Raw genomic sequence first — 72,089 nt, 5'->3', positions numbered from 1 at the left:
ATTCGCATGTAATAAGCTTGTTATTCAAGATAGAGCAACGTTTTAACCAACTGAAACCCTGTTTCTTTGTGAATTCTGTTATTTCCCAGTAGCAGGCTCTTGTAGTATGTGTACTTTTAAAGATTTATCAAAATTTGGTGTGACGAATCTCAGTAACTTGTTGAATTCGGTTAGTTCCCAAAAGGCCACAGAAGTAATAAGTGGTCTATTCTGGATATAGAAAAATTTTCACTAATGGAGTCAAAATTTCTAGACGATTTTAGAGAGTTCCCAATGGGACATGCTTCTATGAGTATGCATTTCAATATATAGCAACATTTTAGGAACACAATCTAAGTATCATGGTGAACTCAGTAGGTTCCCAATAGGATTCGCATGTAATAAGCTTGTTGTTCAAGATAGAGCAACGTTTTAATGAACTGAAACACTGTTTCTTTGTGAATTCAGTGAGTTCCCAGTAGCAGGCTCTTGTGATATGTGTACTTTTAAAGATTTATCAAAATTTGGTGAGTCAAATCTCAGTAAATTGGTGAATTCGGTTAGTTCCCAATATGCCGCAGTAGTAATAAGTGGAGTGTTCGGGATATAGAAAAATTTTGACGAATGGAATCAAAATTTCTAGAAGAATTCAGTGAGTTCCCAATGGGACATGATTGTATGAGTGAGCTTTACCATATATAGCAAATTTTTAGGAACAGACTCTAGGTATTATGGTGAATTCAGTAGGTTCCCAATAGGATTCGCATGTAATAAGCTTGTTGTTCAAGATAGAGCAAGGTTTTAACGAACTGAAACACTGTTTCTTTGTGAATTCAGTGAGTTCCCCGTAGCAGGCTCTTGTGATATGTGTACTTTTAAAGATTTATCAAAATTTGGTCAGCCGAATCTCAGTAAATTGTTGAATTCGGTTAGTTCCCAATAGGCCACAGAAGTAATAAGTGGTCTATTCTGGATATAGAAAAATTTTCACGAATGGAGTCAAAATATCTAGACGATTTCAGAGAGTCCCCAATGGTACATGCTTCTATGAGTGTGCATTTCAATATATAGCAACATTTTAGGAACACAATGTAAGTATCATGGTGAATTCAGTAGATTCCCAATAGGATTCGCATGTAAAAAGCTTGTTGTTCAAGATAGAGCAACGTTTTAACGAACTGAAACACTGTTTCTTTGTGAATTCAGTGAGTTCCCAGTAGCAGGCTCTAGTGATATGTGTACTTTTAAATATTGATCAAAATTTGGTGAGTCAAATCTCAGTAAATTGGTGAATTCGGTTAGTTCCCAATATGCCGCAGTAGTAATAAGTGGAGTGTTCGGGATATAGAAAAATTTTGACGAATGGAATCAAAATTTCTAGAAGAATTCAGTGAGTTCCCAATGGGACATGATTGTATGAGTGAGCTTTACCATATATAGCAAATTTTTAGGAACAGACTCTAGGTATTATGGTGAATTCAGTAGGTTCCCAATAGGATTCGCATGTAATAAGCTTGTTGTTCAAGATAGAGCAAGGTTTTAACGAACTGAAACACTGTTTCTTTGTGAATTCAGTGAGTTCCCCGTAGCAGGCTCTTGTGATATGTGTACTTTTAAAGATTTATCAAAATTTGGTCAGCCGAATCTCAGTAAATTGTTGAATTCGGTTAGTTCCCAATAGGCCACAGAAGTAATAAGTGGTCTATTCTGGATATAGAAAAATTTTCACGAATGGAGTCAAAATATCTAGACGATTTCAGAGAGTCCCCAATGGTACATGCTTCTATGAGTGTGCATTTCAATATATAGCAACATTTTAGGAACACAATGTAAGTATCATGGTGAATTCAGTAGATTCCCAATAGGATTCGCATGTAAAAAGCTTGTTGTTCAAGATAGAGCAACGTTTTAACGAACTGAAACACTGTTTCTTTGTGAATTCAGTGAGTTCCCAGTAGCAGGCTCTAGTGATATGTGTACTTTTAAATATTGATCAAAATTTGGTGAGCCAAATCTCAGTAAATTGGTGAATTCGGTTAGTTCCCAATAGGCCGCCGTAGTAATAAGTGGAATGTTCAGGATATAGAAAAATTTTCACGAATGGAATCAAAATTTCTAGACGAATTCAGTGAGTTTCCAATGGGACATGATTGTATGAGTGAGCTTTTCAATATATAGTAACATTTTAGGAACAGAATCTAAGTATCATGGTGAATTCAGTAGGTTCCCAATAGGATTTGCTTGGAATAAACTTGTTATTCAAGATAGAGCAAGGTTTTAACGAACTGAAACACTGTTTCTATTTGAATTCAGTTAGTTGCTAGTAGCAGGCTCTTGTAATATGTGTACTTTTAAAGATTTATCAAAATTTGGTGAGCCGAATCTGAGTAACATGGTGAATTTGGTTAGTTCCAAATAGGCCGTAGTAGTAATTAGAGGACTGTTTGGGGTATAGAAAAATTTTAACGAATGGAATCAAAATTTCTAGGCGAATTCAGTGAGTTCGCAATGGGACTGCTTGTATGAGTGTGCTTTTCCGTATTAGCAACATTTTAAGGAACGGAATCTAAGTATCATGGTGAATTCAGTAGGTTCCCAATAGGATTCGCATATAATAAGCATGTTGTTCAAGATAGAGCAAAGTTTTAACGAACTGAAACACTGGTTCTTTGTGAATTCAGTGAGTTCCCAGTAGCAGGCTCTTGTAATATGTGTACTTTTAAAGATTTATCAAAATTTGGTGTGTAGAAACTCAGTAACATGGTGAATTCGTTTAGTTCCAAATAGGCCGCAGTAGTAATAATTGGACTCTTCGGGGTATAGAAAAATTTTTATAAATGGAATCAAAATTTCATGGCGAATTCAGTGAGTTCCCAATGGGACATACTTGTATGAGTGTGCTTTTCAATATATAGCAAAATTTTAAGGAACGGAATCTAAGTATCATGGTGAATTCAGTAGGTTCCCAATAGGATTCGCATGTAATAAGCTTGTTATTCAAGATAGAGCAACGTTTTAACGAACTGAAACCCTGTTACTGTGTGGATTCAGTGAGTTCCCAGTAGCAGGCTCTTGTAATATGTGTACTTCTAAAGATTTATCAAAATTTGGTGTGCCGAAACTCAGTAACTTGTTGAATTCGGTTAGTTCCCAATAGGGCACAGTAGTAATAAATGGTCTGTTCGGGATATAGTAAAATTTTCACGAATGGAGTAAAAATTTCTAGACGATTTCAGAGAGTTCCCAATGGGACATGCTTCTATGAGTGTGCATTTCAATATATAGCAACATTTTAAAGAACGGAATCTAGTATCATGTTGAATTCAGTAGGTTCCCAATAGGATTCGCATGTAATAAGCATGTTGTTCAAGATAGAGCAACGTTTTAACGAACTGAAACACCGTTTCTTTGTGAATTCAGTGAGTTCCCAGTAGCAGGCTCTTGTAATATGTGTACTTTTAAAGATTTATCAAAATTTGGTCAGCCGAATCTCAGTAAATTGGTGAATTCGGTAGGTTCCCAAAAGTCCGCAGTCGTAGTAAGTGGAGTGTTCGGGATAACAAAAAATTTTCAAGAATGGAATCAAAATTTCTATGCGAATTCAGTGTGTTCCGAATACGACATGATTGTATGAGTGAGCTTTTCAATATATAGCAACATTTTAGGAACAGAATCTAAGTAACATGGTGAATTCAGTAGGTTCCCAATAGGATTGGCATGTAATAAGCATGTTGTTCAAGATAGAGCAACGTTTTAACGAACTGAAACACTGTTTCTTTGTGAATTCAGTGAGTTGCCAGTAGCAGCCTCTTGTGATATGTGTACTTTTAAATATTTATCAAAATTTGTTGAGCCGAATCTCAGTAAATTGGTGAATTCGGTTACTTCCCAATAGGCCGCAGTAGTAATAAGTGGAGTGTTCGGGATATAGAAAAATTTTCACGAATGGAATCAAAATTTCTAGGCGAATTCAGTGAGTTCGCAATGGGACATCCTTGTATGAGTGTGCTTTTCCGTATTAGCAACATTTTAAGGAACGGAATCTAAGTATCATGGTAAATTCAGTAGGTTCCCAATAGGATTCTCATGTAATAAGCTTTTTATTCAAGATAGAGCAACGTTTTAACGAACTGAAGCACTGTTTTTTTGTGATTTCAGTTATTTCCCAGTAGCAGGCTCTTGTAATATGTGTACTTTTAAAGATTTATCAAAATTTGGTGTGCAGAATCTCAGTAACATGGTGAATTCGGTTAGTTCCAAATAGGCCGCAGTAGTAATAATTGGACTCTTCGGGGTATAGAAAAATTTTTACAAATGGAATCAAAATTTCTTGGCGAACTCAGTCAGTTTCCAATGGGACATACTTGTATGAGTGTGCTTTTCAATATATAGCAAAATTTTAAGGAACGGAATCTAAGTATCATGGTGAATTCAGTAGGTTCCCAATAGGATTCGCATGTAATAAACTTGTTATTCAAGATAGAGCAACGTTTTAACGAACTGAAACCCTGTTTCTTTGTGAATTCAGTGAGTTCCCAGTAGCAGGCTCTAGTAATATGTGTACTATTAAAGATTTATCAAAATTTGGTGTGCCGAATCTCAGTAACTTGTTGAATTCGGTTAGTTCCCAATAGGCCACAGAAGTAATAAGTGGTCTGTTCGGGATATAGAAAAATTTTCACGAATGGAGTCAAAATTTCTAGACGATTTCAGAGATTTCCAAATGGGACATGCTTCTATGAGTGTGCATTTCAATATATAGCAACATTTTAAAGAACGGAATCTAGTATCATGGTGAATTCAGTAGGTTCCCAATAGGATTCGCATGTGATAAGCTTGTTATTCAAGATAGAGCAACGTTTTAACGAACTGAAACACTGTTTCTTTGTGAATTCAGTTAGTTCCCAGTAGCAGGCTCTTGTAATATGTGTACTTTTAAAGATTTATTAAAATTTGGTGAGCCGAATCTGAGTAACATGGTGAATTGGGTTAGTTCCAAACAGGCCGCAGTAGTAATGAGTGGACTGTTCGGGATATAGAAAAATTTTCACGAATGGAATCAAAATTTCTAGGCGAATTCAGTGAGTTCCCAATGGGACATGCTTCTATGAGTGTGCATTTCAATGTATAGCAACATTTTACAGAACGGAATCTCGTAACATGGTGATTTCAGTAGGTCCCAATAGGATTCGCATGTAATAAGAATGTTGTTCAAGATAGATCAACGGTTTAACGAACTGAAACACCATTTCTTTGTGAATTCAGTGAGTTCCCAGTAGCAGGCTATTGTAATATGTGTACTTTTAAACATTTATCAAAATTTGGTCAGCCGAATCTCAGTAAATTGGTGAATTCATTTACTTCCCAATAGTCCGCAGTAGTAATAAGAGGAGTGTTCGGGATATAGAAAAATTTTCACGAATGGAATCAAAATTTCTAGTCGAATTCAGTGAGTTCCCAATGGGATATGATTGTATGAGTGAGCTTTTCAATATATAGCAACATTTTAGGAACAGAATCTAGGTATTATGGTGAATTCAGTAGGTTCCCAATAGGATTCGCATGTATTAAGCTTGTTGTTCAAGATAGAGCAAGGTTTTAACGAACTGAAACACTGTTTCTATTTGAAATCAGTTAGTTGCTAGTAGCAGTCTCTTGTAATATGTGTACTTTTAAAGATTTATCAAAATTTGGTGAGCCGAATCTGAGTAACATGGTGAATTCCGTTAGTTCCCAATAGGCCGCAATAGTAATAAGTGGTCTGTTCGGGAGATAGAAAAATTTTCACGAATGGAGTCAAAATTTCTAGACGATTTCAGAGAGTTCCCAATGGGACATGCTTCTATGAGTGTGCATTTCAATAATAGCAACATTTTAAAGAACGGAATTTAGTATCATGGTGAATACAGTAGGTTACCAATAGGATTCGCATGTAATAAGCATGTTGTTCAAGATAGATCAACGTTTAAACGAACTGAAACACCGTTTCTTTGTGAATTCAGTGAGTTCCCAGTAGCAGGCTCTTGTAATATGTGTAGTTTTAAAGATTTATCAAAATTTTGTGTGCAGAATCTCAGTAACATTGTGAATTCGGTTAGTTCCAAATAGGCCGCAGTAGTAATAATTGGACTCTTCGGGGTATAGAAAAATTTTTACGAATGGAATCAAAATTTCTTGTCGAATTCAGTCAGTTCCCAATGGGACATACTTGTATGAGTGTGCTTTTCAATATATAGCAAAATTTTAAGGAACGGAATCTAAGTATCATGGTGAATTCAGTAGGTTCCCAATAGGATTCGCATGTAATAAGCATGTTGTTCAAGAAAGAGCAACATTTTAAGGAACTGAAACACCGTTTCTTTGTGAATTCAGTGAGTTCCCAGTAGCAGGCTCTTGTAATATGTGTATTTTAAAGACTTATCAAAATTTGGTGAGCCGAATCTCAGTAAATTGGTGATTTCGGTTACTTCCCAATAGGCCGCAGTAGTAATAAGTGGACTGTTCGGGATATAGAAAAATTTTCACGAATGGAATCAAAATTTCTAGACGAATACAGTGTGTTCCCAGAGGGATATAATTGTATGAGTGAGCTTTTCAATATATAGCAACATTTTAGTAACAGAATCTAGATATTATGGTGAATTCAGTAGGTTCCCAATAGGATTCGCATGTAATAAGCTTGTTGTTCAAGATAGAGCAAGGTTTTAACGAACTGAAACACCGTTTCTTTGTGAATTCAGTGATTTCCCAGTAGCAGGCTCTTGTTATATGTGTACTTTTAAAGATTTATCAAAATTTGGTGAGCCGAATCTCAGTAAATTGGTGAATTCGGTTAGTTCCCAATAGGCCGCAGTAGTAATAAGTGGAGTGTTCGGGATATCAAAAAATTTTCACGAATGGAATCAAAATTTCTAGGCGAATTCAGTGAGTTCGCAATGGGACTTGCTTGTATGAGTGTGCTTTTTTGTATTAGCAACATTTTAAAGAACGGAACATAAGTATCATGGTGAATTCAGTAGGTTCCCTATAGGATTCACATGTAATAAGTTTGTTATTCAAGATAGAGCAACGTTTTAACGAACTGAAGCATTGTTTCTTTGTGAATTCAGTTATTTCCCAGTAGCAGGCTCTTGTAATATGTGTACTTTTAAAGATTTATCGAAATTTGGTGAGCCGAATCTCAGTAAATTGGTGAATTCGGTTACTTCCCAATAGGCCGCAGTAGTAATAAGTGGAGTGTTCGGGATATAGAAAAATTTTCACGAAAGGAATCAAAATTTCTAGACGAATTCCGTGTGTTCCCAGAGGGATATGATTGTATGAGTGAGCTTTTCAATATATAGCAACATTTTAGGAACAGAATCTAGGTATTATGGTGAATTCAGTAGGTTCCCAATAGGATTCGCATGTAATAAGCTTGTTGTTCAAGATAGAGCAAGGTTTTAACGAACTGAAACACCGTTTCTTTGTGAATTCAGTGATTTCCCAGTAGCAGGCTCTTGTTATATGTGTACTTTTAAAGATTTATCAAAATTTGGTGAGCCGAATCTGAGTAACATGGTGAATTCGGTTAGTTCCAAATAGGCCGCAGTAGTAATTAGGGGACTCTTCGGGGTATAGAAAAATTTTAACGAATGGAATCAAAATTTCTAGGCGAATTCAGTAAGTTCGCAATGGGACATGCTTGTATGAGTGTGCTTTTCCGTATTAGCAACATTTTAAGGAACGGAATCTAAGTATCATGGTGAATTCAGTAGGTTCCCAATAGGATTCGCATGTAATAAGCTTGTTATTCAAGATAGAGCAACGTTTTAACGAACTGAAGCACTGTTTCTTTGTGAATTCAGTTATTTCACAGTAGCAGGCTCTAGTAATATGTGTACTATTAAAGATTTATCAAAATTTGGTGTGCCGAATCTCAGTAACTTGTTGAATTCGGTTAGTTCCCAATAGGCCACAGAAGTAATAAGTGGTCTGTTCGGGATATAGAAAAATTTTCACGAATGGAGTCAAAATTTCTAGACGATTTCAGAGATTTCCCTATGGGACATGCTTCTATGAGTGTGCATTTCAATATATAGCAACATTTTAAAGAACGGAATCTAGTATCATGGTGAATGCAGTAGTTTCCCAATAGGATTCGCATGTAATAAGCTTGTTATTCAAGATAGAGCAACGTATTAACGAACTGAAGCACTGTTTCTTTGTGAATTCAGTGAGTTCCCAGTAGCAGGCTCTTGTGATATGTGTACTTTTAAAGATTTATCAAAATTTGGTGAGCCGAATCTCAGTAACTTGGTGAATTTGGTTAGTTCCCAATAGGCCGCAGTAGTAATAAGTGGAGTGTTCGGGATATAGAAAAATTTTCACGAATGGAATCAAAATTTCTAGACGAATTCAGTGAGTTCCCAATGGGACATGATTGTATGAGTGAGCTTTTCCATATATAGCAACATTTTAGGAACAGAATCTAAGTATCATGGTGAATTCAGTAGGTTCCCAATAGGATTTGCGTGTAATAAGCTTGTTATTCAAGATAGAGCAACGTTTTAACGAACTGAAACACTATTTCTTTGTGAATTCAGTTACTTCCCAGTAGCCTGCTCTTGTAATATGTGTACTTTTAAAGTTTTATCAAAATTTGGTGAGCTTAATCTGAGTAACATGGTGAATTCCGTTAGTTCCCAATAGGCCGCAGTAGTAATAAGTGGTCTGTTCGGGAGATAGAAAAATTTTCACGAATTGAGTCAAAATTTCTAGACGATTTCAGAGTTCCCAATGGGACATGCTTCTATTAGTGTGCATTTCAATATATAGCAACATTTTAAAGAACGGAATTTAGTATCATTTTGAATTCTGTAGGTTACCAATAGGATTCGCATGTAATAAGCATATTGTTCAAGATAGATCAACGTTTTAACGAACTGAAACACCGTTTCTTTGTGAATTCAGTGAGTTCCCAGTAGCAGGCTCTAGTAATATGTGTAGTTTTAAAGATTTATCAAAATTTGATGTGCAGAATCTCAGTAACATGGTGAATTCGGTTAGTTCCAAATAGGCCGCAGTAGTAATAATTGGACTCTTCTGGGTATAGAAAAATTTTTACGAATGGAATCAAAATTTCTTGTCGAATTCAGTCAGTTCCCAATGGGACATACTTGTATGAGTGTGCTGTTCAATATATAGCAAAATTTTAAGGAACGGAATCTAAGTATCATATTGAATTCAGTAGGTTCCCAATAGGATTCGCATGTAATAAGCATGTTGTTCAAGAAAGAGCAACATTTTAACGAACTGAAACACCGTTTCTTTGTGAATTCAGTGAGTTCCCAGTAGCAGGCTCTTGTAATATGTGTATTTTAAAGATTTATCAAAATTTGGTGAGCCGAATCTCAGTAAATTGGTGAATTCGGTTACTTCCCAGTAGGCCGCAGTAGTAATAAGTGGAGTTTTCGGGATATAGAAAAATTTTCACGAATGGAATCAAAATTTCTAGACGAATTCAGTGTGTTCCCTGAGGGATATGATTGTTTGAGTGAGCTTTTCAATATATAGCAACATTTTAGGAACAGAATCTAGGTATAATGGTGAATTCAGTAGGTTCCCAATAGGATTCGCATGTAATAAGCTTGTTGTTCAAGATAGAGCAAGGTTTTAACGAACTGAAACACCGTTTCTTTGTGAATTCAGTGATTTCCCAGTAGCAGGCTCTTGTTATATGTGTACTTTTAAAGATTTATAAAAATTTGGTGAGCCGAATCTCAGTAAATTGGTGAATTCGGTTAGTTCCAAATAGGCCGCAGTAGTAATAAGTGGAGTGTTCGGGATATCAAAAAATTTTAACGAATGGAATCAAAATTTCTAGGCGAATTCAGTGAGTTCCCAATGCGACATGATTGTATGAGTGAGCTTTTCAATATATAGCAACATTTTAGGAACAGAATCTAAGTATCATGTTGAATTCAGTAGGTTCCCAGTAGGATTCGCATGTAATAAGCTTGTTATTCAAGATAGAGCAACATATTAACGAACTGAAACACTGTTTCTTTGTAAATTCAGTTATTTCCCAGTAGCAGGCTCTTGTAATATGTGTACTTTTAAAGATATATCAAAATTTGGTGAGCGAATCTGAGTAACATGGTGATTTGGGTTAGTTCCAAATAGGCCGCAGTTGTAATTAGGGGACTGTTCGGGGTATAGAAAAATTTTAACGAATGGAATCAAAATTTCTAGGCGAATTCAGTGAGTTCGCAATGGGACATGCTTGTATGAGTGTGCTTTTCCGTATTAGCAACATTTTAAAGAACGGAACATAAGTATCATGATGAATTCAGTAGGTTCCCTATAGGATTCACATGTAATAAGCTTGTTATTCAAGACAGAGGAACGTTTTAACGACCTGAAACACTGTTTGTTTGTGAATTCAGTTATTTCCCAGTAGCAGGCTCTTGTAATATGTGTACTTTTAAAGATTTATCAAAATTTGGTGAGCCGAATCTGAGTAACATGGTGAATTCGGTTAGTTCCAAACAGGCCGCAGTAGTAATGAGTGGACTGTTCGGGATATAGAAAAATTTTCACGAATGGAATCAAAATTTCTAGGCGAATTCAGTGAGTTCCCAATGGGACATGCTTCTATGAGTGTGAATTTCAATGTATAGCAACGTTTTACAGAACGGAATCTAGTATCATGGTGATTTCAGTAGGTTCCCAATAGGATTCGCATGTAATAAGCATGTTGTTCAAGATAGATCAACGTTTTAACGAACTGAAACACCGTTTCTTTGTGAATTCAGTGAGTTCCCAGTAGCAGGCTATTGTAATATGTGTACTTTTAAACATTTATCAAAATTTGGTCAGCCGAATCTCAGTAAATTGGTGAATTCGGTTACTTCCCAATAGGCCGCAGTAGTAATAAGAGGAGTGTTCGGGATATAGAAAAATTTTCACGAATGGAATCAAAAATTCTAGTCGAATTCAGTGAGTTCCCAATGGGATATGATTGTATGAGTGAGCTTTTCAATATATAGCAACATTTTAGGAACAGAATCTAGGTATTATGGTGAATTCAGTAGGTTCCCAATAGGATTCGCATGTAATAAGCTTGTTGTTCAAGATAGAGCAAGGTTTTAACGACCTGAAGCACTGTTTGTTTGTGAATTCAGTTATTTCCCAGTAACAGGCTCTTGTGATATGTGTACTTTTAAAGATTTATCAAAATTTGGTCAGCCGAATCTCAGTAAATTGGTGAATTCCGTTAGTTCCCAATAGGCCGCAATAGTAATAAGTGGTCTGTTCGGGAGATAGAAAAATTTTCACGAATGGAGTCAAAATTTCTAGACGATTTCAGAGAGTTCCCAATGGGACATGCTTCTATGAGTGTGCATTTCAATAATAGCAACATTTTAAAGAACGGAATTTAGTATCATGGTGAATACAGTAGGTTACCAATAGGATTCGCATGTAATAAGCATGTTGTTCAAGATAGATCAACGTTTTAACGAACTGAAACACCGTTTCTTTGTGAATTCAGTGAGTTCCCAGTAGCAGGCTCTTGTAATATGTGTAGTTTTAAAGATTTATCAAAATTTTGTGTGCAGAATCTCAGTAACATTGTGAATTCGGTTAGTTCCAAATAGGCCGCAGTAGTAATAATTGGACTCTTCGGGGTATAGAAAAATTTTTACGAATGGAATCAAAATTTCTTGTCGAATTCAGTCAGTTCCCAATGGGACATACTTGTATGAGTGTGCTTTTCAATATATAGCAAAATTTTAAGGAACGGAATCTAAGTATCATGGTGAATTCAGTAGGTTCCCAATAGGATTCGCATGTAATAAGCATGTTGTTCAAGAAAGAGCAACATTTTAAGGAACTGAAACACCGTTTCTTTGTGAATTCAGTGAGTTCCCAGTAGCAGGCTCTTGTAATATGTGTATTTTAAAGACTTATCAAAATTTGGTGAGCCGAATCTCAGTAAATTGGTGATTTCGGTTACTTCCCAATAGGCCGCAGTAGTAATAAGTGGACTGTTCGGGATATAGAAAAATTTTCACGAATGGAATCAAAATTTCTAGACGAATTCAGTGTGTTCCCAGAGGGATATAATTGTATGAGTGAGCTTTTCAATATATAGCAACATTTTAATAACAGAATCTAGGTATTATGGTGAATTCAGTAGGTTCCCAATAGGATTCGCATGTAATAAGCTTGTTGTTCAAGATAGAGCAAGGTTTTAACGAACTGAAACACCGTTTCTTTGTGAATTCAGTGATTTCCCAGTAGCAGGCTCTTGTTATATGTGTACTTTTAAAGATTTATCAAAATTTGGTGAGCCGAATCTCAGTAAATTGGTGAATTCGGTTAGTTCCCAATAGGCCGCAGTAGTAATAAGTGGAGTGTTCGGGATATCAAAAAATTTTCACGAATGGAATCAAAATTTCTAGGCGAATTCAGTGAGTTCGCAATGGGACATGCTTGTATGAGTGTGCTTTTCCGTATTAGCAACATTTTAAAGAACGGAACATAAGTATCATGGTGAATTCAGTAGGTTCCCTATAGGATTCACATGTAATAAGTTTGTTATTCAAGATAGAGCAACGTTTTAGCGAACTGAAGCATTGTTTCTTTGTGAATTCAGTTATTTCCCAGTAGCAGGCTCTTGTAATATGTGTACTTTTAAAGATTTATCGAAATTTGGTGAGCCGAATCTCAGGAAATTTGTGAATTCGGTTACTTCCCAATAGGCCGCAGTAGTAATAAGTGGAGTGTTCGGGATATAGAAAAATTTTCACGAATGGAATCAAAATTTCTAGACGAATTCAGTGTGTTCCCAGAGGGATATGATTGTATGAGTGAGCTTTTCAATATATAGCAACATTTTAGGAACAGAATCTAGGTATTATGGTGAATTCAGTAGGTTCCCAATAGGATTCGCATGTAATAAGCTTGTTATTCAAGATAGAGCAAGGTTTTAACGAACTGAAACACCGTTTCTTTGTGAATTCAGTGATTTCCCAGTAGCAGGCTCTTGTTATATGTGTACTTTTAAAGATTTATCAAAATTTGGTGAGCCGAATCTGAGTAACATGGTGAATTTGGTTAGTTCCAAATAGGCCGCAGTAGTAATTAGGGGACTGTTCGGGGTATAGAAAAATTTTAACGAATGGAATCAAAATTTCTAGGCGAATTCAGTAAGTTCGCAATGGGACATGCTTGTATGAGTGTGCTTTTCCGTATTAGCAACATTTTAAGGAACGGAATCTAAGTATCATGGTGAATTCAGTAGGTTCCCAATAGGATTCGCATGTAATAAGCTTGTTATTCAAGATAGAGCAACGTTTTAACGAACTGAAGCACTGTTTCTTTGTGAATTCAGTTATTTCCCTGTAGCAGGCTCTAGTAATATGTGTACTATTAAAGATTTATCAAAATTTGGTGTGCCGAATCTCAGTAACTTGTTGAATTCGGTTAGTTCCCAATAGGCCACAGAAGTAATAAGTGGTCTGTTCGGGATATAGAAAAATTTTCACGAATGGAGTCAAAATTTCTAGACGATTTCAGAGATTTCCCTATGGGACATGCTTCTATGAGTGTGCATTTCAATATATAGCAACATTTTAAAGAACGGAATCTAGTATCATGGTGAATGCAGTAGTTTCCCAATAGGATTCGCATGTAATAAGCTTGTTATTCAAGATAGAGCAACGTATTAACGAACTGAAGCACTGTTTCTTTGTGAATTCAGTGAGTTCCCAGTAGCAGGCTCTTGTGATATGTGTACTTTTAAAGATTTATCAAAATTTGGTGAGCCGAATCTCAGTAACTTGGTGAATTTGGTTAGTTCCCAATAGGCCGCAGTAGTAATAAGTGGAGTGTTCGGGATATAGAAAAATTTTCACGAATGGAATCAAAATTTCTAGACGAATTCAGTGAGTTCCCAATGGGACATGATTGTATGAGTGAGCTTTTCCATATATAGCAACATTTTAGGAACAGAATCTAAGTATCATGGTGAATTCAGTAGGTTCCCAATAGGATTTGCGTGTAATAAGCTTGTTATTCAAGATAGAGCAACGTTTTAACGAACTGAAACACTATTTCTTTGTGAATTCAGTTACTTCCCAGTAGCCTGCTCTTGTAATATGTGTACTTTTAAAGTTTTATCAAAATTTGGTGATCTTAATCTGAGTAACATGGTGAATTCCGTTAGTTCCCAATAGGCCGCAGTAGTAATAAGTGGTCTGTTCGGGAGATAGAAAAATTTTCACGAATTGAGTCAAAATTTCTAGACGATTTCAGAGTTCCCAATGGGACATGCTTCTATTAGTGTGCATTTCAATATATAGCAACATTTTAAAGAACGGAATTTAGTATCATGGTGAATTCAGTAGGTTACCAATAGGATTCGCATGTAATAAGCATATTGTTCAAGATAGATCAACGTTTTAACGAACTGAAACACCGTTTCTTTGTGAATTCAGTGAGTTCCCAGTAGCAGGCTCTAGTAATATGTGTAGTTTTAAAGATTTATCAAAATTTGATGTGCAGAATCTCAGTAACATGGTGAATTCGGTTAGTTCCAAATAGGCCGCAGTAGTAATAATTGGACTCTTCTGGGTATAGAAAAATTTTTACCAATGGAATCAAAATTTCTTGTCGAATTCAGTCAGTTCCCAATGGGACATACTTGTATGAGTGTGCTGTTCAATATATAGCAAAATTTTAAGGAACGGAATCTAAGTATCATATTGAATTCAGTAGGTTCCCAATAGGATTCGCATGTAATAAGCATGTTGTTCAAGAAAGAGCAACATTTTAACGAACTGAAACACCGTTTCTTTGTGAATTCAGTGAGTTCCCAGTAGCAGGCTCTTGTAATATGTGTATTTTAAAGTATTATCAAAATTTGGTGAGCCGAATCTCAGTAAATTGGTGAATTCGTTTACTTCCCAGTAGGCCGCAGTAGTAATAAGTGGAGTTTTCGGGATATAGAAAAATTTTCACGAATGGAATCAAAATTTCTAGATGAATTCAGTGTGTTCCCTGAGGGATATGATTGTTTGAGTGAGCTTTTCAATATATAGCAACATTTTAGGAACAGAATCTAGGTATAATGGTGAATTCAGTAGGTTCCCAATAGGATTCGCATGTAATAAGCTTGTTGTTCAAGATAGAGCAAGGTTTTAACGAACTGAAACACCGTTTCTTTGTGAATTCAGTGATTTCCCAGTAGCAGGCTCTTGTTATATGTGTACTTTTAAAGATTTAAAAAATTTTGGTGAGCCGAATCTCAGTAAATTGGTGAATTCGGTTAGTTCCAAATAGGCCGCAGTAGTAATAAGTGGAGTGTTCGGGATATCAAAAAATTTTAACGAATGGAATCAAAATTTCTAGGCGAATTCAGTGAGTTCCCAATGCGACATGATTGTATGAGTGAGCTTTTCAATATATAGCAACATTTTAGGAACAGAATCTAAGTATCATGTTGAATTCAGTAGGTTCCCAGTAGGATTCGCATGTAATAAGCTTGTTATTCAAGATAGAGCAACATATTAACGAACTGAAACACTGTTTCTTTGTAAATTCAGTTATTTCCCAGTAGCAGGCTCTTGTAATATGTGTACTTTTAAAGATTTATCAAAATTTGGTGAGCGAATCTGAGTAACATGGTGATTTGGGTTAGTTCCAAATAGGCCGCAGTTGTAATTAGGGGACTGTTCGGGGTATAGAAAAATTTTAACGAATGGAATCAAAATTTCTAGGCGAATTCAGTGAGTTCGCAATGGGACATGCTTGTATGAGTGTGCTTTTCCGTATTAGCAACATTTTAAAGAACGGAACATAAGTATCATGATGAATTCAGTAGGTTCCCTATAGGATTCACATGTAATAAGCTTGTTATTCAAGATAGAGGAACGTTTTAACGAACTGAAGCACTGTTTGTTTGTGAATTCAGTTATTTCCCAGTAGCAGGCTCTTGTAATATGTGTACTTTTAAAGATTTATCAAAATTTGGTGAGCCGAATCTGAGTAACATGGTGAATTCGGTTAGTTCCAAACAGGCCGCAGTAGTAATGAGTGGACTGTTCGGGATATAGAAAAATTTTCACGAATGGAATCAAAATTTCTAGGCGAATTCAGTGAGTTCCCAATGGGACATGCTTCTATGAGTGTGCATTTCAATGTATAGCAACGTTTTACAGAACGGAATCTAGTATCATGGTGATTTCAGTAGGTTCCCAATAGGATTCGCATGTAATAAGCATGTTGTTCAAAATAGATCAACGTTTTAACGAACTGAAACACCGTTTCTTTGTGAATTCAGTGAGTTCCCAGTAGCAGGCTATTGTAATATGTGTACTTTTAAACATTTATCAAAATTTAGTCAGCCGAATCTCAGTAAATTGGTGAATTCGGTTACTTCCCAATAGGCCGCAGTAGTAATAAGAGGAGTGTTCGGGATATAGAAAAATTTTCACGAATGGAATCAAAAATTCTAGTCGAATTCAGTGAGTTCCCAATGGGATATGATTGTATGAGTGAGCTTTTCAATATATAGCAACATTTTAGGAACAGAATCTAGGTATTATGGTGAATTCAGTAGGTTCCCAATAGGATTCGCATGTAATAAGCTTGTTGTTCAAGATAGAGCAAGGTTTTAACGAACTGAAACACTGTTTCTTTGTGAATTCAGTGAGTTCCCAGTAACAGGCTCTTGTGATATGTGTACTTTTAAAGATTTATCAAAATTTGGTGAGCCGAATCTCAGTAACATGTTGAATTCGGTTAGTTCCCAATAGGCCGCAGTAGTAATAAGTGGTTTGTTCGGGATATAGAAAAATTTTCACTAATGGAATCAAAATTTCTAGGCGAATTCAGTGAGTTCCCAATGGGACATGATTGTATGAGTGAGCTTTTCAATATATAGCAACATTTAGGAACAGAATCTAAGTATCATGGTGAATTCAGTAGGTTCCCAATAGGATTCGCATGTAATAACCTTGTTATTTAAGATAGAGCAACGTTTTAACGAACTGAAACACTGTTTCTATTTGAAATCAGTTAGTTGCTAGTTTCAGTCTCTTGTAATATGTGTACTTTTAAAGATTTATCAAAATTTGGTGAGCCGAATCTGAGTAACATGGTGAATTCCGTTAGTTCCCAATAGGCCGCAATAGTAATAAGTGGTCTGTTCGGGAGATAGAAAAATTTTCACGAATGGAGTCAAAATTTCTAGACGATTTCAGAGAGTTCCCAATGGGACATGCTTCTATGAGTGTGCATTTCAATAATAGCAACATTTTAAAGAACGGAATTTAGTATCATGGTGAATACAGTAGGTTACCAATAGGATTCGAATGTAATAAGCATGTTGTTCAAGATAGATCAACGTTTTAACGAACTGAAACACCGTTTCTTTGTGAATTCAGTGAGTTCCCAGTAGCAGGCTCTTGTAATATGTGTACTTTTAAAGATTTATCAAAATTTGGTGAGCCGAATCTGAGTAACATGGTGAATTCGGTTAGTTCCAAACAGGCCGCAGTAGTAATGAGTGGACTGTTCGGGATATAGAAAAATTTTCACGAATGGAATCAAAATTTCTAGGCGAATTCAGTGAGTTCCCAATGGGACATGCTTCTATGAGTGTGCATTTCAATGTATAGCAACGTTTTACAGAACGGAATCTAGTATCATGGTGATTTCAGTAGGTTCCCAATAGGATTCGCATGTAATAAGCATGTTGTTCAAAATAGATCAACGTTTTAACGAACTGAAACACCGTTTCTTTGTGAATTCAGTGAGTTCCCAGTAGCAGGCTATTGTAATATGTGTACTTTTAAACATTTATCAAAATTTAGTCAGCCGAATCTCAGTAAATTGGTGAATTCGGTTACTTCCCAATAGGCCGCAGTAGTAATAAGAGGAGTGTTCGGGATATAGAAAAATTTTCACGAATGGAATCAAAAATTCTAGTCGAATTCAGTGAGTTCCCAATGGGATATGATTGTATGAGTGAGCTTTTCAATATATAGCAACATTTTAGGAACAGAATCTAGGTATTATGGTGAATTCAGTAGGTTCCCAATAGGATTCGCATGTAATAAGCTTGTTGTTCAAGATAGAGCAAGGTTTTAACGAACTGAAACACTGTTTCTTTGTGAATTCAGTGAGTTCCCAGTAACAGGCTCTTGTGATATGTGTACTTTTAAAGATTTATCAAAATTTGGTGAGCCGAATCTCAGTAACATGTTGAATTCGGTTAGTTCCCAATAGGCCGCAGTAGTAATAAGTGGTTTGTTCGGGATATAGAAAAATTTTCACTAATGGAATCAAAATTTCTAGGCGAATTCAGTGAGTTCCCAATGGGACATGATTGTATGAGTGAGCTTTTCAATATATAGCAACATTTAGGAACAGAATCTAAGTATCATGGTGAATTCAGTAGGTTCCCAATAGGATTCGCATGTAATAACCTTGTTATTTAAGATAGAGCAACGTTTTAACGAACTGAAACACTGTTTCTATTTGAAATCAGTTAGTTGCTAGTTTCAGTCTCTTGTAATATGTGTACTTTTAAAGATTTATCAAAATTTGGTGAGCCGAATCTGAGTAACATGGTGAATTCCGTTAGTTCCCAATAGGCCGCAATAGTAATAAGTGGTCTGTTCGGGAGATAGAAAAATTTTCACGAATGGAGTCAAAATTTCTAGACGATTTCAGAGAGTTCCCAATGGGACATGCTTCTATGAGTGTGCATTTCAATAATAGCAACATTTTAAAGAACGGAATTTAGTATCATGTGAATACAGTAGGTTACCAATAGGATTCGCATGTAATAAGCATGTTGTTCAAGATAGATCAACGTTTTAACGAACTGAAACACCGTTTCTTTGTGAATTCAGTGAGTTCCCAGTAGCAGGCTCTTGTAATATGTGTAGTTTTAAAGATTTATCAAAATTTTGTGTGCAGAATCTCAGTAACATTGTGAATTCGGTTAGTTCCAAATAGGCCGCAGTAGTAATAATTGGACTCTTCGGGGTATAGAAAAATTTTTACGAATGGAATCAAAATTTCTTGTCGAATTCAGTCAGTTCCCAATGGGACATACTTGTATGAGTGTGCTTTTCAATATATAGCAAAATTTTAAGGAACGGAATCTAAGTATCATGGTGAATTCAGTAGATTCCCAATAGGATTCGCATGTAATAAGCATGTTGTTCAAGAAAGAGCAACATTTTAAGGAACTGAAACACCGTTTCTTTGTGAATTCAGTGAGTTCCCAGTAGCAGGCTCTTGTGATATGTGTACTTTTAAAGATTTATCAAAATTTGTTGAGCCGAATCTCAGTAACTTGGTGAATTTGGTTAGTTCCCAATAGGCCGCAGTAGTAATAAGTGGTTTGTTCGGGATATAGAAAAATTTTCACGAATGGAATCAAAATTTCTAGACGAATTCAGTGAGTTCCCAATGGGACATGATTGTATGAGTGAGCTTTTCCATATATAGCAACATTTTAGGAACAGAATCTAAGTATCATGGTGAATTCAGTAGGTTCCCAATAGGATTTGCGTGTAATAAGCTTGTTATTCAAGATAGAGCAACGTTTTAACGAACTGAAACACTATTTCTTTGTGAATTCAGTTACTTCCCAGTAGCCTGCTCTTGTAATATGTGTACTTTTAAAGTTTTATCAAAATTTGGTGAGCTTAATCTGAGTAACATGGTGAATTCCGTTAGTTCCCAATAGGCCGCAGTAGTAATAAGTGGTCTGTTCGGGAGATAGAAAAATTTTCACGAATTGAGTCAAAATTTCTAGACGATTTCAGAGTTCCCAATGGGACATGCTTCTATTAGTGTGCATTTCAATATATAGCAACATTTTAAAGAACGGAATTTAGTATCATGGTGAATTCAGTAGGTTACCAATAGGATTCACATGTAATAAGCATATTGTTCAAGATAGATCAACGTTTTAACGAACTGAAACACCGTTTCTTTGTGAATTCAGTGAGTTCCCAGTAGCAGGCTCTAGTAATATGTGTAGTTTTAAAGATTTATCAAAATTTGATGTGCAGAATCTCAGTAACATGGTGAATTCGGTTAGTTCCAAATAGGCCGCAGTAGTAATAATTGGACTCTTCTGGGTATAGAAAAATTTTTACGAATGGAATCAAAATTTCTTGTCGAATTCAGTCAGTTCCCAATGGGACATACTTGTATGAGTGTGCTGTTCAATATATAGCAAAATTTTAAGGAACGGAATCTAAGTATCATATTGAATTCAGTAGGTTCCCAATAGGATTCGCATGTAATAAGCATGTTGTTCAAGAAAGAGCAACATTTTAACGAACTGAAACACCGTTTCTTTGTGAATTCAGTGAGTTCCCAGTAGCAGGCTCTTGTAATATGTGTATTTTAAAGATTTATCAAAATTTGGTGAGCCGAATCTCAGTAAATTGGTGAATTCGGTTACTTCCCAGTAGGCCGCAGTAGTAATAAGTGGAGTTTTCGGGATATAGAAAAATTTTCACGAATGGAATCAAAATTTCTAGACGAATTCAGTGTGTTCCCTGAGGGATATGATTGTTTGTGTGAGCTTTTCAATATATAGCAACATTTTAGGAACAGAATCTAGGTATAATGGTGAATTCAGTAGGTTCCCAATAGGATTCGCATGTAATAAGCTTGTTGTTCAAGATAGAGCAAGGTTTTAACGAACTGAAACACCGTTTCTTTGTGAATTCAGTGATTTCCCAGTAGCAGGCTCTTGTTATATGTGTACTTTTAAAGATTTATAAAAATTTGGTGAGCCGAATCTCAGTAAATTGGTGAATTCGGTTAGTTCCAAATAGGCCGCAGTAGTAATAAGTGGAGTGTTCGGGATATCAAAAAATTTTAACGAATGGAATCAAAATTTCTAGGCGAATTCAGTGAGTTCCCAATGCGACATGATTGTATGAGTGAGCTTTTCAATATATAGCAACATTTTAGGAACAGAATCTAAGTATCATGTTGAATTCAGTAGGTTCCCAGTAGGATTCGCATGTAATAAGCTTGTTATTCAAGATAGAGCAACATATTAACGAACTGAAACACTGTTTCTTTGTAAATTCAGTTATTTCCCAGTAGCAGGCTCTTGTAATATGTGTACTTTTAAAGATTTATCAAAATTTGGTGAGCGAATCTGAGTAACATGGTGATTTGGGTTAGTTCCAAATAGGCCGCAGTTGTAATTAGGGGACTGTTCGGGGTATAGAAAAATTTTAACGAATGGAATCAAAATTTCTAGGCGAATTCAGTGAGTTCGCAATGGGACATGCTTGTATGAGTGTGCTTTTCCGTATTAGCAACATTTTAAAGAACGGAACATAAGTATCATGATGAATTCAGTAGGTTCCCTATAGGATTCACATGTAATAAGCTTGTTATTCAAGATAGAGGAACGTTTTAACGAACTGAAGCACTGTTTGTTTGTGAATTCAGTTATTTCCCAGTAGCAGGCTCTTGTAATATGTGTACCTTTAAAGATTTATCAAAATTTGGTGAGCCGAATCTGAGTAACATGGTGAATTCGGTTAGTTCCAAACAGGCCGCAGTAGTAATGAGTGGACTGTTCGGGATATAGAAAAATTTTCACGAATGGAATCAAAATTTCTAGGCGAATTCAGTGAGTTCCCAATGGGACATGCTTCTATGAGTGTGCATTTCAATGTATAGCAACGTTTTACAGAACGGAATCTAGTATCATGGTGATTTCAGTAGGTTCCCAATAGGATTCGCATGTAATAAGCATGTTGTTCAAAATAGATCAACGTTTTAACGAACTGAAACACCGTTTCTTTGTGAATTCAGTGAGTTCCCAGTAGCAGGCTATTGTAATATGTGTACTTTTAAACATTTATCAAAATTTAGTCAGCCGAATCTCAGTAAATTGGTGAATTCGGTTACTTCCCAATAGGCCGCAGTAGTAATAAGAGGAGTGTTCGGGATATAGAAAAATTTTCACGAATGGAATCAAAAATTCTAGTCGAATTCAGTGAGTTCCCAATGGGATATGATTGTATGAGTGAGCTTTTCAATATATAGCAACATTTTAGGAACAGAATCTAGGTATTATGGTGAATTCAGTAGGTTCCCAATAGGATTCGCATGTAATAAGCTTGTTGTTCAAGATAGAGCAAGGTTTTAACGAACTGAAACACTGTTTCTTTGTGAATTCAGTGAGTTCCCAGTAACAGGCTCTTGTGATATGTGTACTTTTAAAGATTTATCAAAATTTGGTGAGCCGAATCTCAGTAACATGTTGAATTCGGTTAGTTCCCAATAGGCCGCAGTAGTAATAAGTGGTTTGTTCGGGATATAGAAAAATTTTCACTAATGGAATCAAAATTTCTAGGCGAATTCAGTGAGTTCCCAATGGGACATGATTGTATGAGTGAGCTTTTCAATATATAGCAACATTTAGGAACAGAATCTAAGTATCATGGTGAATTCAGTAGGTTCCCAATAGGATTCGCATGTAATAACCTTGTTATTTAAGATAGAGCAACGTTTTAACGAACTGAAACACTGTTTCTATTTGAAATCAGTTAGTTGCTAGTTTCAGTCTCTTGTAATATGTGTACTTTTAAAGATTTATCAAAATTTGGTGAGCCGAATCTGAGTAACATGGTGAATTCCGTTAGTTCCCAATAGGCCGCAATAGTAATAAGTGGTCTGTTCGGGAGATAGAAAAATTTTCACGAATGGAGTCAAAATTTCTAGACGATTTCAGAGAGTTCCCAATGGGACATGCTTCTATGAGTGTGCATTTCAATAATAGCAACATTTTAAAGAACGGAATTTAGTATCATGGTGAATACAGTAGGTTACCAATAGGATTCGCATGTAATAAGCATGTTGTTCAAGATAGATCAACGTTTTAACGAACTGAAACACCGTTTCTTTGTGAATTCAGTGAGTTCCCAGTAGCAGGCTCTTGTAATATGTGTAGTTTTAAAGATTTATCAAAATTTTGTGTGCAGAATCTCAGTAACATTGTGAATTCGGTTAGTTCCAAATAGGCCGCAGTAGTAATAATTGGACTCTTCGGGGTATAGAAAAATTTTTACGAATGGAATCAAAATTTCTTGTCGAATTCAGTCAGTTCCCAATGGGACATACTTGTATGAGTGTGCTTTTCAATATATAGCAAAATTTTAAGGAACGGAATCTAAGTATCATGGTGAATTCAGTAGATTCCCAATAGGATTCGCATGTAATAAGCATGTTGTTCAAGAAAGAGCAACATTTTAAGGAACTGAAACACCGTTTCTTTGTGAATTCAGTGAGTTCCCAGTAGCAGGCTCTTGTGATATGTGTACTTTTAAAGATTTATCAAAATTTGTTGAGCCGAATCTCAGTAACTTGGTGAATTTGGTTAGTTCCCAATAGGCCGCAGTAGTAATAAGTGGAGTGTTCGGGATATAGAAAAATTTTCACGAATGGAATCAAAATTTCTAGACGAATTCAGTGAGTTCCCAATGGGACATGATTGTATGAGTGAGCTTTTCCATATATAGCAACATTTTAGGAACAGAATCTAAGTATCATGGTGAATTCAGTAGGTTCCCAATAGGATTTGCGTGTAATAAGCTTGTTATTCAAGATAGAGCAACGTTTTAACGAACTGAAACACTATTTCTTTGTGAATTCAGTTACTTCCCAGTAGCCTGCTCTTGTAATATGTGTACTTTTAAAGTTTTATCAAAATTTGGTGAGCTTAATCTGAGTAACATGGTGAATTCCGTTAGTTCCCAATAGGCCGCAGTAGTAATAAGTGGTCTGTTCGGGAGATAGAAAAATTTTCACGAATTGAGTCAAAATTTCTAGACGATTTCAGAGTTCCCAATGGGACATGCTTCTATTAGTGTGCATTTCAATATATAGCAACATTTTAAAGAACGGAATTTAGTATCATGGTGAATTCAGTAGGTTACCAATAGGATTCACATGTAATAAGCATATTGTTCAAGATAGATCAACGTTTTAACGAACTGAAACACCGTTTCTTTGTGAATTCAGTGAGTTCCCAGTAGCAGGCTCTAGTAATATGTGTAGTTTTAAAGATTTATCAAAATTTGATGTGCAGAATCTCAGTAACATGGTGAATTCGGTTAGTTCCAAATAGGCCGCAGTAGTAATAATTGGACTCTTCTGGGTATAGAAAAATTTTTACGAATGGAATCAAAATTTCTTGTCGAATTCAGTCAGTTCCCAATGGGACATACTTGTATGAGTGTGCTGTTCAATATATAGCAAAATTTTAAGGAACGGAATCTAAGTATCATATTGAATTCAGTAGGTTCCCAATAGGATTCGCATGTAATAAGCATGTTGTTCAAGAAAGAGCAACATTTTAACGAACTGAAACACCGTTTCTTTGTGAATTCAGTGAGTTCCCAGTAGCAGGCTCTTGTAATATGTGTATTTTAAAGATTTATCAAAATTTGGTGAGCCGAATCTCAGTAAATTGGTGAATTCGGTTACTTCCCAGTAGGCCGCAGTAGTAATAAGTGGAGTTTTCGGGATATAGAAAAATTTTCACGAATGGAATCAAAATTTCTAGACGAATTCAGTGTGTTCCCTGAGGGATATGATTGTTTGTGTGAGCTTTTCAATATATAGCAACATTTTAGGAACAGAATCTAGGTATAATGGTGAATTCAGTAGGTTCCCAATAGGATTCGCATGTAATAAGCTTGTTGTTCAAGATAGAGCAAGGTTTTAACGAACTGAAACACCGTTTCTTTGTGAATTCAGTGATTTCCCAGTAGCAGGCTCTTGTTATATGTGTACTTTTAAAGATTTATAAAAATTTGGTGAGCCGAATCTCAGTAAATTGGTGAATTCGGTTAGTTCCAAATAGGCCGCAGTAGTAATAAGTGGAGTGTTCGGGATATCAAAAAATTTTAACGAATGGAATCAAAATTTCTAGGCGAATTCAGTGAGTTCCCAATGCGACATGATTGTATGAGTGAGCTTTTCAATATATAGCAACATTTTAGGAACAGAATCTAAGTATCATGTTGAATTCAGTAGGTTCCCAGTAGGATTCGCATGTAATAAGCTTGTTATTCAAGATAGAGCAACATATTAACGAACTGAAACACTGTTTCTTTGTAAATTCAGTTATTTCCCAGTAGCAGGCTCTTGTAATATGTGTACTTTTAAAGATTTATCAAAATTTGGTGAGCGAATCTGAGTAACATGGTGATTTGGGTTAGTTCCAAATAGGCCGCAGTTGTAATTAGGGGACTGTTCGGGGTATAGAAAAATTTTAACGAATGGAATCAAAATTTCTAGGCGAATTCAGTGAGTTCGCAATGGGACATGCTTGTATGAGTGTGCTTTTCCGTATTAGCAACATTTTAAAGAACGGAACATAAGTATCATGATGAATTCAGTAGGTTCCCTATAGGATTCACATGTAATAAGCTTGTTATTCAAGATAGAGGAACGTTTTAACGAACTGAAGCACTGTTTGTTTGTGAATTCAGTTATTTCCCAGTAGCAGGCTCTTGTAATATGTGTACCTTTAAAGATTTATCAAAATTTGGTGAGCCGAATCTGAGTAACATGGTGAATTCGGTTAGTTCCAAACAGGCCGCAGTAGTAATGAGTGGACTGTTCGGGATATAGAAAAATTTTCACGAATGGAATCAAAATTTCTAGGCGAATTCAGTGAGTTCCCAATGGGACATGCTTCTATGAGTGTGCATTTCAATGTATAGCAACGTTTTACAGAACGGAATCTAGTATCATGGTGATTTCAGTAGGTTCCCAATAGGATTCGCATGTAATAAGCATGTTGTTCAAAATAGATCAACGTTTTAACGAACTGAAACACCGTTTCTTTGTGAATTCAGTGAGTTCCCAGTAGCAGGCTATTGTAATATGTGTACTTTTAAACATTTATCAAAATTTAGTCAGCCGAATCTCAGTAAATTGGTGAATTCGGTTACTTCCCAATAGGCCGCAGTAGTAATAAGAGGAGTGTTCGGGATATAGAAAAATTTTCACGAATGGAATCAAAAATTCTAGTCGAATTCAGTGAGTTCCCAATGGGATATGATTGTATGAGTGAGCTTTTCAATATATAGCAACATTTTAGGAACAGAATCTAGGTATTATGGTGAATTCAGTAGGTTCCCAATAGGATTCGCATGTAATAAGCTTGTTGTTCAAGATAGAGCAAGGTTTTAACGAACTGAAACACTGTTTCTTTGTGAATTCAGTGAGTTCCCAGTAACAGGCTCTTGTGATATGTGTACTTTTAAAGATTTATCAAAATTTGGTGAGCCGAATCTCAGTAACATGTTGAATTCGGTTAGTTCCCAATAGGCCGCAGTAGTAATAAGTGGTTTGTTCGGGATATAGAAAAATTTTCACTAATGGAATCAAAATTTCTAGGCGAATTCAGTGAGTTCCCAATGGGACATGATTGTATGAGTGAGCTTTTCAATATATAGCAACATTTAGGAACAGAATCTAAGTATCATGGTGAATTCAGTAGGTTCCCAATAGGATTCGCATGTAATAACCTTGTTATTTAAGATAGAGCAACGTTTTAACGAACTGAAACACTGTTTCTATTTGAAATCAGTTAGTTGCTAGTTTCAGTCTCTTGTAATATGTGTACTTTTAAAGATTTATCAAAATTTGGTGAGCCGAATCTGAGTAACATGGTGAATTCCGTTAGTTCCCAATAGGCCGCAATAGTAATAAGTGGTCTGTTCGGGAGATAGAAAAATTTTCACGAATGGAGTCAAAATTTCTAGACGATTTCAGAGAGTTCCCAATGGGACATGCTTCTATGAGTGTGCATTTCAATAATAGCAACATTTTAAAGAACGGAATTTAGTATCATGGTGAATACAGTAGGTTACCAATAGGATTCGCATGTAATAAGCATGTTGTTCAAGATAGATCAACGTTTTAACGAACTGAAACACCGTTTCTTTGTGAATTCAGTGAGTTCCCAGTAGCAGGCTCTTGTAATATGTGTAGTTTTAAAGATTTATCAAAATTTTGTGTGCAGAATCTCAGTAACATTGTGAATTCGGTTAGTTCCAAATAGGCCGCAGTAGTAATAATTGGACTCTTCGGGGTATAGAAAAATTTTTACGAATGGAATCAAAATTTCTTGTCGAATTCAGTCAGTTCCCAATGGGACATACTTGTATGAGTGTGCTTTTCAATATATAGCAAAATTTTAAGGAACGGAATCTAAGTATCATGGTGAATTCAGTAGATTCCCAATAGGATTCGCATGTAATAAGCATGTTGTTCAAGAAAGAGCAACATTTTAAGGAACTGAAACACCGTTTCTTTGTGAATTCAGTGAGTTCCCAGTAGCAGGCTCTTGTGATATGTGTACTTTTAAAGATTTATCAAAATTTGTTGAGCCGAATCTCAGTAACTTGGTGAATTTGGTTAGTTCCCAATAGGCCGCAGTAGTAATAAGTGGACTGTTCGGGATATAGAAAAATTTTCACGAATGGAATCAAAATTTCTAGACGAATTCAGTGTGTTCCCAGAGGGATATAATTGTATGAGTGAGCTTTTCAATATATAGCAACATTTTAGTAACAGAATCTAGGTATTATGGTGAATTCAGTAGGTTCCCAATAGGATTCGCATGTAATAAGCTTGTTGTTCAAGATAGAGCAAGGTTTTAACGAACTGAAACACCGTTTCTTTGTGAATTCAGTGATTTCCCAGTAGCAGGCTCTTGTTATATGTGTACTTTTAAAGATTTATCAAAACTTGGTGAGCCGAATCTCAGTAAATTGGTGAATTCGGTTAGTTCCCAATAGGCCGCAGTAGTAATAAGTGGAGTGTTCGGGATATCAAAAAATTTTCACGAATGGAATCAAAATTTCTAGGCGAATTCAGTGAGTTCGCAATGGGACATGCTTGTATGAGTGTGCTTTTCCGTATTAGCAACATTTTAAAGAACGGAACATAAGTATCATGGTGAATTCAGTAGGTTCCCTATAGGATTCACATGTAATAAGTTTGTTATTCAAGATAGAGCAACGTTTTAGCGAACTGAAGCACTGTTTCTTTGTGAATTCAGTTATTTCCCAGTAGCAGGCTCTTGTAATATGTGTACTTTTAAAGATTTATCGAAATTTGGTGAGCCGAATCTCAGGAAGTTTGTGAATTCGGTTACTTCCCAATAGGCCGCCGTAGTAATAAGTGGAGTGTTCGGGATATAGAAAAATTTTCACGAATGGAATCAAAATTTCTAGACGAATTCAGTGTGTTCCCAGAGGGATATGATTGTATGAGTGAGCTTTTCAATATATAGCAACATTTTAGGAACAGAATCTAGGTATTATGGTGAATTCAGTAGGTTCCCAATAGGATTCGCATGTAATAAGCTTGTTATTCAAGATAGAGCAAGGTTTTAACGAATTGAAACACCGTTTCTTTGTGAATTCAGTGATTTCCCAGTAGCAGGCTCTTGTTATATGTGTACTTTTAAAGATTTATCAAAATTTGGTGAGCCGAATCTGAGTAACATGGTGAATTCGGTTAGTTCCAAATAGGCCGCAGTAGTAATTAGGGGACTGTTCGGGGTATAGAAAAATTTTAACGAATGGAATCAAAATTTCTAGGCGAATTCAGTAAGTTCGCAATGGGACATGCTTGTATGAGTGTGCTTTTCCGTATTAGCAACATTTTAAGGAACGGAATCTAAGTATCATGGTGAATTCAGTAGGTTCCCAATAGGATTCGCATGTAATAAGCTTGTTATTCAAGATAGAGCAACGTTTTAACGAACTGAAACCCTGTTTCTTTGTGAATTCTGTTATTTCCCAGTAGCAGGCTCTTGTAATATGTGTACTTTTAAAGATTTATCAAAATTTGGTGTGCCGAATCTCAGTAACTTGTTGAATTCGGTTAGTTCCCAAAAGGCCACAGAAGTAATAAGTGGTCTGTTCGGGATATAGAAAAATTTTCACTAATGGAGTCAAAATTTCTAGACGATTTTAGAGAGTTCCCAATGGGACATGCTTCTATGAGTATGCATTTCAATATATAGCAACATTTTAGGAACACAATCTAAGTATCATGGTGAACTCAGTAGGTTCCCAATAGGATTCGCATGTAATAAGCTTGTTGTTCAAGATAGAGCAACGTTTTAATGAACTGAAACACTGTTTCTTTGTGAATTCAGTGAGTTCCCAGTAGCAGGCTCTTGTGATATGTGTACTTTTAATGATTTATCAAAATTTGGTGAATCAAATCTCAGTAAATTGGTGAATTCGGTTAGTTCCCAATATGCCGCAGTAGTAATAAGTGGAGTGTTCGGGATATAGAAAAATTTTGACGAATGGAATCAAAATTTCTAGAAGAATTCAGTGAGTTCGCAATGGGACATGATTGTATGAGTGAGCTTTTCAATATATAGCAACATTTTAGGAACAGAATCTAAGTATCATGGTGAATTCAGTAGGTTCCCAATAGGATTTGCATGTAATAAGCTTGTTATTTAAGATAGAGCAAGGTTTTAACGAACTGAAACACTGTTTCTATTTGAAATCAGTTAGTTGCTAGTAGCAGGCTCTTGTAATATGTGTACTTTTAAAGATTTATCAAAATTTGGTGAGCCGAATCTGAGTAACATGGTGAATTCGGTTAGTTCCAAATAGGCCGCAGTAGTAATTAGAGGACTGTTTGGGGTATAAAAAAATTTAACGAATGGAATCAAAATTTCTAGGCGAATTCAGTGAGTTCGCAATGGGACATGCTTGTATGAGTGTGCTTTTCCGTATTAGGAACATTTTAAGGAACGGAATCTAAGTATCATGTTGAATTCAGTAGGTTCCCAATCGGATTCGCATATAATAAGCATGTTGTTCAAGATAGAGCAAAGTTTTAACGAACTGAAACACTGGTTCTTTGTGAATTCAGTGAGTTCCCAGTAGCAGGCTCTTGTAATATGTGTACTTTTAAAGATTTATCAAAATTTGGTGTGCAGAATCTCAGTAACATGGTGAATTCGGTTAATTCCAAATAGGCTGCAGTAGTAATAATTGGACTCTTAGGGGTATAGAAAAATTTTTATGAATGGAATCAAAATTTCTTGGCGAATTCAGTCAGTTCCCAATGGGACATACTTGTATGAGTGTGCTTTTCAATATATAGCAAAATTTTAAGGAACGGAATCTAAGTATCTTGGTGAATTCAGTAGGTTCCCAATAGGATTCGCATGTAAAAAGCTTGTTATTCAAGATAGAGCAACGTTTTAACGAACTGAAACCCTGTTTCTTTGTGAATTCAGTTATTTCCAAGTAGCAGGTTCTTGTAATATGTGTAGTTTTAAAGATTTATCAAAATTTGGTGTGCCGAATCTCAGTAACTTGTTGAATTCGGTTAGTTCCCAATAGGCCACAGAAGTAATAAGTGGTCTGTTCCGGATATAGAAAAATTTTCACGAATGGAGTCAAAATTTCTAGACGATTTCAGAGAGTTCCCAATGGGACATGCATCTGTGAGTGTGCATTTCACTATATAGCAACATTTTAAAGAATGGAATCTAGTATCATGGTGAATTCATTAGGTTCCCAATAGGATTCACATGTAATATGCATGTTGTTCAAGATAGAGCAACGTTTTAACAAACTGAAACACCGTTTCTTTGTGAATTCAGTGAGTTCCCAGTAGCAGGCTCTTGTAATATGTGTACTTTTAAAGATTTATCAAAATTTGGTGAGACAAATCTCAGTAAATTGGTGAATTCGGTTAGGTCCCAGTAGGCCGCAGTAGTAATAAGTGGTGTGTTCGGGACATAGAAAAATTTTCACGAATGGAATCAAAATTTCTAGGCGAATTCAGTGAGTTCACAATGGGACATGATTGTATGAGTGAGTTTTACCATATATAGCAAATTTTTAGGAACAGACTCTAGGTATTATGGTGAATTCAGTAGGTTCCCTATAGGATTCGCATGTAATAAGCTTGTTGTTCAAGATAGAGCAAGGTTTTAACGAACTGAAACACTGTTTCTTTGTGAATTCAGTGAGTTCCCAGTAGCAGGCTCTTGTGATATGTGTACTTTTAAAGATTTATCAAAATTTGGTCAGCCGAATCTCAGTAAATTGTTGAATTCGGTTAGTTCCCAATAGGCCACAGAAGTAATAAGTGGTCTATTCTGGATATAGAAAAATTTTCACGAATGGAATCAAAATATCTAGACGATTTCCGAGAGTCCCCAATGGTACATGCTTCTATGAGTGTGCATTTCAATATATAGCAACATTTTAGGAACACAATCTAAGTATCATGGTGAATTCAGTAGATTCCCAATAGGATTCGCATGTAAAAAGCTTGTTGTTCAAGATAGAGCAACGTTTTAACGAACTGAAACACTGTTTCTTTGTGAATTCAGTGAGTTCCCAGTAGCAGGCTCTAGTGATATGTGTACTTTTAAATATTGATCAAAATTTGGTGAGCCAAATCTCAGTAAATTGGTGAATTCGGTTAGTTCCCAATAGGCCGCCGTAGAAATAAGTGGAGTGTTCGGGATATAGAAAAATTTTCACGAATGGAATCATAATTTCTAGACGAATTCAGTGAGTTTCCAATGGGACATGATTGTATGAGTGAGCTTTTCCGTATTAGCAATATTTTAAGGAACGGAATCTAAGTATCATGGTGAATTCAGTAGGTTCCCAATAGGATTCGCATATAATAAGCATGTTGTTCAAGATAGAGCAAAGTTTTAACGAACTGAAACACTGGTTCTTTGTGAATTCAGTGAGTTCCCAGTAGCAGGCTCTTGTAATATGTGTATTTTAAAGATTTATCAAAATTTGGTGAGCCGAATCTCAGTAAATTGGTGAATTCGGTTACTTCCCAGTAGGCCGCAGTAGTAATAAGTGGAGTTTTCGGGATATAGAAAAATTTTCACGAATGGAATCAAAATTTCTAGACGAATTCAGTGTGTTCCCTGAGGGATATGATTGTTTGTGTGAGCTTTTCAATATATAGCAACATTTTAGGAACAGAATCTAGGTATAATGGTGAATTCAGTAGGTTCCCAATAGGATTCGCATGTAATAAGCTTGTTGTTCAAGATAGAGCAAGGTTTTAACGAACTGAAACACCGTTTCTTTGTGAATTCAGTGATTTCCCAGTAGCAGGCTCTTGTTATATGTGTACTTTTAAAGATTTATAAAAATTTGGTGAGCCGAATCTCAGTAAATTGGTGAATTCGGTTAGTTCCAAATAGGCCGCAGTAGTAATAAGTGGAGTGTTCGGGATATCAAAAAATTTTAACGAATGGAATCAAAATTTCTAGGCGAATTCAGTGAGTTCCCAATGCGACATGATTGTATGAGTGAGCTTTTCAATATATAGCAACATTTTAGGAACAGAATCTAAGTATCATGTTGAATTCAGTAGGTTCCCAGTAGGATTCGCATGTAATAAGCTTGTTATTCAAGATAGAGCAACATATTAACGAACTGAAACACTGTTTCTTTGTAAATTCAGTTATTTCCCAGTAGCAGGCTCTTGTAATATGTGTACTTTTAAAGATTTATCAAAATTTGGTGAGCGAATCTGAGTAACATGGTGATTTGGGTTAGTTCCAAATAGGCCGCAGTTGTAATTAGGGGACTGTTCGGGGTATAGAAAAATTTTAACGAATGGAATCAAAATTTCTAGGCGAATTCAGTGAGTTCGCAATGGGACATGCTTGTATGAGTGTGCTTTTCCGTATTAGCAACATTTTAAAGAACGGAACATAAGTATCATGATGAATTCAGTAGGTTCCCTATAGGATTCACATGTAATAAGCTTGTTATTCAAGATAGAGGAACGTTTTAACGAACTGAAGCACTGTTTGTGAATTCAGTTATTTCCCAGTAGCAGGCTCTTGTAATATGTGTACCTTTAAAGATTTATCAAAATTTGGTGAGCCGAATCTGAGTAACATGGTGAATTCGGTTAGTTCCAAACAGGCCGCAGTAGTAATGAGTGGACTGTTCGGGATATAGAAAAATTTTCACGAATGGAATCAAAATTTCTAGGCGAATTCAGTGAGTTCCCAATGGGACATGCTTCTATGAGTGTGCATTTCAATGTATAGCAACGTTTTACAGAACGGAATCTAGTATCATGGTGATTTCAGTAGGTTCCCAATAGGATTCGCATGTAATAAGCATGTTGTTCAAAATAGATCAACGTTTTAACGAACTGAAACACCGTTTCTTTGTGAATTCAGTGAGTTCCCAGTAGCAGGCTATTGTAATATGTGTACTTTTAAACATTTATCAAAATTTAGTCAGCCGAATCTCAGTAAATTGGTGAATTCGGTTACTTCCCAATAGGCCGCAGTAGTAATAAGAGGAGTGTTCGGGATATAGAAAAATTTTCACGAATGGAATCAAAAATTCTAGTCGAATTCAGTGAGTTCCCAATGGGATATGATTGTATGAGTGAGCTTTTCAATATATAGCAACATTTTAGGAACAGAATCTAGGTATTATGGTGAATTCAGTAGGTTCCCAATAGGATTCGCATGTAATAAGCTTGTTGTTCAAGATAGAGCAAGGTTTTAACGAACTGAAACACTGTTTCTTTGTGAATTCAGTGAGTTCCCAGTAACAGGCTCTTGTGATATGTGTACTTTTAAAGATTTATCAAAATTTGGTGAGCCGAATCTCAGTAACATGTTGAATTCGGTTAGTTCCCAATAGGCCGCAGTAGTAATAAGTGGTTTGTTCGGGATATAGAAAAATTTTCACTAATGGAATCAAAATTTCTAGGCGAATTCAGTGAGTTCCCAATGGGACATGATTGTATGAGTGAGCTTTTCAATATATAGCAACATTTAGGAACAGAATCTAAGTATCATGGTGAATTCAGTAGGTTCCCAATAGGATTCGCATGTAATAACCTTGTTATTTAAGATAGAGCAACGTTTTAACGAACTGAAACACTGTTTCTATTTGAAATCAGTTAGTTGCTAGTTTCAGTCTCTTGTAATATGTGTACTTTTAAAGATTTATCAAAATTTGGTGAGCCGAATCTGAGTAACATGGTGAATTCCGTTAGTTCCCAATAGGCCGCAATAGTAATAAGTGGTCTGTTCGGGAGATAGAAAAATTTTCACGAATGGAGTCAAAATTTCTAGACGATTTCAGAGAGTTCCCAATGGGACATGCTTCTATGAGTGTGCATTTCAATAATAGCAACATTTTAAAGAACGGAATTTAGTATCATGGTGAATACAGTAGGTTACCAATAGGATTCGCATGTAATAAGCATGTTGTTCAAGATAGATCAACGTTTTAACGAACTGAAACACCGTTTCTTTGTGAATTCAGTGAGTTCCCAGTAGCAGGCTCTTGTAATATGTGTAGTTTTAAAGATTTATCAAAATTTTGTGTGCAGAATCTCAGTAACATTGTGAATTCGGTTAGTTCCAAATAGGCCGCAGTAGTAATAATTGGACTCTTCGGGGTATAGAAAAATTTTTACGAATGGAATCAAAATTTCTTGTCGAATTCAGTCAGTTCCCAATGGGACATACTTGTATGAGTGTGCTTTTCAATATATAGCAAAATTTTAAGGAACGGAATCTAAGTATCATGGTGAATTCAGTAGATTCCCAATAGGATTCGCATGTAATAAGCATGTTGTTCAAGAAAGAGCAACATTTTAAGGAACTGAAACACCGTTTCTTTGTGAATTCAGTGAGTTCCCAGTAGCAGGCTCTTGTGATATGTGTACTTTTAAAGATTTATCAAAATTTGTTGAGCCGAATCTCAGTAACTTGGTGAATTTGGTTAGTTCCCAATAGGCCGCAGTAGTAATAAGTGGACTGTTCGGGATATAGAAAAATTTTCACGAATGGAATCAAAATTTCTAGACGAATTCAGTGTGTTCCCAGAGGGATATAATTGTATGAGTGAGCTTTTCAATATATAGCAACATTTTAGTAACAGAATCTAGGTATTATGGTGAATTCAGTAGGTTCCCAATAGGATTCGCATGTAATAAGCTTGTTGTTCAAGATAGAGCAAGGTTTTAACGAACTGAAACACCGTTTCTTTGTGAATTCAGTGATTTCCCAGTAGCAGGCTCTTGTTATATGTGTACTTTTAAAGATTTATCAAAACTTGGTGAGCCGAATCTCAGTAAATTGGTGAATTCGGTTAGTTCCCAATAGGCCGCAGTAGTAATAAGTGGAGTGTTCGGGATATCAAAAAATTTTCACGAATGGAATCAAAATTTCTAGGCGAATTCAGTGAGTTCGCAATGGGACATGCTTGTATGAGTGTGCTTTTCCGTATTAGCAACATTTTAAAGAACGGAACATAAGTATCATGGTGAATTCAGTAGGTTCCCTATAGGATTCACATGTAATAAGTTTGTTATTCAAGATAGAGCAACGTTTTAGCGAACTGAAGCACTGTTTCTTTGTGAATTCAGTTATTTCCCAGTAGCAGGCTCTTGTAATATGTGTACTTTTAAAGATTTATCGAAATTTGGTGAGCCGAATCTCAGGAAGTTTGTGAATTCGGTTACTTCCCAATAGGCCGCCGTAGTAATAAGTGGAGTGTTCGGGATATAGAAAAATTTTCACGAATGGAATCAAAATTTCTAGACGAATTCAGTGTGTTCCCAGAGGGATATGATTGTATGAGTGAGCTTTTCAATATATAGCAACATTTTAGGAACAGAATCTAGGTATTATGGTGAATTCAGTAGGTTCCCAATAGGATTCGCATGTAATAAGCTTGTTATTCAAGATAGAGCAAGGTTTTAACGAATTGAAACACCGTTTCTTTGTGAATTCAGTGATTTCCCAGTAGCAGGCTCTTGTTATATGTGTACTTTTAAAGATTTATCAAAATTTGGTGAGCCGAATCTGAGTAACATGGTGAATTCGGTTAGTTCCAAATAGGCCGCAGTAGTAATTAGGGGACTGTTCGGGGTATAGAAAAATTTTAACGAATGGAATCAAAATTTCTAGGCGAATTCAGTAAGTTCGCAATGGGACATGCTTGTATGAGTGTGCTTTTCCGTATTAGCAACATTTTAAGGAACGGAATCTAAGTATCATGGTGAATTCAGTAGGTTCCCAATAGGATTCGCATGTAATAAGCTTGTTATTCAAGATAGAGCAACGTTTTAACGAACTGAAACCCTGTTTCTTTGTGAATTCTGTTATTTCCCAGTAGCAGGCTCTTGTAATATTTGTACTTTTAAAGATTTATCAAAATTTGGTGTGCCGAATCTCAGTAACTTGTTGAATTCGGTTAGTTCCCAAAAGGCCACAGAAGTAATAAGTGGTCTGTTCGGGATATAGAAAAATTTTCACTAATGGAGTCAAAATTTCTAGACGATTTTAGAGAGTTCCCAATGGGACATGCTTCTATGAGTATGCATTTCAATATATAGCAACATTTTAGGAACACAATCTAAGTATCATGGTGAACTCAGTAGGTTCCCAATAGGATTCGCATGTAATAAGCTTGTTGTTCAAGATAGAGCAACGTTTTAATGAACTGAAACACTGTTTCTTTGTGAATTCAGTGAGTTCCCAGTAGCAGGCTCTTGTGATATGTGTACTTTTAATGATTTATCAAAATTTGGTGAATCAAATCTCAGTAAATTGGTGAATTCGGTTAGTTCCCAATATGCCGCAGTAGTAATAAGTGGAGTGTTCGGGATATAGAAAAATTTTGACGAATGGAATCAAAATTTCTAGAAGAATTCAGTGAGTTCGCAATGGGACATGATTGTATGAGTGAGCTTTTCAATATATAGCAACATTTTAGGAACAGAATCTAAGTATCATGGTGAATTCAGTAGGTTCCCAATAGGATTTGCATGTAATAAGCTTGTTATTTAAGATAGAGCAAGGTTTTAACGAACTGAAACACTGTTTCTATTTGAAATCAGTTAGTTGCTAGTAGCAGGCTCTTGTAATATGTGTACTTTTAAAGATTTATCAAAATTTGGTGAGCCGAATCTGAGTAACATGGTGAATTCGGTTAGTTCCAAATAGGCCGCAGTAGTAATTAGAGGACTGTTTGGGGTATAAAAAAATTTAACGAATGGAATCAAAATTTCTAGGCGAATTCAGTGAGTTCGCAATGGGACATGCTTGTATGAGTGTGCTTTTCCGTATTAGGAACATTTTAAGGAACGGAATCTAAGTATCATGGTGAATTCAGTAGGTTCCCAATCGGATTCGCATATAATAAGCATGTTGTTCAAGATAGAGCAAAGTTTTAACGAACTGAAACACTGGTTCTTTGTGAATTCAGTGAGTTCCCAGTAGCAGGCTCTTGTAATATGTGTACTTTTAAAGATTTATCAAAATTTGGTGTGCAGAATCTCAGTAACATGGTGAATTCGGTTAATTCCAAATAGGCTGCAGTAGTAATAATTGGACTCTTAGGGGTATAGAAAAATTTTTATGAATGGAATCAAAATTTCTTGGCGAATTCAGTCAGTTCCCAATGGGACATACTTGTATGAGTGTGCTTTTCAATATATAGCAAAATTTTAAGGAACGGAATCTAAGTATCTTGGTGAATTCAGTAGGTTCCCAATAGGATTCGCATGTAAAAAGCTTGTTATTCAAGATAGAGCAACGTTTTAACGAACTGAAACCCTGTTTCTTTGTGAATTCAGTTATTTCCAAGTAGCAGGTTCTTGTAATATGTGTAGTTTTAAAGATTTATCAAAATTTGGTGTGCCGAATCTCAGTAACTTGTTGAATTCGGTTAGTTCCCAATAGGCCACAGAAGTAATAAGTGGTCTGTTCCGGATATAGAAAAATTTTCACGAATGGAGTCAAAATTTCTAGACGATTTCAGAGAGTTCCCAATGGGACATGCATCTGTGAGTGTGCATTTCACTATATAGCAACATTTTAAAGAATGGAATCTAGTATCATGGTGAATTCATTAGGTTCCCAATAGGATTCACATGTAATATGCATGTTGTTCAAGATAGAGCAACGTTTTAACAAACTGAAACACCGTTTCTTTGTGAATTCAGTGAGTTCCCAGTAGCAGGCTCTTGTAATATGTGTACTTTTAAAGATTTATCAAAATTTGGTGAGACAAATCTCAGTAAATTGGTGAATTCGGTTAGGTCCCAGTAGGCCGCAGTAGTAATAAGTGGTGTGTTCGGGACATAGAAAAATTTTCACGAATGGAATCAAAATTTCTAGGCGAATTCAGTGAGTTCACAATGGGACATGATTGTATGAGTGAGTTTTACCATATATAGCAAATTTTTAGGAACAGACTCTAGGTATTATGGTGAATTCAGTAGGTTCCCTATAGGATTCGCATGTAATAAGCTTGTTGTTCAAGATAGAGCAAGGTTTTAACGAACTGAAACACTGTTTCTTTGTGAATTCAGTGAGTTCCCAGTAGCAGGCTCTTGTGATATGTGTACTTTTAAAGATTTATCAAAATTTGGTCAGCCGAATCTCAGTAAATTGTTGAATTCGGTTAGTTCCCAATAGGCCACAGAAGTAATAAGTGGTCTATTCTGGATATAGAAAAATTTTCACGAATGGAATCAAAATATCTAGACGATTTCCGAGAGTCCCCAATGGTACATGCTTCTATGAGTGTGCATTTCAATATATAGCAACATTTTAGGAACACAATCTAAGTATCATGGTGAATTCAGTAGATTCCCAATAGGATTCGCATGTAAAAAGCTTGTTGTTCAAGATAGAGCAACGTTTTAACGAACTGAAACACTGTTTCTTTGTGAATTCAGTGAGTTCCCAGTAGCAGGCTCTAGTGATATGTGTACTTTTAAATATTGATCAAAATTTGGTGAGCCAAATCTCAGTAAATTGGTGAATTCGGTTAGTTCCCAATAGGCCGCCGTAGAAATAAGTGGAGTGTTCGGGATATAGAAAAATTTTCACGAATGGAATCATAATTTCTAGACGAATTCAGTGAGTTTCCAATGGGACATGATTGTATGAGTGAGCTTTTCCGTATTAGCAATATTTTAAGGAACGGAATCTAAGTATCATGGTGAATTCAGTAGGTTCCCAATAGGATTCGCATATAATAAGCATGTTGTTCAAGATAGAGCAAAGTTTTAACGAACTGAAACACTGGTTCTTTGTGAATTCAGTGAGTTCCCAGTAGCAGGCTCTTGTAATATGTGTATTTTAAAGATTTATCAAAATTTGGTGAGCCGAATCTCAGTAAATTGGTGAATTCGGTTACTTCCCAGTAGGCCGCAGTAGTAATAAGTGGAGTTTTCGGGATATAGAAAAATTTTCACGAATGGAATCAAAATTTCTAGACGAATTCAGTGTGTTCCCTGAGGGATATGATTGTTTGTGTGAGCTTTTCAATATATAGCAACATTTTAGAAACAGAATCTAGGTATAATGGTGAATTCAGTAGGTTCCCAATAGGATTCGCATGTAATAAGCTTGTTGTTCAAGATAGAGCAAGGTTTTAACGAACTGAAACACCGTTTCTTTGTGAATTCAGTGATTTCCCAGTAGCAGGCTCTTGTTATATGTGTACTTTTAAAGATTTATAAAAATTTGGTGAGCCGAATCTCAGTAAATTGGTGAATTCGGTTAGTTCCAAATAGGCCGCAGTAGTAATAAGTGGAGTGTTCGGGATATCAAAAAATTTTAACGAATGGAATCAAAATTTCTAGGCGAATTCAGTGAGTTCCCAATGCGACATGATTGTATGAGTGAGCTTTTCAATATATAGCAACATTTTAGGAACAGAATCTAAGTATCATGTTGAATCCAGTAGGTTCCCAGTAGGATTCGCATGTAATAAGCTTGTTATTCAAGATAGAGCAACATATTAACGAACTGAAACACTGTTTCTTTGTAAATTCAGTTATTTCCCAGTAGCAGGCTCTTGTAATATGTGTACTTTTAAAGATTTATCAAAATTTGGTGAGCGAATCTGAGTAACATGGTGATTTGGGTTAGTTCCAAATAGGCCGCAGTTGTAATTAGGGGACTGTTCGGGGTATAGAAAAATTTTAACGAATGGAATCAAAATTTCTAGGCGAATTCAGTGAGTTCGCAATGGGACATGCTTGTATGAGTGTGCTTTTCCGTATTAGCAACATTTTAAAGAACGGAACATAAGTATCATGATGAATTCAGTAGGTTCCCTATAGGATTCACATGTAATAAGCTTGTTATTCAAGATAGAGGAACGTTTTAACGAACTGAAGCACTGTTTGTTTGTGAATTCAGTTATTTCCCAGTAGCAGGCTCTTGTAATATGTGTACCTTTAAAGATTTATCAAAATTTGGTGAGCCGAATCTGAGTAACATGGTGAATTCGGTTAGTTCCAAACAGGCCGCAGTAGTAATGAGTGGACTGTTCGGGATATAGAAAAATTTTCACGAATGGAATCAAAATTTCTAGGCGAATTCAGTGAGTTCCCAATGGGACATGCTTCTATGAGTGTGCATTTCAATGTATAGCAACGTTTTACAGAACGGAATCTAGTATCATGGTGATTTCAGTAGGTTCCCAATAGGATTCGCATGTAATAAGCATGTTGTTCAAAATAGATCAACGTTTTAACGAACTGAAACACCGTTTCTTTGTGAATTCAGTGAGTTCCCAGTAGCAGGCTATTGTAATATGTGTACTTTTAAACATTTATCAAAATTTGGTCAGCCGAATCTCAGTAAATTGGTGAATTCGGTTACTTCCCAATAGGCCGCAGTAGTAATAAGAGGAGTGTTCGGGATATAGAAAAATTTTCACGAATGGAATCAAAAATTCTAGTCGAATTCAGTGAGTTCCCAATGGGATATGATTGTATGAGTGAGCTTTTCAATATATAGCAACATTTTAGGAACAGAATCTAGGTATTATGGTGAATTCAGTAGGTTCCCAATAGGATTCGCATGTAATAAGCTTGTTGTTCAAGATAGAGCAAGGTTTTAACGAACTGAAACACTGTTTCTTTGTGAATTCAGTGAGTTCCCAGTAACAGGCTCTTGTGATATGTGTACTTTTAAAGATTTATCAAAATTTGGTGAGCCGAATCTCAGTAACATGTTGAATTCGGTTAGTTCCCAATAGGCCGCAGTAGTAATAAGTGGTTTGTTCGGGATATAGAAAAATTTTCACTAATGGAATCAAAATTTCTAGGCGAATTCAGTGAGTTCCCAATGGGACATGATTGTATGAGTGAGCTTTTCAATATATAGCAACATTTAGGAACAGAATCTAAGTATCATGGTGAATTCAGTAGGTTCCCAATAGGATTCGCATGTAATAACCTTGTTATTTAAGATAGAGCAACGTTTTAACGAACTGAAACACTGTTTCTATTTGAAATCAGTTAGTTGCTAGTTTCAGTCTCTTGTAATATGTGTACTTTTAAAGATTTATCAAAATTTGGTGAGCCGAATCTGAGTAACATGGTGAATTCCGTTAGTTCCCAATAGGCCGCAATAGTAATAAGTGGTCTGTTCGGGAGATAGAAAAATTTTCACGAATGGAGTCAAAATTTCTAGACGATTTCAGAGAGTTCCCAATGGGACATGCTTCTATGAGTGTGCATTTCAATAATAGCAACATTTTAAAGAACGGAATTTAGTATCATGGTGAATACAGTAGGTTACCAATAGGATTCGCATGTAATAAGCATGTTGTTCAAGATAGATCAACGTTTTAACGAACTGAAACACCGTTTCTTTGTGAATTCAGTGAGTTCCCAGTAGCAGGCTCTTGTAATATGTGTAGTTTTAAAGATTTATCAAAATTTTGTGTGCAGAATCTCAGTAACATTGTGAATTCGGTTAGTTCCAAATAGGCCGCAGTAGTAATAATTGGACTCTTCGGGGTATAGAAAAATTTTTACGAATGGAATCAAAATTTCTTGTCGAATTCAGTCAGTTCCCAATGGGACATACTTGTATGAGTGTGCTTTTCAATATATAGCAAAATTTTAAGGAACGGAATCTAAGTATCATGGTGAATTCAGTAGATTCCCAATAGGATTCGCATGTAATAAGCATGTTGTTCAAGAAAGAGCAACATTTTAAGGAACTGAAACACCGTTTCTTTGTGAATTCAGTGAGTTCCCAGTAGCAGGCTCTTGTGATATGTGTACTTTTAAAGATTTATCAAAATTTGTTGAGCCGAATCTCAGTAACTTGGTGAATTTGGTTAGTTCCCAATAGGCCGCAGTAGTAATAAGTGGACTGTTCGGGATATAGAAAAATTTTCACGAATGGAATCAAAATTTCTAGACGAATTCAGTGTGTTCCCAGAGGGATATAATTGTATGAGTGAGCTTTTCAATATATAGCAACATTTTAGTAACAGAATCTAGGTATTATGGTGAATTCAGTAGGTTCCCAATAGGATTCGCATGTAATAAGCTTGTTGTTCAAGATAGAGCAAGGTTTTAACGAACTGAAACACCGTTTCTTTGTGAATTCAGTGATTTCCCAGTAGCAGGCTCTTGTTATATGTGTACTTTTAAAGATTTATCAAAACTTGGTGAGCCGAATCTCAGTAAATTGGTGAATTCGGTTAGTTCCCAATAGGCCGCAGTAGTAATAAGTGGAGTGTTCGGGATATCAAAAAATTTTCACGAATGGAATCAAAATTTCTAGGCGAATTCAGTGAGTTCGCAATGGGACATGCTTGTATGAGTGTGCTTTTCCGTATTAGCAACATTTTAAAGAACGGAACATAAGTATCATGGTGAATTCAGTAGGTTCCCTATAGGATTCACATGTAATAAGTTTGTTATTCAAGATAGAGCAACGTTTTAGCGAACTGAAGCACTGTTTCTTTGTGAATTCAGTTATTTCCCAGTAGCAGGCTCTTGTAATATGTGTACTTTTAAAGATTTATCGAAATTTGGTGAGCCGAATCTCAGGAAGTTTGTGAATTCGGTTACTTCCCAATAGGCCGCCGTAGTAATAAGTGGAGTGTTCGGGATATAGAAAAATTTTCACGAATGGAATCAAAATTTCTAGACGAATTCAGTGTGTTCCCAGAGGGATATGATTGTATGAGTGAGCTTTTCAATATATAGCAACATTTTAGGAACAGAATCTAGGTATTATGGTGAATTCAGTAGGTTCCCAATAGGATTCGCATGTAATAAGCTTGTTATTCAAGATAGAGCAAGGTTTTAACGAATTGAAACACCGTTTCTTTGTGAATTCAGTGATTTCCCAGTAGCAGGCTCTTGTTATATGTGTACTTTTAAAGATTTATCAAAATTTGGTGAGCCGAATCTGAGTAACATGGTGAATTCGGTTAGTTCCAAATAGGCCGCAGTAGTAATTAGGGGACTGTTCGGGGTATAGAAAAATTTTAACGAATGGAATCAAAATTTCTAGGCGAATTCAGTAAGTTCGCAATGGGACATGCTTGTATGAGTGTGCTTTTCCGTATTAGCAACATTTTAAGGAACGGAATCTAAGTATCATGGTGAATTCAGTAGGTTCCCAATAGGATTCGCATGTAATAAGCTTGTTATTCAAGATAGAGCAACGTTTTAACGAACTGAAACCCTGTTTCTTTGTGAATTCTGTTATTTCCCAGTAGCAGGCTCTTGTAATATTTGTACTTTTAAAGATTTATCAAAATTTGGTGTGCCGAATCTCAGTAACTTGTTGAATTCGGTTAGTTCCCAAAAGGCCACAGAAGTAATAAGTGGTCTGTTCGGGATATAGAAAAATTTTCACTAATGGAGTCAAAATTTCTAGACGATTTTAGAGAGTTCCCAATGGGACATGCTTCTATGAGTATGCATTTCAATATATAGCAACATTTTAGGAACACAATCTAAGTATCATGGTGAACTCAGTAGGTTCCCAATAGGATTCGCATGTAATAAGCTTGTTGTTCAAGATAGAGCAACGTTTTAATGAACTGAAACACTGTTTCTTTGTGAATTCAGTGAGTTCCCAGTAGCAGGCTCTTGTGATATGTGTACTTTTAATGATTTATCAAAATTTGGTGAATCAAATCTCAGTAAATTGGTGAATTCGGTTAGTTCCCAATATGCCGCAGTAGTAATAAGTGGAGTGTTCGGGATATAGAAAAATTTTGACGAATGGAATCAAAATTTCTAGAAGAATTCAGTGAGTTCGCAATGGGACATGATTGTATGAGTGAGCTTTTCAATATATAGCAACATTTTAGGAACAGAATCTAAGTATCATGGTGAATTCAGTAGGTTCCCAATAGGATTTGCATGTAATAAGCTTGTTATTTAAGATAGAGCAAGGTTTTAACGAACTGAAACACTGTTTCTATTTGAAATCAGTTAGTTGCTAGTAGCAGGCTCTTGTAATATGTGTACTTTTAAAGATTTATCAAAATTTGGTGAGCCGAATCTGAGTAACATGGTGAATTCGGTTAGTTCCAAATAGGCCGCAGTAGTAATTAGAGGACTGTTTGGGGTATAAAAAAATTTAACGAATGGAATCAAAATTTCTAGGCGAATTCAGTGAGTTCGCAATGGGACATGCTTGTATGAGTGTGCTTTTCCGTATTAGGAACATTTTAAGGAACGGAATCTAAGTATCATGGTGAATTCAGTAGGTTCCCAATCGGATTCGCATATAATAAGCATGTTGTTCAAGATAGAGCAAAGTTTTAACGAACTGAAACACTGGTTCTTTGTGAATTCAGTGAGTTCCCAGTAGCAGGCTCTTGTAATATGTGTACTTTTAAAGATTTATCAAAATTTGGTGTGCAGAATCTCAGTAACATGGTGAATTCGGTTAATTCCAAATAGGCTGCAGTAGTAATAATTGGACTCTTAGGGGTATAGAAAAATTTTTATGAATGGAATCAAAATTTCTTGGCGAATTCAGTCAGTTCCCAATGGGACATACTTGTATGAGTGTGCTTTTCAATATATAGCAAAATTTTAAGGAACGGAATCTAAGTATCTTGGTGAATTCAGTAGGTTCCCAATAGGATTCGCATGTAAAAAGCTTGTTATTCAAGATAGAGCAACGTTTTAACGAACTGAAACCCTGTTTCTTTGTGAATTCAGTTATTTCCAAGTAGCAGGTTCTTGTAATATGTGTAGTTTTAAAGATTTATCAAAATTTGGTGTGCCGAATCTCAGTAACTTGTTGAATTCGGTTAGTTCCCAATAGGCCACAGAAGTAATAAGTGGTCTGTTCCGGATATAGAAAAATTTTCACGAATGGAGTCAAAATTTCTAGACGATTTCAGAGAGTTCCCAATGGGACATGCATCTGTGAGTGTGCATTTCACTATATAGCAACATTTTAAAGAATGGAATCTAGTATCATGGTGAATTCATTAGGTTCCCAATAGGATTCACATGTAATATGCATGTTGTTCAAGATAGAGCAACGTTTTAACAAACTGAAACACCGTTTCTTTGTGAATTCAGTGAGTTCCCAGTAGCAGGCTCTTGTAATATGTGTACTTTTAAAGATTTATCAAAATTTGGTGAGACAAATCTCAGTAAATTGGTGAATTCGGTTAGGTCCCAGTAGGCCGCAGTAGTAATAAGTGGTGTGTTCGGGACATAGAAAAATTTTCACGAATGGAATCAAAATTTCTAGGCGAATTCAGTGAGTTCACAATGGGACATGATTGTATGAGTGAGTTTTACCATATATAGCAAATTTTTAGGAACAGACTCTAGGTATTATGGTGAATTCAGTAGGTTCCCTATAGGATTCGCATGTAATAAGCTTGTTGTTCAAGATAGAGCAAGGTTTTAACGAACTGAAACACTGTTTCTTTGTGAATTCAGTGAGTTCCCAGTAGCAGGCTCTTGTGATATGTGTACTTTTAAAGATTTATCAAAATTTGGTCAGCCGAATCTCAGTAAATTGTTGAATTCGGTTAGTTCCCAATAGGCCACAGAAGTAATAAGTGGTCTATTCTGGATATAGAAAAATTTTCACGAATGGAATCAAAATATCTAGACGATTTCCGAGAGTCCCCAATGGTACATGCTTCTATGAGTGTGCATTTCAATATATAGCAACATTTTAGGAACACAATCTAAGTATCATGGTGAATTCAGTAGATTCCCAATAGGATTCGCATGTAAAAAGCTTGTTGTTCAAGATAGAGCAATGTTTTAACGAACTGAAACACTGTTTCTTTGTGAATTCAGTGAGTTCCCAGTAGCAGGCTCTAGTGATATGTGTACTTTTAAATATTGATCAAAATTTGGTGAGCCAAATCTCAGTAAATTGGTGAATTCGGTTAGTTCCCAATAGGCCGCCGTAGAAATAAGTGGAGTGTTCGGGATATAGAAAAATTTTCACGAATGGAATCATAATTTCTAGACGAATTCAGTGAGTTTCCAATGGGACATGATTGTATGAGTGAGCTTTTCCGTATTAGCAATATTTTAAGGAACGGAATCTAAGTATCATGGTGAATTCAGTAGGTTCCCAATAGGATTCGCATATAATAAGCATGTTGTTCAAGATAGAGCAAAGTTTTAACGAACTGAAACACTGGTTCTTTGTGAATTCAGTGAGTTCCCAGTAGCAGGCTCTTGTAATATGTGTACTTTTAAAGATTTATCAAAATTTGGTGTGCAGAAACTCAGTAACATGGTGAATTCGGTTAGTTCCAAATAGGCCGCAGTAGTAATAATTGGACTCTTCGGGGTATAGAAAAATTTTTATAAATGGAATAAAAATTTCTTGGCGAATTCAGTCAGTTCCCAATGGGACATACTTGTATGAGTGTGCTTTTCAATATATAGCAAAATTTTAAGGAACGGAATCTAAGTATCATGGTGAATTCAGTAGGTTCCCAATAGGATTCGCATGTAATAAGCTTGTTATTCAAGATAGAGCAAAGTTTTAACGAACTGAAACCCTGTTACTGTGTGGATTCAGTGAGTGCCCAGTAGCAGGCTCTTGTAATATGTGTACTTCTAAAGATTTATCAAAATTTGATGTGCCGAAACTCAGTAACTTGTTGAATTCGGTTAGTTCCCAATAGGGCACAGTAGTAATAAATGGTCTGTTCGGGATATAGTAAAATTTTCACGAATGGAGTAAAAATTTCTAGACGATTTCAGAGTTCCCAATGGGACATGCTTCTATGAGTGTGCATTTCAATATATAGCAACATTTTAAAGAACGGAATCTAGTATCATGTTGAATTCAGTAGGTTCCCAATAGGATTCGCATGTAATAAGCATGTTGTTCAAGATAGAGCAACGTTTTAACGAACTGAAACACCGTTTCTTTGTGAATTCAGTGAGTTCACAGTAGCAGGCTCTTGTAATATGTGTACTTTTAAAGATTTATCAAAATTTGGTCAGCCGAATCTCAGTAAATTGGTGAATTCGGTAGGTTCCCAAAAGTCCGCAGTCGTAGTAAGTGGAGTGTTCGGGATAACAAAAAATTTTCAAGAATGGAATCAAAATTTCTATGCGAATTCAGTGAGTTCCGAATAGGACATGATTGTATGAGTGAGATTTTCAATATATAGCAACATTTTAGGAACAGAATCTAAGTAACATGGTGAATTCAGTAGGTTCCCAATAGGATTGGCATGTAATAAGCATGTTGTTCAAGATAGAGCAACGTTTTAACTAACTGAAACACTGTTTCTTTGTGAATTCAGTGTGTTGCCAGTAGCAGCCTCTTGTGATATGTGTACTTTTAAAGATTTATCAAAATTTGGTGAGCCGAATCTCAGTAAATTGGTGAATTCGGTTACTTCCCAATAGGCCGCAGTAGTAATAAGTGGAGTGTTAGGGATATAGAAAAATTTTCACGAATGGAATCAAAATTTCTAGGCGAATTCAGTGAGTTCGCAATGGGACATCCTTGTATGAGTGTGCTTTTCCGTATTAGCAACATTTTAAGGAACGGAATCTAAGTATCATGGTAAATTCAGTAGGTTCCCAATAGGATTCGCATGTAATAAGCTTTTTATTCAAGATAGAGCAACGTTTTAACGAACTGAAGCACTGTTTTTTTGTGAATTCAGTTATTTCCAAGTAGCAGGCTCTTGTAATATGTGTACTTTTAAAGATATATCAAAATTTGGTGTGCAGAATCTCAGTAACATGGTGAATTCGGTTAGTTCCAAATAGGCCGCAGTAGTAATAATTGGACTCTTCGGGGTATAGAAAAATTTTTACAAATGGAATCAAAATTTCTTGGCGAACTCAGTCAGTTTCCAATGGGACATACTTGTATGAGTGTGCTTTTCAATATATAGCAAAATTTTAGGGAACGGAATCTAAGTATCATGGTGAATTCAGTAGGTTCCCAATAGGATTCGCATGTAATAAGCTTGTTATTCAAGATAGAGCAACGTTTTAACGAACTGAAACCCTGTTTCTTTGTGAATTCAGTGAGTTCCCAGTAGCAGGCTCTAGTAATATGTGTACTATTGAAGATTTATCAAAATTTGGTGTGCCGAATCTCAGTAACTTGTTGAATTCGGTTAGTTCCCAATAGGCCACAGAAGTAATAAGTGGTCTGTTCCGGATATAGAAAAATTTTCACGAATGGAGTCAAAATTTCTAGACGATTTCAGAGAGTTCCCAATGGGACATGCATCTGTGAGTGTGCATTTCACTATATAGCAACATTTTAAAGAATGGAATCTAGTATCATGGTGAATTCATTAGGTTCCCAATAGGATTCACATGTAATATGCATGTTGTTCAAGATAGAGCAACGTTTTAACAAACTGAAACACCGTTTCTTTGTGAATTCAGTGAGTTCCCAGTAGCAGGCTCTTGTAATATGTGTACTTTTAAAGATTTATCAAAATTTGGTGAGACAAATCTCAGTAAATTGGTGAATTCGGTTAGGTCCCAGTAGGCCGCAGTAGTAATAAGTGGTGTGTTCGGGACATAGAAAAATTTTCACGAATGGAATCAAAATTTCTAGGCGAATTCAGTGAGTTCACAATGGGACATGATTGTATGAGTGAGTTTTACCATATATAGCAAATTTTTAGGAACAGACTCTAGGTATTATGGTGAATTCAGTAGGTTCCCTATAGGATTCGCATGTAATAAGCTTGTTGTTCAAGATAGAGCAAGGTTTTAACGAACTGAAACACTGTTTCTTTGTGAATTCAGTGAGTTCCCAGTAGCAGGCTCTTGTGATATGTGTACTTTTAAAGATTTATCAAAATTTGGTCAGCCGAATCTCAGTAAATTGTTGAATTCGGTTAGTTCCCAATAGGCCACAGAAGTAATAAGTGGTCTATTCTGGATATAGAAAAATTTTCACGAATGGAATCAAAATATCTAGACGATTTCCGAGAGTCCCCAATGGTACATGCTTCTATGAGTGTGCATTTCAATATATAGCAACATTTTAGGAACACAATCTAAGTATCATGGTGAATTCAGTAGATTCCCAATAGGATTCGCATGTAAAAAGCTTGTTGTTCAAGATAGAGCAACGTTTTAACGAACTGAAACACTGTTTCTTTGTGAATTCAGTGAGTTCCCAGTAGCAGGCTCTAGTGATATGTGTACTTTTAAATATTGATCAAAATTTGGTGAGCCAAATCTCAGTAAATTGGTGAATTCGGTTAGTTCCCAATAGGCCGCCGTAGAAATAAGTGGAGTGTTCGGGATATAGAAAAATTTTCACGAATGGAATCATAATTTCTAGACGAATTCAGTGAGTTTCCAATGGGACATGATTGTATGAGTGAGCTTTTCCGTATTAGCAATATTTTAAGGAACGGAATCTAAGTATCATGGTGAATTCAGTAGGTTCCCAATAGGATTCGCATATAATAAGCATGTTGTTCAAGATAGAGCAAAGTTTTAACGAACTGAAACACTGGTTCTTTGTGAATTCAGTGAGTTCCCAGTAGCAGGCTCTTGTAATATGTGTACTTTTAAAGATTTATCAAAATTTGGTGTGCAGAAACTCAGTAACATGGTGAATTCGGTTAGTTCCAAATAGGCCGCAGTAGTAATAATTGGACTCTTCGGGGTATAGAAAAATTTTTATAAATGGAATAAAAATTTCTTGGCGAATTCAGTCAGTTCCCAATGGGACATACTTGTATGAGTGTGCTTTTCAATATATAGCAAAATTTTTAGGAACGGAATCTAAGTATCATGGTGAATTCAGTAGGTTCCCAATAGGATTCGCATGTAATAAGCTTGTTATTCAAGATAGAGCAAAGTTTTAACGAACTGAAACCCTGTTACTGTGTGGATTCAGTGAGTGCCCAGTAGCAGGCTCTTGTAATATGTGTACTTCTAAAGATTTATCAAAATTTGATGTGCCGAAACTCAGTAACTTGTTGAATTCGGTTAGTTCCCAATAGGGCACAGTAGTAATAAATGGTCTGTTCGGGATATAGTAAAATTTTCACGAATGGAGTAAAAATTTCTAGACGATTTCAGAGTTCCCAATGGGACATGCTTCTATGAGTGTGCATTTCAATATATAGCAACATTTTAAAGAACGGAATCTAGTATCATGTTGAATTCAGTAGGTTCCCAATAGGATTCGCATGTAATAAGCATGTTGTTCAAGATAGAGCAACGTTTTAACGAACTGAAACACCGTTTCTTTGTGAATTCAGTGAGTTCACAGTAGCAGGCTCTTGTAATATGTGTACTTTTAAAGATTTATCAAAATTTGGTCAGCCGAATCTCAGTAAATTGGTGAATTCGGTAGGTTCCCAAAAGTCCGCAGTCGTAGTAAGTGGAGTGTTCGGGATAACAAAAAATTTTCAAGAATGGAATCAAAATTTCTATGCGAATTCAGTGAGTTCCGAATAGGACATGATTGTATGAGTGAGATTTTCAATATATAGCAACATTTTAGGAACAGAATCTAAGTAACATGGTGAATTCAGTAGGTTCCCAATAGGATTGGCATGTAATAAGCATGTTGTTCAAGATAGAGCAACGTTTTAACTAACTGAAACACTGTTTCTTTGTGAATTCAGTGTGTTGCCAGTAGCAGCCTCTTGTGATATGTGTACTTTTAAAGATTTATCAAAATTTGGTGAGCCGAATCTCAGTAAATTGGTGAATTCGGTTACTTCCCAATAGGCCGCAGTAGTAATAAGTGGAGTGTTAGGGATATAGAAAAATTTTCACGAATGGAATCAAAATTTCTAGGCGAATTCAGTGAGTTCGCAATGGGACATCCTTGTATGAGTGTGCTTTTCCGTATTAGCAACATTTTAAGGAACGGAATCTAAGTATCATGGTAAATTCAGTAGGTTCCCAATAGGATTCGCATGTAATAAGCTTTTTATTCAAGATAGAGCAACGTTTTAACGAACTGAAGCACTGTTTTTTTGTGAATTCAGTTATTTCCAAGTAGCAGGCTCTTGTAATATGTGTACTTTTAAAGATATATCAAAATTTGGTGTGCAGAATCTCAGTAACATGGTGAATTCGGTTAGTTCCAAATAGGCCGCAGTAGTAATAATTGGACTCTTCGGGGTATAGAAAAATTTTTACAAATGGAATCAAAATTTCTTGGCGAACTCAGTCAGTTTCCAATGGGACATACTTGTATGAGTGTGCTTTTCAATATATAGCAAAATTTTAAGGAACGGAATCTAAGTATCATGGTGAATTCAGTAGGTTCCCAATAGGATTCGCATGTAATAAGCTTGTTATTCAAGATAGAGCAACGTTTTAACGAACTGAAACCCTGTTTCTTTGTGAATTCAGTGAGTTCCCAGTAGCAGGCTCTAGTAATATGTGTACTATTGAAGATTTATCAAAATTTGGTGTGCCGAATCTCAGTAACTTGTTGAATTCGGTTAGTTCCCAATAGGCCACAGAAGTAATAAGTTGTCTGTTCGGGATATAGAAAAATTTTCACGAATGGAGTCAAAATTTCTAGACGATTTCAGAGATTTCCAAATGGGACTGCTTCTATGAGTGTGCATTTCAATATATAGCAACATTTTAAGAAAGGAATCTAGTATCATGGTGAATTCAGTAGGTTCCCAATAGGATTCGCATGTAATAAGCTTGTTATTCAAGATAGAGCAACGTTTTAACGAACTGAAACACTGTTTCTTTGTGAATTCAGTTAGTTCCCAGTAGCAGGCTCTTGTAATATGTGTACTTTTAAAGATTTATAAAAATTTGGTGAGCCGAATCTGAGTAACATGGTGAATTCGGTTAATTCCTAATAGGCCGCAGTAGTAATTAGGGGACTGTTCGGGGTATAGAAAAATTTTCACGAATGGAATCAAAATTTCTAGGCGAATTCAGTGAGTTCGCAATGGGACATGCTTGTATGAATGTGCTTTTCCGTATTAGCAACATTTTAAGGAACGGAATATAAGTATCATGGTGAATTCAGTAGGTTCCCTATAGGATTCACATGTAATAAGCTTGTTATTCAAGATAGAGCAACGTTTTAATGAACTGAAACACTGTTTCTTTGTGAATTCAGTTATTTCCCAGTAGCAGGCTCTTGTAATATGTGTACTTTTAAAGATTTATCAAAATTTGGTGTGCCGAATCTCATTAACTTGTTGAATTTGGTTAGTTCGCATTAGGCCAAAGAAGTATTAAGTGGTCTGTTCCGGATATAGAAAAATTTTCACGAATGGAGTCAAAATTTCTAGACGATTTCAGAGAGTTCCCAATGAGACATGCTTCTATGAGTGTGCATTTCAATATATAGCAAGATTTTAAAGAACAGAATCTAGTATCATGGTGAATTCAGTAGATTCCCAATAGGATTCGCATGTAATAAGCTTGTTATTCAAGATAGAGCAAAGTTTTAACGAACTGAAACCCTGTTTCTTTGTGAATTCAGTGAGTTCCCAGTAGCAGGCTCTTGTAATATGTGTACTTTTAAAGATTTATCAAAATTTGGTCAGCCGAATCTCAGTAAATTGGTGATTCGGTAGGTTCCCAAAAGTCCGCAGTCGTAGTAAGTGGAGTGTTTGGGATATCAAAAAATTTTCAAGAATGGAATCAAAATTTCTATGCGAATTCAGCGAGTTCCCAATGGGACATGATTTTATGAGTAAGCTTTTCAATATATAGCAACATTTTAGGAACAGAATCTAAGTATCATTGTGAATTCAGTAGGTTCCCAATAGGATTCGCATGTAATAAGCTTGTTGTTCAAGATAGAGCAAGGTTTTAACGAACTGAAACACTGTTTCTTTGTGAATTCAGTGAGTTCCCAGTAGCAGGCTCTTGTAATATGTGTACTTTTAAAGATTTATCAAAATTTGGTCAGCTGAATCTCAGTAAATTTGTGAATTCGATTAGTTCCCAAAAGTCCGCAGTCGTAGTAAGTGGAGTGTTCGGGATATCAAAAAATTTTCACGAATGGAATCAAAATTTCTAGGCGAATTCAGTGAGTTCCCAATTGGACATGATTGTATGAGTTATCTTTTCAATATATAGCAACATTTTAGGAACAGAGTCTAAGTATCATTGTGGATTCAGTAGGTTCTCATTAGTATTGGCATGTAATAAGCATGTTGTTCAAGATGGAGCAACGTTTTAACGAACTGAAACACTGTTTCTTTGTGAATTCAGTGAATTCCCAGTAGCAGGCTCTTGTGATATGTGTACTTTTAAAGATTTATCAAAATTTGGTGAGCCGAATCTCAGTAACATGGTGAATTCGGTTAGTTCCAAATAGGCTGCAGTAGTAATAATTGGACTCTTCTGGGTATAGAAAAATTTTTACGAATGGAATCAAAATTTCTTGTCGAATTCAGTCAGTTCCCAATGGGACATACTTGTATGAGTGAGCTTTTCAATATATAGCAACATTTTAGGAACAGATTCTAAGTATTATGGTGAATTCAGTAGGTTCCCAATAGGATTCGCATGTAATAAGCTTGTTGTTCAAGATAGAGCAAGGTTTTAACGAACTGAAACACTGTTTCTTTTGATTTCAGTGAGTTCCCAGTAGCAGGCTCTTGTGATATGTGTACTTTTAAAGATTTATCAAAATTTGGTGTGCCAAATCTCAGTAACTTGTTGAATTCTGTGAGTTCCCAATAGGCCACAGAAGTAATAAGTGGTCTATTCTGGATATAGAAAAATTTTCACGAATGGAGTCAAAATATCTAGACGATTTCAGAGAGTTCCCAATGGGACATGCTTCTGTGAGTGTGCATTTCAATATATAGCAACATTTTAGGAACACAATCTAAGTATCATGGTGAATTCAGTAGGTTCCCAATAGGATTCGCATGTAAAAAGCTTGTTGTTGAAGATAGAGCAACGTTTTAACGAACTGAAACACTGTTTCTTTGTGAATTCAGTGAGTTCCCAGTAGCAGGCTCTAGTGATATGTGTACTTTTAAATATTGATCAAAATTTGGTGATCCAAATCTCAGTAAATTGGTGAATTCGGTTAGTTCCCAATAGGCCGCAGTAGTAATAAGTGGAGTGTTCGGGATATCAAAAAATTTTCAGGAATGGAGTCAAAATATCTAGACGATTTCAGAGAGTTCCCAATGGGACATGCTTGTATGAGTCTGCTTTTCCGTATTAGCAACATTTTAAGGAACGGAATCTAAGTATCATGGTGAATTCAGTAGGTTCCCAATAGGATTCGCATGTAATAAGCATGTTTTTCAAGATAGAGCAAAGTTTTAACGAACTGAAACACTGGTTCTTTGTGAATTCCGTGAGTTCCCAGTAGCAGGCTCTTGTAATATGTGTACTTTTAAAGATTTATCAAAATTTGGTGTGCCGAATCTCAGTAACTTGTTGAATTCGGTTAGTTCCCAATAGGGCACAGTAGTAATAAATGGTCTGTTCGGGATATAGAAAAATTTTCACGAATGGAGTAAAAATTTCTAGACGATTTCAGAGAGTTCCCAATGGGACATGCTTCTATGAGTGTGCATTTCAATATATAGCAACATTTTAAAGAACGGAATCTAGTATCATGCTGAATTCAGTAGGTTCCCAATAGGATTCGCATGTAATAAGCATGTTGTTCAAGATAGAGCAACGTTTTAACGAACTGAAACACCGTTTCTTTGTGAATTCACTGAGTTCCCAGTAGCAGGCTCTTGTAATATGTGTACTTTTAAAGATTTATCAAAATTTGGTCAGCCGAATCTCAGTAAATTGGTGAATTCGGTAGGTTCCCAAAAGTCCGCAGTCGTTGTAAGTGGAGTGTTCGGGATATCAAAAAATTTTCAAGAATGGAATCAAAATTTCTATGCGAATTCAGTGAGTTCCCAATTGGACATGATTGTATGAGTTATCTTTTCAATATATAGCAACATTTTAGGAACAGAGTCTAAGTATCATTGTGGATTCAGTAGGTTCTCATTAGTATTGGCATGTAATAAGCATGTTGTTCAAGATGGAGCAACGTTTTAACGAACTGAAACACTGTTTCTTTGTGAATTCAGTGAATTCCCAGTAGCAGGCTCTTGTGATATGTGTACTTTTAAAGATTTATCAAAATTTGGTGAGCCGAATCTCAGTAACATGGTGAATTCGGTTAGTTCCAAATAGGCTGCAGTAGTAATAATTGGACTCTTCTGGGTATAGAAAAATTTTTACGAATGGAATCAAAATTTCTTGTCGAATTCAGTCAGTTCCCAATGGGACATACTTGTATGAGTGAGCTTTTCAATATATAGCAACATTTTAGGAACAGATTCTAAGTATTATGGTGAATTCAGTAGGTTCCCAATAGGATTCGCATGTAATAAGCTTGTTGTTCAAGATAGAGCAAGGTTTTAACGAACTGAAACACTGTTTCTTTTGATTTCAGTGAGTTCCCAGTAGCAGGCTCTTGTGATATGTGTACTTTTAAAGATTTATCAAAATTTGGTGTGCCAAATCTCAGTAACTTGTTGAATTCTGTGAGTTCCCAATAGGCCACAGAAGTAATAAGTGGTCTATTCTGGATATAGAAAAATTTTCACGAATGGAGTCAAAATATCTAGACGATTTCAGAGAGTTCCCAATGGGACATGCTTCTGTGAGTGTGCATTTCAATATATAGCAACATTTTAGGAACACAATCTAAGTATCATGGTGAATTCAGTAGGTTCCCAATAGGATTCGCATGTAAAAAGCTTGTTGTTCAAGATAGAGCAACGTTTTAACGAACTGAAACACTGTTTCTTTGTGAATTCAGTGAGTTCCCAGTAGCAGGCTCTAGTGATATGTGTACTTTTAAATATTGATCAAAATTTGGTGATCCAAATCTCAGTAAATTGGTGAATTCGGTTAGTTCCCAATAGGCCGCAGTAGTAATAAGTGGAGTGTTCGGGATATCAAAAAATTTTCAGGAATGGAGTCAAAATATCTAGACGATTTCAGAGAGTTCCCAATGGGACATGCTTGTATGAGTCTGCTTTTCCGTATTAGCAACATTTTAAGGAACGGAATCTAAGTATCATGGTGAATTCAGTAGGTTCCCAATAGGATTCGCATGTAATAAGCATGTTTTTCAAGATAGAGCAAAGTTTTAACGAACTGAAACACTGGTTCTTTGTGAATTCCGTGAGTTCCCAGTAGCAGGCTCTTGTAATATGTGTACTTTTAAAGATTTATCAAAATTTGGTGTGCCGAATCTCAGTAACTTGTTGAATTCGGTTAGTTCCCAATAGGGCACAGTAGTAATAAATGGTCTGTTCGGGATATAGAAAAATTTTCACGAATGGAGTAAAAATTTCTAGACGATTTCAGAGAGTTCCCAATGGGACATGCTTCTATGAGTGTGCATTTCAATATATAGCAACATTTTAAAGAACGGAATCTAGTATCATGCTGAATTCAGTAGGTTCCCAATAGGATTCGCATGTAATAAGCATGTTGTTCAAGATAGAGCAACGTTTTAACGAACTGAAACACCGTTTCTTTGTGAATTCACTGAGTTCCCAGTAGCAGGCTCTTGTAATATGTGTACTTTTAAAGATTTATCAAAATTTGGTCAGCCGAATCTCAGTAAATTGGTGAATTCGGTAGGTTCCCAAAAGTCCGCAGTCGTTGTAAGTGGAGTGTTCGGGATATCAAAAAATTTTCAAGAATGGAATCAAAATTTCTATGCGAATTCAGTGAGTTCCCAATAGGACATGATTGTATGAGTGAGCTTTTCAATATATAGCAACATTTTAGGAACAGAATCTAAGTAACATTGTGAATTCAGTAGGTTCCCAATAGGATTGGCATGTAATAAGCATGTTGTTCAAGATAGAGCAACGTTTTAATGAACTGAAACACTGTTTCTTTGTGAATTCAGTGAGTTGCCAGTAGCAGCTTCTTGTGACATGTGTACTTTTAAAGATTTATCAATATTGGTGAGCCGAATCTCAGTAAATTGGTGAATTCGGTTAGTTCTCAATAGGCCGCAGTAGTAATAAGTGGAGTGTTGGGGATATAGAAAAGTTTTCACCAATGGAATCAAAATTTCTAGGCGAATTCAGTGAGTTCGCAATGGGACATCCATGTATGAGTGTGCTTTTCCGTATTAGCAACATTTTAAGGAACGGAATCTAAGTATCATGGTAAATTCAGTAGGTTCCCAATAGGATTCGCATGTAATAAGCTTGTTATTCAAGATAGAGCAAAGTTTTAACGAACTGAAGCACTGTTTCTTTGTGAATTCATTTATTTCCCAGTAGCAGGCTCTTGTAATATGTGTACTTTTAAAGATTTATCAAAATTTGTGTGCAGAATATCAGTAACATGGTGAATTCGGTTAGTTCCAAATAGGCCGCAGTAGTAATAAGTGGTCTGTTCGGGAGATAGAAAAATTTTCACGAATGGAGTCAAAATTTCTATACGATATCAGAGAGTTCCCAATGGGACATGCTTCTATGAGTGTGCATTTCAATATATAGCAATATTTTAAGGAACGGAATCTAAGTATCATGGTGAATTCAGTAGGTTACCGATAGGATTCGCATGTAATAAGCATGTTGTTCAAGATAGATCAACGTTTTAACGAACTGAAACACCGTTTCTTTGTGAATTCAGTGAGTTCCCAGTGGCAGGCTCTTGTAATATGTGTAGTTTTAAAGATTTATCAAAATTTGGTGTGCCGAATCTCAGTAACATGTTGAATTCGGTTAGTTCCAAATAGGCCGCAGTAGTAATAATTGGACTTTTCGGGGTATAGAAAAATTTTTACGAATGGAATCAAAATTTCTTGGCGAATTCAGACAGTTCCCAATGGGACATACTTGTATGAGTGAGCTTTTCAATATATAGCAAAATTTTAAGGAACGGAATCTAAGTATCATGGTGAATTCAGTAGGTTCCCAATAGGATTCGCATGTAATAAGCATGTTGTTCAAGAAAGAGCAACATTTTAATGAACTGAAACACCGTTTCTTTGTGAATTCAGTGAGTTCCCAGTAGCAGGCTCTTGTAATATGTGTACTTTTAAAGATTTATCAAAATTTGGTCAGCCGAATCTCAGTAAATTGGTGAATTCGGTTAGTTCCCAAAAGTCCGCAGTCGTAGTAAGTGGAGTGTTCGGGATATCAAAAAATTTTCACGAATGGAATCAAAATTTCTAGGCGAATTCAGTGAGTTCCCAATGGGACATGACTATATGAGAGAGCTTTTCAATCTATAGCAACAATTTAGGAATAGAATCTAAGTATCATGGTGAATTCAGTAGGTTCCCAATAGGATTGGCATGTAATAAGCATGTTGTTCAAGATAGAGCAAGGTTTTAACGAACTGAAACACTGTTTCTTTGTGAAATCAGTGAGTTCCCAGTAGCAGGCTCTTGTGATATGTGTATTTTAAAGATTCATCAAAATTTGGTGAGCCGAATCTCAGTAAATTGGTGAATTCGGTTACTTCACAATAGGCCGCAGTTGTAATAAGTGGAGTGTTCGGGATATAGAAAAATTTTCACGAATGGAATCAAAATTTCTAGACGAATTCAGTGTGTTCTCATGGGATATGATTGTATGAGTGAGCTTTTCAATATATAGCAACATTTTAGGAACAGAATCTAGGTATTATGGTGAATTCAGTAGGTTCCCAATAGGATTCGCATGTAATAAGCTTGTTGTTCAAGATAGAGCAAGGTTGTAACGAACTGAAACACCGTTTCTTTGTGAATTCAGTGATTTCCCAGTAGCAGACTCTTGTTTTATGTGTACTTTTAAAGATTTATCAAAATTTGGTGAGCCGAATCTCAGTAAATTGGTGAATTCGGTTAGTTCCAAATAGGCCGCAGTAGTAATAAGTGGAGTGTTCGGGATATCAAAAAATTTTCACGAATGGAATCAAAATTTCTAGGCGAATTCAGTGAGTTCCCAATGGGACATTATTGTATGAGTGAGCTTTTCAATATATAGCAACATTTAAGGAACAGAATCTAAGTATCATGGTGAATTCAGGTGGTTCCCAATAGGATTCGCATGTAATAAGCTTGTTATTCAAGATAGAGCAACGTATTAACGAACTGAAACACTGTTTCTTTGTGAATTCAGTTATTTCCCCGGAGCAGGCTCTTGTAATATGTGTACTTTTAAAGATTTATCAAAATTTGGTGAGCGAATGTGAGTAACATGGTGAATTCGGTTAGTTCCAAATAGGCCGCAGTTGTAATTAGGGGACTGTTCGGGGTATAGAAAAATTTTAACGAATGGAATCATAATTTCTAGGCGAATTCACTGAGTTCGCAATGGGACATGCTTGTATGAGTGTGCTTTTCCGTATTAGCAACATTTTAAGGAACGGAATATAAGTATCATGGTGAATTCAGTAGGTTCCCTATAGGATTCACATGTAATAAGCTTGTTATTCAAGATAGAGCAACGTTTTAACGAACTGAAGCACTGTTTCTTTGTGAATTCAGTTATTTCCCAGTAGCAGGCTCTTGTAATATGTGTACTTTTAAAGATTTATCAAAATTTGGTGAGCCGAATGAGGAACATGGTGAATTCGTTTAGTTCTAAATAGGCCGCAGTAGTAATTAGGGGACTGTTCGGGGTATAGAAAAATTTTAACGAATGGAATCAAAATTTCTAGGGGAATTCAGTGAGTTCGCCATGGGACATGCTTGTATGAGTGTGCTTTTCCGTATTAGCAACATTTAAAGGAACACAATCTAAGTATCATGGTGAATTCAGTAGGTTCCCTATAGGATTCACATGTAATAAGCTTGTTATTCAAGATAGAGCAACGTTTTAACGAACTGAAGCACTGTTTCTTTGTGAATTCAGTTATTTCCCAGTAGCCGGCTCTTGTAATATGTGTACTTTTAAAGATTTATCAAAATTTGGTGTGCCGAATCTCAGTAACTTGTTGAATTCGGTTAGTTCCCAATAGGCCGCCGTAGTAATAAGTGGAGTGTTCGGGATATCAAAAAATTTTCACGAATGGAATCAAAATTTCTAGACGAATTCAGTGAGTTTCCAATGGGACATGATTGTATGAGTGAGCTTTTCAATATATAGCAACATTTTAGGAACAGAATCTAAGTATCATTGTGAATTCAGTAGTTTCCCAATAGGATTTGCTTGGAATAACCTTGTTATTCAAGATAGAGCAACGTTTTAACGAACTGAAACACTGTTTCTATTTGAATTCAGTTAGTTGCTAGTAGCAGGCTCTTGTAATATGTGTACTTTTAAAGATTTATCAAAATTTGGTGTGCCGAATCTCAGTAACTTGTTGAATTCGGTTAGTTCCCAATAGGCCACAGAAGTAATAATTGGTCTATTCTGGATATAGAAAAATTTTCACGAATGGAGTCAAAATTTCTAGGCGAATTCAGTGAGTTTCCAATGGGACATGATTGTATGAGTGAGCTTTTCCACATATAGCAACATTTTAGGAACAGAATCTAAGTATCATTGTGAATTCAGTAGGTTCCCAATAGGATTTGCATGTAATAAGCTTGTTATTCAAGATAGAGCAACGTTTTAACGAACTGAACCACTATTTCTTTGTGAATTCAGTTACTTCACAGTAGCCTGCTCTTGTAATATGTGTACTTTTAAAGTTTTATCAAAATTTGGTGAGCTGAATCTGAGTAACATGGTGAATTCCGTTACTTCCCATTAGGCCACAGTAGTAATAAGTGGTCTATTCGGGAGATAGAAAAATTTTCACGAATGGAGTCAAAATTTCTATACGATTTCAGAGAGTTCCCAATGGGACATGCTTCTATGAGTGTTCATTTCAATATATAGCAATATTTTAAGGAACGGAATCTAAGTATCATGGTGAATTCAGTAGGTTACCGATAGGATTCGCATGTAATAAGCATGTTGTTCAAGATAGATCAACGTTTTAACGAACTGAAACACCGTTTCTTTGTGAATTCAGTGAGTTCCCAGTGGCAGGCTCTTGTAATATGTGTAGTTTTAAAGATTTATCAAAATTTGGTGTGCCGAATCTCAGTAACATGTTGAATTCGGTTAGTTCTAAATAGGCCGCAGTAGTAATAATTGGACTCTTCGGGGTATAGAAAAATTTTTACGAATGGAATCAAAATTTCTTGGCGAATTCAGTCAGTTCCCAATAGGACATACTTGTATGAGTGAGCTTTTCAATATATAGCAAAATTTTAAGGAACGGAATCTAAGTATCATGGTGAATTCAGTAGGTTCCCAATAGGATTCGCATGTAATAAGCTTGTTATTCAAGATAGAGCAACGTATTAACGAACTGAAACACTGTTTCTTTGTGAATTCAGTTATTTCCCAGGAGCAGGCTCTTGTAATATGTGTACTTTTAAAGATTTATCAAAATTTGGTGAGCGAATGTGAGTAACATGGTGAATTCGGTTAGTTCCAAATAGGCCGCAGTTGTAATAAGTGGACTGTTCGGGATATAGAAAAATTTTAACGAATGGAATCATGATTTCTAGGCGAATTCAGTGAGTTCGCAATGGGACATGCTTGTATGAGTGTGCTTTTCCGTATTAGCAACATTTTAAGGAACGGAATATGAGTATCATGGTGAATTCAGTAGGTTCCCTATACGATTCACATGTAATAAGCTTGTTATTCAAGATAGAGCAACGTTTTAACGAACTGAAGCACTGTTTCTTTGTGAATTCAGTTATTTCCCAGTAGCAGGCTCTTGTAATATGTGTACTTTTAAAGATTTATCAAAATTTGGTGAGCCGAATGAGGAACATGGTGAATTCGGTTAGTTCTAAATAGGCCGCAGTAGTAATTAGGGGACTGTTCGGGGTATAGAAAAATTTTCACGAATGGAATCAAAATTTCTAGGCGAATTCAGTGAGTTCGCAATGGGACATGCTTGTATGAGTGTGCTTTTCCGTATTAGCATCATTTAAAGGAACACAATCTAAGTATCATGGTGAATTCAGTAGGTTCCCTATAGGATTCACATGTAATAAGCTTGTTATTCAAGATAGAGCAACGTTTTAACGAACTGAAGCACTGTTTCTTTGTGAATTCAGTTATTTCCCAGTAGCAGGCTCTTGTAATATGTGTACTTTTAAAGATTTATCAAAATTTGGTGTGCCGAATCTCAGTAACCTGTTGAATTCGGTTAGTTCCCAATAGGCCACAGAAGTAATAAGTGGTCTATTCTGGATATAGAAAAATTTTCACGAATGGAGTCAAAATTTCTAGACGATTTCAGAGAGTTCCCAATGGGACATGCTTCTATGAGTGTGCATTTCAATATATAGCAACATTTTAGGAACACAATCTAAGTATCAAGGTGAATTCAGTAGGTTCCCAATAGGATTCGCATGTAATAAGCTTGTTGTTCAAGATAGAGCAACGTTTTAACGAAGTGAAACACTGTTTCTTTGTGAATTCAGTGAGTTCCCAGTAGCAGGCTCTAGTGATATGTGTACTTTTAAATATTGATCAAAATTTGGTGAGCCAAATCTCAGTAAATTGGTGAATTCGGTTAGTTCCCAATAGGCCGCCGTAGTAATAAGTGGAGTGTTCGGGATATCAAAAAATTTTCACGAATGGAATCAAAATTTCTAGACGAATTCAGTGAGTTTCCAATGGGACATGATTGTATGAGTGAGCTTTTCAATATATAGCAACATTTTAGGAACAGAATCTAAGTATCATGGTGAATTCTGTAGGTTCCCAATAGGATTTGCTTGGAATAACCTTGTTATTCAACATAGAGCAACGTTTTAACGAACTAAAACACTGTTTCTATTTGAATTCAGTTAGTTGCTAGTAGCAGGCTCTTGTAATATGTGTACTTTTAAAGATTTATCAAAATTTGGTGAGCCGAATCTGAGTAACATGGTGAATTCGGTTAGTTCCAAATAGGCCGCAGTAGTAATTAGAGGACTGTTTGGGGTATAGAAAAATTTTAACGAATGGAATCAAAATTTCTAGGCGAATTCAGTGAGTTCGCAATGGGACATGCTTGTATGAGTGTGCTTTTCCGTATTAGCAACATTTTAAGGAACGGAATCTAAGTATCATGGTGAATTCAGTAGGTTCCCAATAGGATTCGCATATAATAAGCATGTTGTTCAAGATAGAGCAAAGTTTTAACGAACTGAAACACTGGTTCTTTGTGAATTCAGTGAGTTCCCAGTAGCAGGCTCTTGTAATATGTGTACTTTTAAAGATTTATCAAAATTTGTTGTGCAGAATCTCAGTAATACGGTGAATTCGGTTAGTTCCAAATAGGCCGCAGTAGTAATAATTGGAGTCTTCGGGGTATAGAAAAATTTTTACGAATGGAATCAAAATTTCTTGGCGAATTCAGTCAGTTCCCAATGGGACATACTTGTATGAATGTGCTTTTTAATATATAGCAAAATTTTAAGGAAAGGAATCTAAGTATCATGGTGAATTCAGTAGGTTCCCAATAGGATTCGCATGTAATAAGCATGTTATTCAAGATAGAGCAACGTTTTAACGAACTGAAACCCTGTTTCTTTGGGAATTCAGTGAGTTCCCAGTAGCAGGCTCTTGTAATATATGTACTTTTAAAGATTTATCAAAATTTGGTGTGCCGAATCTCAGTAACTTGTTGAATTCGGTTAGTTCCCAATAGGGCACAGTAGTAATAAATGGTCTGTTCGGGATATAGAAAAATTTTCACGAATGGAGTAAAAATTTCTAGACGATTTCAGAGAGTTCCCAATGGGACAGGCTTCTATGAGTGTGCATTTCAATATATAGCAACATTTTAAAGAACGGAATCTAGTATCATGGTGAATTCAGTAGGTTCCCAATAGGATTCGCATGTAATAAGCATGTTGTTCAAGATAGAGCAACGTTTTAACGAACTGAAACACCGTTTCTTTGTGAATTCAGTGAGTTCCAGTAGCAGGCTCTTGTAATATGTGTACTTTTAAAGATTTATCAAAATTTGGTCAGCCGAATCTCAGTAAATTGGTGAATTCGGTAGGTTCCCAAAAGTCCGCAGTCGTAGTAACTGGAGTGTTCGGGATATCAAAAAATTTTCAAGAATGGAATCAAAATTTCTATGCGAATTCAGTGAGTTCCCAATAGGACATGATTGTATGAGTGAGCTTTTCAATATATAGCAACATTTTAGGAACAGAGTCTAAGTAACATGGTGAATTCAGTAGGTTTCCAATAGGATTGGCATGTAATAAGCATGTTGTTCAAGATAGAGCAACGTTTTAACGAACTGAAACACTGTTTCTTTGTGAATTCAGTGAGTTGCCAGTAGCAGCCTCTTGTGATATGTGTACTTTTAAAGATTTATCAAAATTTGGTGAGCCGAATCTCAGTAAATTGGTGAATTAGGTTAGTTCCCAATAGGCCGCAGTAGTAATAAGTGGAGTGTTCGGGATATAGAAAAATTTTCACCAATGGAATCAAAATTTCTAGGCGAATTCAGTGAGTTCGCAATGGGACATCCTTGTATGAGTGTGCTTTTCCGTATTAGCAACATTTTAAGGAACGGAATCTAAGTATCATGGTAAATTCAGTAGGTTCCCAATAGGATTCGCATGTAATAAGCTTTTTATTAAAGATAGAGCAAAATTTTAACGAACTGAAGCACTGTTTCTTTGTGAATTCAGTTATTTCCCAGTAGCAGGCTCTTGTAATATGTGTACTTTTAAAGATTTATCAAAATTTGGTGTGCCGAATCTCAGTAACTTGTTTAATTCGGTTAGTTCCCAATAGGGCACAGTAGTAATAAATGGTCTGTTCGGGATATAGAAAAATTTTCACGAATGGAGTCAAAATTTCTAGACGATTTCAGAGAGTTCCCAATGGGACATGCTTCTATGAGTGTGCATTTCAATATATAGCAACATTTTAAAGAACGGAATCTAGTATCATGCTGAATTCAGTAGGTTCCCAATAGGATTCGCATGTAATAAGCTTGTTATTCAAGATAGAGCAACGTTTTAACGAACTGAAACCCTTTTTCTTTGTGAATTCAGTGAGTTCCCAGTATCAGGCTCTAGTAATATGTGTACTATTAAAGATTTATCAAAATTTGGTGTGCCGAATCTCAGTAACTTGTTGAATTCGGTTAGTTCCCAATAGGCCACAGAAGTAATAAGTGGTCTGTTCGGGATATAGAAAAATTTTCACGAATGGAGTCAAATTTCTAGACGATTTCAGAGATTTCCCAATGGGACATGCTTCTATGAGTGTGCATTTCAATATATAGCAACATTTTAAAGAACGGAATCTAAGTATCATGGTGATGTCAGTAGGTTCCCAATAGTATTCGCATGTAATAAGCATGTTGTTCAAGATAGAGCAAAGTTTTAACGAACTGAAACACTGTTTCTTTGTGAATTCAGTGAGTTCCCAGTAGCAGGCTCTTGTGATATGTGTACTTTTAAAGATTTATCAAAATTTGGTCAGCCGAATCTCAGTAAAATAGTGATTCGTTAGGTTCCCAAAAGTCCGCAGTAGTAGTAAGTGGAGTGTTCGGGATATGAAAAAATTTTCAAGAATGGAATCAAAATTTCTATGCGAATTCAGCGAGTTCCCAATGGGACATGATTGTATGAGTGAGCTTTTCAATATATAGCAACATTTTAGGAACAGAATCTAAGTATCATTGTGAATTCAGTAGGTTCCCAATAGGATTCGCATATAATAAGCATGTTGTTCAAGATAGAGCAAAGTTTTAACGAACTGAAACACTGGTTCTTTGTGAATTCAGTGAGTTCCCAGTAGCAGGCTCTTGTAATATGTGTACTTTTAAAGATTTATCAAAATTTGGTGTGCAGAAACTCAGTAACATGGTGAATTCGGTTAGTTCCAAATAGGCCGCAGTAGTAATAATTGGACTCTTCGGGGTATAGAAAAATTTTTATAAATGGAATAAAAATTTCTTGGCGAATTCAGTCAGTTCCCAATGGGACATACTTGTATGAGTGTGCTTTTCAATATATAGCAAAATTTTAAGGAACGGAATCTAAGTATCATGGTGAATTCAGTAGGTTCCCAATAGGATTCGCATGTAATAAGCTTGTTATTCAAGATAGAGCAAAGTTTTAACGAACTGAAACCCTGTTACTGTGTGGATTCAGTGAGTTCCCAGTAGCAGGCTCTTGTAATATGTGTACTTCTAAAGATTTATCAAAATTTGGTGTGCCGAAACTCAGTAACTTGTTGAATTCGGTTAGTTCCCAATAGGGCACAGTAGTAATAAATGGTCTGTTCGGGATATAGTAAAATTTTCACGAATGGAGTAAAAATTTCTAGACGATTTCAGAGTTCCCAATGGGACATGCTTCTATGAGTGTGCATTTCAATATATAGCAACATTTTAAAGAACGGAATCTAGTATCATGTTGAATTCAGTAGGTTCCCAATAGGATTCGCATGTAATAAGCATGTTGTTCAAGATAGAGCAACGTTTTAACGAACTGAAACACCGTTTCTTTGTGAATTCAGTGAGTTCACAGTAGCAGGCTCTTGTAATATGTGTACTTTTAAAGATTTATCAAAATTTGGTCAGCCGAATCTCAGTAAATTGGTGAATTCGGTAGGTTCCCAAAAGTCCGCAGTCGTAGTAAGTGGAGTGTTCGGGATAACAAAAAATTTTCAAGAATGGAATAAAAATTTCTATGCGAATTCAGTGAGTTCCGAATAGGACATGATTGTATGAGTGAGATTTTCAATATATAGCAACATTTTAGGAACAGAATCTAAGTAACATGGTGAATTCAGTAGGTTCCCAATAGGATTGGCATGTAATAAGCATGTTGTTCAAGATAGAGCAACGTTTTAACTAACTGAAACACTGTTTCTTTGTGAATTCAGTGAGTTGCCAGTAGCAGCCTCTTGTGATATGTGTACTTTTAAAGATTTATCAAAATTTGGTGAGCCGAATCTCAGTAAATTGGTGAATTCGGTTACTTCCCAATAGGCCGCAGTAGTAATAAGTGGAGTGTTAGGGATATAGAAATATTTTCACGAATGGAATCAAAATTTCTAGGCGAATTCAGTGAGTTCGCAATGGGACATCCTTGTATGAGTGTGCTTTTCCGTATTAGCAACATTTTAAGGAACGGAATCTAAGTATCATGGTAAATTCAGTAGGTTCCCAATAGGATTCGCATGTAATAAGCTTTTTATTCAAGATAGAGCAACGTTTTAACGAACTGAAGCACTGTTTTTTTGTGAATTCAGTTATTTCCAAGTAGCAGGCTCTTGTAATATGTGTACTTTTAAAGATTTATCAAAATTTGGTGTGCAGAATCTCAGTAACATGGTGAATTCGGTTAGTTCCAAATAGGCCGCAGTAGTAATAATTGGACTCTTCGGGGTATAGAAAAATTTTTACAAATGGAATCAAAATTTCTTGGCGAACTCAGTCAGTTTCCAATGGGACATACTTGTATGAGTGTGCTTTTCAATATATAGCAAAATTTTAAGGAACGGAATCTAAGTATCATGGTGAATTCAGTAGGTTCCCAATAGGATTCGCATGTAATAAGCTTGTTATTCAAGATAGAGCAACGTTTTAACGAACTGAAACCCTGTTTCTTTGTGAATTCAGTGAGTTCCCAGTAGCAGGCTCTAGTAATATGTGTACTATTAAAGATTTATCAAAATTTGGTGTGCCGAATCTCAGTAACTTGTTGAATTCGGTTAGTTCCCAATAGGCCACAGAAGTAATAAGTGGTCTGTTCGGGATATAGAAAAATTTTCACGAATGGAGTCAAAATTTCTAGACGATTTCAGAGATTTCCAAATGGGACTGCTTCTATGAGTGTGCATTTCAATATATAGCAACATTTTAAGAACGGAATCTAGTATCGTGGTGAATTCAGTAGGTTCCCAATAGGATTCCAATGTAATAAGCTTGTTATTCAAGATAGAGCAACGTTTTAACGAACTGAAACACTGTTTCTTTGTGAATTCAGTTAGTTCCCAGTAGCAGGCTCTTGTAATATGTGTACTTTTAAAGATTTATAAAAATTTGGTGAGCCGAATCTGAGTAACATGGTGAATTCGGTTAATTCCAAATAGGCCGCAGTAGTAATTAGGGGACTGTTCGGGGTATAGAAAAATTTTCACGAATGTAATCAAAATTTCTAGGCGAATTCAGTGAGTTCGCAATGGGACATGCTTGTATGAATGTGCTTTTCCGTATTAGCAACATTTTAAGGAACGGAATATAAGTATCATGGTGAATTCAGTAGGTTCCCTATAGGATTCACATGTAATAAGCTTGTTATTCAAGATAGAGCAACGTTTTAATGAACTGAAACACTGTTTCTTTGTGAATTCAGTTATTTCCCAGTAGCAGGCTCTTGTAATATGTGTACTTTTAAAGATTTATCAAAATTTGGTGTGCCGAATCTCATTAACTTTTTGAATTTGGTTAGTTCGCATTAGGCCAAAGAAGTATTAAGTGGTCTGTTCCGGATATAGAAAAATTTTCACGAATGGAGTCAAAATTTCTAGACGATTTCAGAGAGTTCCCAATGAGACATGCTTCTATGAGTGTGCATTTCAATATATAGCAAGATTTTAAAGAACAGAATGTAGTATCATGGTGAATTCAGTAGATTCCCAATAGGATTCGCATGTAATAAGCTTGTTATTCAAGATAGAGCAAAGTTTTAACGAACTGAAACCCTGTTTCTTTGTGAATTCAGTGAGTTCCCAGTAGCAGGCTCTTGTAATATGTGTACTTTTAAAGATTTATCAAAATTTGGTCAGCCGAATCTCAGTAAATTGGTGATTCGGTAGGTTCCCAAAAGTCCGCAGTCGTAGTAAGTGGAGTGTTCGGGATATCAAAAAATTTTCAAGAATGGAATCAAAATTTCTATGCGAATTCAGCGAGTTCCCAATGGGACATGATTTTATGAGTGAGCTTTTCAATATATAGCAACATTTTAGGAACAGAATCTAAGTATCATTGTGAATTCAGTAGGTTCCCAATAGGATTCGCATGTAATAAGCTTGTTGTTCAAGATAGAGCAAGGTTTTAACGAACTGAAACACTGTTTCTTTGTGAATTCAGTGAGTTCCCAGTAGCAGGCTCTTGTAATATGTGTACTTTTAAAGATTTATCAAAATTTGGTCAGCCGAATCTCAGTAAATTTGTGAATTCGATTAGTTCCCAAAAGTCCGCAGTCGTAGTAAGTGGAGTGTTCGGGATATCAAAAAATTTTCACGAATGGAATCAAAATTTCTAGGCGAATTCAGTGAGTTCCCAATTGGACATGATTGTATGAGTGAGCTTTTCAATACATAGCAACATTTTAGGAACAGAATCTAAGTGTCATTGTTAATTCAGTAGGTTCCCAATAGTATTGGCATGTAATAATCATGTTGTTCAAGATAGATCGACGTTTTAACGAACTGAAACACTGTTTCTTTGTGAATTCAGTGAGTTCCCAGTAGCAGGCTCTTGTGATATGTGTACTTTTAAAGATTTATCAAAATTTGGTGAGCTGAATCTCAGTAAATTGGTGAATTCGGTTAGTTCCCAATAGGCCGCAGTAGTAATAAGTGGAGTGTTCGGGATATAGAATAATTTTCACGAATGGAATCAAAATTTCTAGGCGAATTCAGTGAGTTCCCAATGGTACATGATTGTATGAGTGAACTTTTCAATATATAGCAACATTTTAGGAACAGAATCTAAGTATCATTGTGAATTCAGTAGGTTCCCAATAGGATTTGCATGTAATAAGCTTGTTATTCAAGATAGAGCAAAGTTTTAACGAACTGAAACACTGTTTCTTTGTGAATTTAGTTAGTTGCTAGTAGTAGTCTCTTGTAATATGTGTACTTTTAAAGATTTATCAAAATTTGGTGAGCCGAATCTGAGTAACATGGTGAATTCGGTTAGTTCCAAATAGGCCGCCGTAGTAATTAGGGGACTGTTCGGGGTATAGAAAAATTTTAACGAATGGAATCAAAATTTCTAGGCGAATTCAGCGAGTTCGCAATGGGACATGCTTGTATGAGTGTGCTTTTCTGTATTAGCAACATTTTAAGGAACGGAATCTTAGTATCATGTTGAATTCAGTAGGTTCCAAATAGGATTCACATATAATAAGCATGTTGTTCAAGATAGAGCAACGTTTTAACGAACTGAAACACTGTTTCTTTGTGAATTCAGTAAGTTCCCAGTAGCAGGCTCTTGTAATATGTGTACCTTTACAGATTTATCAAAATTTGGTGTGCAGAATCTCAGTAACATGGTGAATTCGGTTAGTTCCAAATAGGCCGCAGTAGTAATAATTGGACTCTTCGGGGTATAGAAAAATTTTTACGAATGGAATCAAAATTTCTTGGCGAATTCAGTCAGTTCCCAATGGGACATACTTGTATGAGTGTGCTTTTCAATATATAGCAAAATTTTAAGGAACAGAATCTAAGTATCATGGTGAATTCAGTAGGTTCCCAATAGGATTCGCATGTAATAAGCTTGTTATTCAAGATAGAGCAAAGTTTTAACGAACTGAAACAATGTTTCTTTGTGAATTCAGTGAGTTCACAGTAGCAGGCTCTTGTAATATGTGTACTTTTAAAGATTTATCAAAATTTGGTGTGCCGAATCTCAGTAACTTGTTGAAATGGTTAGTTCCCAATAGGCCACAGAAGTAATAAGTGGTCTGTTCGAGATATAGAAAAATTTTCACGAATGGAGTGAAAATTTCTAGACGATTTCAGAGAGTTCCCAATGGGACATGCTTCTATGAGTGTGCATTTCAATATATAGAAACAATTTAAAGAACAGAATCTAGTATCATGGTGATGTCAGTTGGTTCCCATAGGATTCGCATGTAATAAGCATGTTGTTCAAGATAGAGCAACGTTTTAACGAACTGAAACACCATTTCTTTGTGAATTCAGTGAGTTCCCAGTAGCAGGCTCTTGTAATATGTGTAGTTTTAAAGATTTATCAAAATTTGGTGAGCCGAATCTCAGTAAATTGGTGAATTCGTTTAGTTCCCAAAAGTCCGCAGTCGTAGTAAGTGGAGTGTTCGGGATATCAAAACATTTTCACGAATGGAATCAAAATTTCTGGGCGAATTAAGTGAGTTCCCAATGGGACATGATTGTATGAGTGAGCTTTTCCAAATATAGCAACATTTTAGAAACAGAATCTAAGTATCATGGTGAATACAGTAGGTTCCCAATAGGATTTTCATGTAATAAGCATGTTGTTCAACCTAGAGCAACGTTTTAACGAACTGAAACACTGTTTCTATGTGAATTCAGTGAGTTCCCAGTAGCAGGCTCTTGTGATATGTGTACTTTTAAAGATTTATCAAAATTTGGTGAGCCGAATCTCAGTAAATTGGTGAATTTGGTTACTTCCCAAAAGGCCACAGTAGTAATAAGTGGAGTTTTCGGGATATAGAAAAATTTTCATGAATGGAATCAAAATTTCTAGACGAATTCAGTGATTTCCCAATGGGACATGATTGTATGAGTGAGCTTTTCAATATATAGCAACATTTTAGGAACAGAATCTAAGTATCATTGTGAATTCAGTAGGTTCCCAATAGGATTCGCATGTAATAAGCTTGTTGTTCAAGATAGAGCAAGGTTTTAACGAACTGAAACACTGTTTCTTTGTGAATTCAGTGAGTTCCCAGTAGCAGGCTCTTGTGATATGTGTACTTTTGAAGATTTATCAAAATTTGGTGAGCCGAATCTCAGTAAATTGGTGAATTCGGTTAGTTCCCT

The sequence above is a fragment of the Rattus norvegicus genome, chromosome 8 (assembly GCF_036323735.1).
Source record: "Rattus norvegicus strain BN/NHsdMcwi chromosome 8, GRCr8, whole genome shotgun sequence".
Lineage (NCBI taxonomy): Eukaryota > Metazoa > Chordata > Mammalia > Rodentia > Muridae > Rattus > Rattus norvegicus.
Note: the sequence above shows the minus strand (reverse complement) of the source record.